This window comes from Echeneis naucrates, chromosome 2, assembly GCF_900963305.1.
Source record: "Echeneis naucrates chromosome 2, fEcheNa1.1, whole genome shotgun sequence".
Classification (NCBI taxonomy): Eukaryota; Metazoa; Chordata; class Actinopteri; order Carangiformes; family Echeneidae; genus Echeneis; species Echeneis naucrates.
This window is the reverse complement of record NC_042512.1, coordinates 4905305-4977393: the sequence shown is the minus strand read 5'-3', so window position 1 is coordinate 4977393 and position 72089 is coordinate 4905305. Positions and strand designations below refer to the sequence as shown.

The 72089-nt window shown below is 41.5% G+C and overlaps 11 non-coding genes and 1 pseudogene across 11 annotated transcripts; 7 read left to right on the top strand and 5 right to left on the bottom strand.

Moving 5' to 3' along the window:
* The first annotated feature begins 34154 nt into the window (after window positions 1–34154).
* On the top strand, window positions 34155–34272 carry LOC115058342 (uncharacterized; annotated as a pseudogene).
* Window positions 34273–39767: 5495 nt separating this feature from the next.
* Window positions 39768–39840, bottom strand: trnak-cuu (transfer RNA lysine (anticodon CUU)). Its single transcript has one exon. It is a non-coding gene; the product is annotated as a tRNA-Lys (tRNA).
* A 7910-nt stretch (window positions 39841–47750) lies between these two features.
* trnar-ucg (transfer RNA arginine (anticodon UCG)) lies at window positions 47751–47823 on the bottom strand. The gene has a single exon. It is a non-coding gene; the product is annotated as a tRNA-Arg (tRNA).
* A 2387-nt stretch (window positions 47824–50210) lies between these two features.
* On the bottom strand, window positions 50211–50282 carry trnae-uuc (transfer RNA glutamic acid (anticodon UUC)). The gene has a single exon. It is a non-coding gene; the product is annotated as a tRNA-Glu (tRNA).
* A 400-nt stretch (window positions 50283–50682) lies between these two features.
* trnae-cuc (transfer RNA glutamic acid (anticodon CUC)) lies at window positions 50683–50754 on the bottom strand. The gene has a single exon. It is a non-coding gene; the product is annotated as a tRNA-Glu (tRNA).
* Window positions 50755–50868: 114 nt separating this feature from the next.
* On the top strand, window positions 50869–50940 carry trnap-cgg (transfer RNA proline (anticodon CGG)). Its single transcript has one exon. It is a non-coding gene; the product is annotated as a tRNA-Pro (tRNA).
* Window positions 50941–52153: 1213 nt separating this feature from the next.
* Window positions 52154–52227, top strand: trnan-guu (transfer RNA asparagine (anticodon GUU)). The gene has a single exon. It is a non-coding gene; the product is annotated as a tRNA-Asn (tRNA).
* A 249-nt stretch (window positions 52228–52476) lies between these two features.
* On the top strand, window positions 52477–52549 carry trnaa-agc (transfer RNA alanine (anticodon AGC)). The gene has a single exon. It is a non-coding gene; the product is annotated as a tRNA-Ala (tRNA).
* Window positions 52550–53672: 1123 nt separating this feature from the next.
* trnat-cgu (transfer RNA threonine (anticodon CGU)) lies at window positions 53673–53748 on the top strand. The gene has a single exon. It is a non-coding gene; the product is annotated as a tRNA-Thr (tRNA).
* Window positions 53749–54448: 700 nt separating this feature from the next.
* Window positions 54449–54522, top strand: trnan-guu (transfer RNA asparagine (anticodon GUU)). Its single transcript has one exon. It is a non-coding gene; the product is annotated as a tRNA-Asn (tRNA).
* A 480-nt stretch (window positions 54523–55002) lies between these two features.
* Window positions 55003–55074, top strand: trnad-guc (transfer RNA aspartic acid (anticodon GUC)). The gene has a single exon. It is a non-coding gene; the product is annotated as a tRNA-Asp (tRNA).
* A 6520-nt stretch (window positions 55075–61594) lies between these two features.
* On the bottom strand, window positions 61595–61665 carry trnag-gcc (transfer RNA glycine (anticodon GCC)). The gene has a single exon. It is a non-coding gene; the product is annotated as a tRNA-Gly (tRNA).
* Window positions 61666–72089: the final 10424 nt, after the last annotated feature.

Here is a 72089-nt window from a genome sequence, read left to right as displayed (position 1 = left end):
CAATGTCCTCTTGAGTTCTGCTCTTTCAGCATCCTATTTATTTACATAAATTTTTTTGGAACATGTTAAAAATAAGAATTATTTGAGATAATGATTAAAAAAAACATTTATGTTTTTGTGAAGTGAAGAAAGGGCCAATTTAAACGTTTAATCAGTGCCATGTTTCACATGTTTCACAACAAAAATGACATGTTTTATAGAGTAATGCTTGTAGAAATGTTCCCAAAGCAGCCCAAAGGGTCCAGAAGAAGCTGAACCTAAACCCCAGGTGGAGTTTGGAGGAGCTGGCTGAGAGGAGAGGAGGACTTGAGGAGTCTCTGGGATCATGGTGGACTGGACTCTGTTCTCAGACCAGTTCTGATTCCTCTGTCAGTCTCTGCTGGATGAAGCTCTCCTCTCCACCTCCCAGGAACATGGTCCAGAGTCTGGACAAGCTGCTGCTGCAACATCTGGATCATCAGGAAGCAGCTGATCCTCCATCAGCAGACACCTTCCTCTTCACCGCCTCCACTTCCAGCTGTGTAGAGAAGAAGAGAGCAGATCCATCAGTGTTTCCTGACTCATGTCCATCAGCTGTCAGTCAGTGATGCAGATCCAGCATAAAGACCTGCAGGGACTTCAGTCCTGTTCAGTCCAGATGTGCAGCAGCTGCTTCCTCTCAGCTCATGTTAACGTGTTGGAGTGAACACACTGAGCTGGAAACTCACAAACAGTCTCAGCTTAGATCTGACAGTTTGATGGACGAGGACCAGAATCTGAACATCTCTGAGTTCTTCAGCTGGTATCTGCTTCATTTGATGGTCACATGATCACACAGTCCTCTGACTGATCTGATTGGCTGACTGTTTTCTCTCTGTCTTTCTGTCTAATTCTGAAAACTGTTTCTGTTCTCCTCTCACAGCTTCATTGAGGAGTTTGAAGGTTCACAGGAAACACTGAGTCTTTGTTCTGATACTGGATTTAAACAATATTACTGAAAGGAACATGAACTGAGTCCAACTGTACTGACCTCAGAGTCTCCAGTCTGAAGTTGGACTCTTCACAAGATCAGACAGATCCTTCAGGTCTGAATCCTTCAGGTCGTTGTGACTCAGGTCCAGTTCTCTGAGATGGGAGGGGTTGGACTTCAGAGCTGAGACCAGAGAAGAACAGCTGATCTCTGACAAACTGCAGTGACTAAACCTGAGTGAAAAATAAAATATGTGACAGTTCCTGCTTGAAATCATTCAGTACTTCATCTGTTCAGAGCTGAAGGTTTAGAAAATGAAAGTCAAACAGCTTCACAACAGTCAAATTTAGCAAGATTTAATGAGAAAACATTTGACAGAACCTCACAACATGAATAAAAACTGTGCAAAATTAAAATGTCATTTTCAAATGATTGAAAATCTGTTATAAAAATTTACTTTGAACCATTTAACAGTTAAATGTCTAAAACCTAAAGAGGATTTTCCCTCATAAATATAAACCTGTCTGCAGGTCAGAGTCACCACAACTGTAACATCATATTAATCTGAGAGCAGAAATAAAACATGAGTCTGACCTCAGAGTCTCCAGTCTGCAGTGAGGACTCTTCAGAAAACCACACAGATCCTTCACTCCTGAATCCTTCAGCCTGTTCAGACTCAGGTCCAGTTTTCTGAGATGGGAGGGGTTGGACTTCAGAGCTGAGACCAGAGAAGAACAGATCTCTGACAAACTGCAGTTCTCCAACCTGAGTAAAGAATAAAAGATGTGACTTTAGAGACAAAGTTCTGCTTGAAAGTATTCTGTTTCAGCATGTGTTCAGAGCTGAAGGTTTAGAAAGTAGAAGTTAGAAAATGAAAGTCAAACAGCTGAACCAACAGGAAGCAGCTTCACACAGTCAAATACAAACAGTGACAAGATTTAATGAGAAAATGAAACAACACTGTAAAAAACCTGAACTTCAAACTGTCAACATTGTGATTTGAACACATCAGAAATAACCAAACAGCAGAGTCAGCCAAACTATTTCTATCTCTGATTCTGCCACATATGAACTCCTGTATAACAATCTGAGCTCTGGCAGGTAAGTCCACTCTAAAACCAGTCAAAACAAATCAAACCATATTTGTTTGTGTTGCACCAAATTGTAACAAAGTTACATCAAGCACTTTACAAATAGAGCAGGTCTAGACCTAACTGTTTATAAAATTATTTGAAGAAACCAAAGAGAGAGTGGCAAGGAAAACTTCCTCTAGGACGCAGAAACCTCGGGCAGAACCAGGCTCAGACGGGGCGGCCATCTGCCTTGACTGGTTGGGTTGAGAGGGAGAGAGAGAGAGAGAGACACACACACACACAAGAGGGGTAGTAAACGGTGACACATGCTTAGAAATGGGAGAAGCAAGGACTTCAGAGAAACATGCTAATTGATATGTTGGTTTTTAACTATAAGTTCTGTCATACAGAAAAGTTTTAAGCCTGGTCTTGAAAACTGCTAAAGAGTCCGCCCGCCAGACTGATACTGGAAGTTAGTTCCACAGAAGAGGAGCCTGATAACTCAAAGATCTGCCTCCAGATTTACTCTTGGAGACTCTAGGAACCACGAGTAAACCTCCATCTAGAGAGCAGAGTGGCCTGCTAGGACAGTAAGGAACTATGAGCTCTCTGAGATACGATGGAGCTTGGCCATAAGAGCTTTATATGTTAAAAGAAGGATTTTAAATTCCAATGAAGAGCAGCTAACAGGAGAGATATGATCTCTTTTCCTAGTTCCTGTTAATATTCGTGCAGCAGCGTTCTGAATTAACTGAAGGCCTTTCAGAGATTTGTTTGGACATCCAGATAGTAATGAGTTACAGTACTCCAGCCTGGAAGTTACAAATGCATGGACTAGTTTTTCTACATCATCCTGAGAAAGGATGTTTCTGATTTTCCTAATGTTTCTCAGGTGGAAGAAAGCTGCCCGACTAACTTGTTTTATGTGAGAGACAAAGGACATGTCCTGGTCAAAAATTACTCCAAGGTTTCTTACAGCGGAGCTGGAAGCCAAAGTGATGCCGTCCAGACTGATGAGATGATTAGATAACTTCTGTTTTGTCAGAGTTGAGAAGTAAAAAATTATGGGTCATCCAGACTTATGTCTTAAAGACATGTCTTCAGTCTGACTATCTGACTAACTTCATTTCAGAAACAGTGTACAAAAAGCTCCAAAAGTTCTAGACTGAAAACCAAACTCAATGATATTTGAAGAAACATGAACAGTCGAATGTGGAAATCAAACTTAAATATGCAGAATCTATTCTGATCTAAATCATCTTTCATGGCCTATAGGAATGAGGGGGAGAAAAAAAATACTTTTCCCAATTCTGACGGATTTTCATTTGAATGATCTGATATCAGTCCACAGAATCCTGAGACTGATATTTAACATAGCTGGGAGATCAGCGAGGCAGACGGAGCAAACATGTTTCCTGCAGCAGAGAGAGGAGGGCAACGGGGCAACTGCTCCCCCAGCAGACCAGCCCTTAGAGCCAATCCTTATCTTAGTGTGGAACCAAACCACTGCAGCTGATTGGACTAAAGCTTTGCTACACAATCACAGCAAAATGGATGTTTTCCTGAGGTGGTGATGTTTACATTAGGTATGTTTGGAGCCACCTTATTTCCACTGCTGCAGTGTGTTGGTCATGTACATTCATATAACTGCTTTGGGGTCAGTGGTTCATGTAAACATTATTATTCTAATAATGGACCAGGTGGGAGGGTTCCCTGTAAAATGAAAGCATTAGTTCTGACAATCTGTTTGATATTCAAACTAAATTGGTATTATGACTGAAATATCCCAAACTCAACCAACAGAGCCATGTTACATGTGGATGATTCTACTCTGTTGTCTAAGAAAGAAAAAATGTTCACGTTATGCTGAACATTGTTTCAAAAGTGCTGGAAGTGGAGACTAATGGAGAACTAAGACAAAACACAAGTGGAGCATTTTAGGCCAAGTGAATGTTGTTAATCTTGGGACAGTACTGCTGTCCTACACTGATCAGTATAAATGTCTTGGCTGACGTTGGACCAACACATGACATTTAACCCAGCTGTCAGTGTTTTAGCTCAGTCTGCAGGTAGAGCCCTGAACAAGTCTGAACACTGTGCTCATCTGGGAGTTCATACTTTCACTCTGTTCTATAATGTGTGTGTGTGTGTGTGTGTGTGTGTTTGTGTAACCTTACGTTAAACATAATTGAACTAAAAGACAAAGATCATTATGGACAGTTGTGTTCAGGAACACTTCCATTAGTCCCAGAAACAGGGAGCTTTAATGCCACACCTGAGGAAGACCGGATTTGTTCACTATGCAAACTGGATGAAGTAGAAAGTCCGATCCATTTTTTGTTTTGTTGTTCTGCGTAACGAGCGCCTCAGAGGTGTTTTATTGGCAACATAGTTTATATTTAGGTTGATTTCTTTGATTTGGATGATTCTGAGAAACATGAGTTCCTTTTTAGCAAAGAGACTCATGTAGTAGCTGATTTTATTTACAAGGCTGAGCACACAGCTAATTCTTTTGTTATCCATAATATATAATAATGCAACATTATTATCCGAGAAAAAGATAGTAATGTATTTGCGCTGTTTATATGCAGATATATGAGAGTGTATGTTGTTACAACAGCCACTGTATGATTATATATATGTCTTATAAACCAATAAATGTTTAGCTCTCCCCATGCTTGGGTTCTAATTTCTACAGTAGTGGACTAACAATGGTCAGTGGAACTCCTCTAATGGGCTGCTGTCACAAGGAGCTTTGTGAACACTCCTACAGAGGTTAAATACCTGGGTCCAACTCCACTGTCTGTCAGACTAGTGAGGACTGATGAACTGATGAAGCCCCTGAGATAAGAGGCCAAACATCTTCTTAGACAAACAAAGTGCAGTTGCTTTCAATTCGACAACAAATAAATAAATAAATGAAAAAAAACCAACAGAGTGAAATCTGCATATTAACATACAAATATTCATGAATATATGATGTCCCCCTAAAAATCTGTTTTCCAAAGTTACTCAAACCATATAACAGTTTAAATGTTAAAACCTGAAGAGGATTTTCCCTCATAAATATAAACATGTCTGCAGGTCAGAGTCACCACAACTGTAACATCATATTAATCTGAGAGCAGAAATAAAACATCAGTCTGACCTCAGAGTCTCCAGTCTACAGTGAGGACTCTTCAGAAAACCAAACAGATCCTTCAGTCCTGAATCCTCCAGGTCGTTGTAATTCAGGTCCAGTTCTCTGAGATGGGAGGGGTTGGACTTCAGAGCTGAGACCAGAGAAGAACAGCTGATCTCTGACAAACTGCAGCACTCCAACCTGAGTAAGAATAATAGATGTGACTTTAGGAGACAAAGTTCCTGCTTTAAAGTGTTCAGTGTTTCATCATCTGTTCAGAGCTGAAGGTTTAGAAAGTAGAAGTTTAGAAAATGAAAGTCAAACAGCTGAACCAACAGGAAGCAGCTTCACAACAGTCAAATACAAACAGTGAAAAGTTTTAATGAGAAAATGAAACAACACTGTAAAGAACCTGAACTGACTCAACTGTCAACATTGTGATTTTAACACATCAGCTCAGCTCTGCTTATGAACAAGTCTCTTCATGGTCTAGCACCAAAGTACATCTCTGACATGTTAGAGCCATATGAACCCTCTCAGGCTCTGAGAACTTCAGGGAGTGGTCTCCTGGTGGTGCCCAGAGTCAGGACTAAACATGGTGAGACGGCATTCAACTTTTATGCTGCTAAATTTTGAAACAGTCTCTCAGAAGATGTGAGACTGCCCTCAACTCCGACTACCTTTAAATCCAGACTGAAAACAGTTCTATTTAGGTGTCCATATGACAACTGAAACTATTTTGTATCTTTTAATTCATTCAATTATTACTTTTTTAATGATTTATGTAATAATTCTATCCACCGTCTTGTTCCTGTTTGTCTTTATCTATAAAAGCACTTTGAATTACCAGGGGTACGAATTGTGCTCTATAAATAAACTTGCCTTGCCTAAACGGTTTATATTTATGTTGATTTTTTTGATTTGGATGATTCTGAGAAACATGAGTTCCTTTCAGCAAAGGGACTCATGTAGTAGCTGAATTTATTTCCAAGGCTTCAGAAACACAGCTAATTCTTTTGATTGCTTATTTGTAGTTTTTATAATATTATGTAACATTGTGACTTGAGAAAATGATGATAATGTAACTGTGTATGTTTATATGCAGATATAAGAGGTTATGCTGTTACAACAGCCACAGTATGATTAAATACATGTCTCATAAATCTATGTGGGTTGGACATTTTTATGAAATGAAATGCAAATAAATAAATGAAATGAACCGCAGACTAAGCTCTGAACATTAAAATACAAATATTCATGAATATATTATGTCCCCTTTCAAAATACAAGATTGATTAATAAATGATGTTCAATTCAAATTCAATTTCCAAATTATAAATAAAAATTGTTTTTCAAAAGTAATTTTGAAATATTTACCAGTTTAAATGTTTAAACCTAAAGAGGATTTTCCCTCATAAATATAAACCTGTCTGCAGGTCAGAGTCACCACAACTGTAACATCATATTAATCTGAGAGCAGAAATAAAACATGAGTCTGACCTCAGAGTCTCCAGTCTACAGTGAGGACTCTTCAGAAAACCACACAGATCCTTCAGTCCTGAATCCTCCAGGTCGTTCTGATTCAGGTCCAGTTCTCTGAGATGGGAGGGGTTGGACTTCAGAGCTGAGACCAGAGAACAACAGCTGATCTCTGACAAACTGCAGCCCTCCAACCTGAGTAAAGAATAAAAGATGTGACTTTAGGAGACAAAGTTCCTGCTTGAAAGTGTTCAATGTTTCATCATCTGTTCAGATATGAAGGTTTAGAAAGTACAAGTTGAGAAAATGAGAGTCAGACAGCTGAACCAACAGGAAGCAGCTTCACAACAGTCAAATACAAACAGAGACAAGATTTAATGAGAAAATGAAACAACACTGTAAAGAACCTGAACTGACTCAAACTGTCAACATTGTGAATATAAACTGAGAAATTCAAATGTCATGTTCAAATGAGTGAAATTCAGTTCTCAAAAGTTATTTTCAAGCATTAAACAGTTTAAATATTTAAACCCGAAGAGGATTTTCCCTCATAAATATAAACCTGTCTGCAGGTCAGAGTCACCACAACTCTAACATCATATTAATCTGAGAGCAGAAATAAAACATGAGTCTGACCTCAGAGTCTCCAGTCTGCAGTGAGGACTCTTCAGAAAACCACACAGATCCTTCAGTCCTGAATCCTTCAGGTCGTTCTGATTCAGGTTCAGTTCTCTGAGATGGGAGGGTTGGACTTCAGAGCTGAGACCAGAGAAGAACAGCTGATCTCTGACAAACTGCAGTTGTCAAATCTGAATAAGGAATAAAAGATGCAGATAAAATCATTGATAATAAGTCAGAAATGCTCAGAAGACTTTAAAGTAAGGTTCCACCACATTTGGTCTGGATGTTTGATAGATAGATAGATAGATATACTTTTATTTATCCCAGGCTAGGAAATCATTACACACAGAGACATCAAACAACATAGAATAAGGATAGAAATGTATACAGTAAAAATAAAGATATATACAGTAAAGATAAAATATCTGCAGTAAAGATAAAAATCATGAATATAATAAAAATATTACAGTATTTCTTTAGTGTAATTATCATTTCAGCCACTGGAGGCTGAAGTTCAGCAGCTCCTCACTCTAAAACAAAGTGATTCCCTCAGCTGACCTGCGGCTGCAGTGGAATACAGGACATACTTGTGTGTAGGAATACAGCAGATGGCTGCTTCATAAATATGTGGCAGCAAAGGAACGTTCTGCTTTGATGTGAAGATGAAGCTCTAAAATCTTCTAAATGAAGAACATTTCAACATGTGTGGGACTGTTTGTTTTCAAAGTGTGTAGAAGAGCTTTTTGATGTTGACTCCGTCCACAGCAGCTCATCACTCAGCTTCTGTACCGCTGCTCTGAACTCCATCTACTGCAGTAACACACTGACTGAGTATGACCACACCACAAAGAAACACAACTATCACTGTGCTCAGTGCAGGGAAACCTGTGGTGGAGCTCCAATCCTTTGGAAATAACAGCTTTCAGAGCACAGGGGGGCCACGGCCACGTGTCTGAAAGCCCCATGAGGGCTGGAGTCTCAACAACACAACTGACTCTGGTCCTCAGCTCCACACCCTCCAAGTCTGAAGACATTTATTAGGACATTAGATTCAGCGGTGGATTAAAGATCTACCACAGCGGACTGACCTCAGAGTCTCCAGTCTGCAGTCTGGACTCTCCACAAGATCACGCAGCTCCTTCACATCTGGATCCTGCAGGAGGTTTCCTCTCAGGTCCAGTTCTCTGAGATGGGAGGGGTTGGACTTCAGAGCTGAGGCCAGAGAAGAACAGCTGATCTCTGACAACCAACAGCATCTCACCCTGAAAAAGAACAAATCATGGAGATCAGATGACTGATAATCAGTCAGAAATGTCCTGATCCAGAACTTCTCCATCTTCTCATCACCCACTTTAACATCTCAAATGTTGCCGGTCCACATCAGACCTTGTGCCAATACAAAGACCAAGACCAAGATTAAAAGATCCAGTCCTGATCCAAGACTAAGGTCTCCCTTGGTGCTGGTTTCTGTCTGGAGATCAAACATGTGAAACCAACTCTTTGGTTCCTGGAAGACTTTTCCTGATTAATATATTGAACAAGTAAATTCAAGTTTTGGAAAAGACTGACGACTTTTATGATTATTATTAGAAACAACTGGAAACATGAAACAACAGCGATTTTTAATAAAAGTGAAGACATACGAGTTAAATGTCAATATAAATGCTGGATTAAAAAAATGTACAACAACTAAACAGACCTCAGGATCTGCAGTCTACAATCTGGACTCTTCAGAAAACCACACAGATCCTTCAGTCCTGAATCCTTCAGGTCATTGTTGTGACTCAGGTCCAGTTCTCTGAGATGGGAGGGGTTGGACTTCAGAGCTGAGACCAGAGAAGAACAGCTGATCTCTGACAAACTGCAGCGTCTCAACCTGAGTAAAGAATAAAAGATGTGACTTTAGGAGACAAAGTTCCTGCTTGAAAGTGTTCAATGTTTCATCATCTGTTCAGAGCTGAAGGTTTAGAAAGTAGAAGTTTAGAAATGAAAGTCCAACAGCTGAAACACATAGAACTGAACTCCGGCAGATAAGTCCACTCTAAAACCAGTCGAAACAGTCTGCAAACAAGCTTCAAAAGTTCTACACAGAAAACCAAACTTATCATGAATGATATATTTGAAGATGACGTCTTGACCTGACGTTGGACCAACACATGACATTTAACCCAGCTGTCAGTGTTTTAGCTCAGTCTGCAGGTAGAGCCCTGAACAAGTCTGAACACTGTGCTCATCTGGGAGTTCATACTTTCACTCTGTTCTGTAATGTGTGTGTGTGTGTGTGTGTGTGTCAGACGATGCTTCTGCTGTCTGGGGATTCTGTGAATATTCTCTTTGTAATACTCAGCATCATAGAGCTATTGGTTATCTTACAGCAGAACACAAATGGACCTCAGTGTTGGCTCTTCATGGTGATGTGGGTTGGGAGCCCTCGAGTATCAGACATAAGAGACAAATGCTCCAGCTGTGGAACAGATCTGTGAAGCTGCCTGGTCATAGAATTACTAAAAAGATATTTCATCACCATCACTGGGCCAGTGAACTGACATTAATATTATATACGAGTGATTTATGAATTCTTTCTTCATTTGTCCTGCTCGTGTGATGATTGACTTTTTCTTTGCAAAGAAAATATAAACTTGTCAGCCAGAAAAAGTCTGTATTTCATTCTTCACCAGCAACAGAGAATTTCCACAACAGAAATGACACACAAATGTGTCTACAGTAGTGGACTAACAATGGTCAGTGGAACTCCTCTAATGGGCTGCTGTCACAAGGAGCTTTGTGAACACTCCTACAGAGGTTAAATACCTGAGTCCAACTCCACTGTCTGTCAGACTAGTGAGGACTGATGAACTGATGAAGCCCCTGAGATAAGAGGCCAAACATCTTCTTAGACAAACCTAAGTGCAGTTGCTTTCAATTCGACACGCAAATAAATAAATGAAAAAAAAAAACAAAAAACCACAAAGTACAATCTGCATGTTAACATACAAATAATCATTAGGATATGATGTCCCCTTTCAAAAATACAAGATTGATTAATAAACTGCTTGCAATTAAAATGTCATTTTTAAATTCATATCTGTTTTCCAAAGTTACTTTCAAACCATTTAAAAGTTTAAATGTTAAAAACCTGAAGAGGATTTTCCCTCATAAATATAAACCTGTCTGCAGGTCAGAGTCACCACAACTGTAACATCATATTAATCTGAGAGCAGAAATAAAACATGAGTCTGACCTCAGAGTCTCCAGTTTACAGTGAGGACTCTTCAGAAAACCACACAGATCCTTCAGTCCTGAATCCTCCAGGTCGTTCTGACTCAGGTCCAGTTCTCTGAGATGGGAGGGGTTGGACTTCAGAGCTGAGACCAGAGAAGAACAGCTGATCTCTGACAAACTGGAGTTGTCAAATCTGAATAAGGAATAAAAGATGCAGATAAAATCATTGATAATCAGTCAGAGATGTTCAGAAGACTTTAAAGTAAAGTGCCTCCACATTCTGTCTGGATGTTTGAAGTGTTTCTTTAGTGTAATTGTCATTTCAGCCACTGGAGGCTGAAGTTCAGCAGCTCCTCACTGTAAAACAAAGTGATTCCCTCAGCTGACCTGCGGCTGCAGTGGAATACAGGACATACTTGTGTGTAGGAATACAGCAGTTGGCTGCTTCATAAATATGTGGCAGCAAAGGAAAGTTCTGCTTTGATGTGAAGATGAAGCTCTAAAATCTTCTAAATGAAGAACATTTCAACGTGTGTGGGACTGTTTGTCTACCACAGTGGACTGACCTCAGAGTCTCCAGTCTACAGTCTGGACTCTCCACAAGATCACGCAGCTCCTTCACATCTGGATCCTGCAGGAGGTTTCCTCTCAGGTCCAGTTCTCTCAGATGGGAGGGGTTGGACTTCAGAGCTGAGGCCAGAGAAGAACAGCTGATCTCTGACAACCAACAGCATCTCAACCTGAAAAAAGAAGAAATCATGGAGATCAGATGACTGATTATCAGCATACCTTTCAAGTATCCCGTTTTGGCCGGGATTTTCCCGTATTTTACCCTCCTTTCCCAGCCCCCTCTGGTTTTAGTATTTTCCTGTAAACTTCCTGTATTTAACCTGCATTTATTAAAAATAATAATAATACCCCACTCTGACTTCTGCCACCTGCTACACTAACCTACTGCATGTACTGTAGGTGTCGCAAGGTTAGTGTGACATTGTCAGACTAGAGAGACAACAATGCGAGAGAAAAAAATAACAGGAGGGAAAAACAAAGATAAGGCAGGAAACCAGCTCCTTTGTTTCCTGTCTGCCATTATTGGACATACTGATTAATCCAGGTGTGACTGACCTCAGTAGTCATAACAACAATGGTCAGACACACCTGGATTAATCTGCATGTCCAATAATGAAAGACAGGAAACAAAGGAGCTGGCTGACGTTCAGGACATAGTGGAGCTGCATAAAGCCAATTGCAGTTTTTAGGTGGTTGACAAGTGGTGATTTTAGCTTTCTTGTCCATCTGTCTTAAAATGTACGGGATACTGGAGCTTAGTTGGGGTGGTGGGATGTCTTGCAGCAGGTGCTGGAAAATATCCCTGATTTTCAAATCCAAAACTTGACAGGTATGAATCAATCAGAAATGTCTTGATCCAGAACTTCTCCATCTTTTCAAACTCATCACCCACTTTAACATCTCAAATGTTGCCGCTCCACATCAGACCTTGTTCCAATACAAAGACCAAGACCAAGATTAAAAGATCCCGTCCTGATCCAGTTTCAAACCATTTAAAAGTTTAAATGTTAAAAACCTGAAGAGGATTTTCCCTCATTAATATAAACCTGTCTGCAGGTCCGAGTCACCACAACTGTGACATCATATTAATCTGAGAGCAGAAATAAAACATGAGTCTGACCTCAGAGTCTCCAGTCTACAGTGAGGACTCTTCAGAAAACCACACAGATCCTTCAGTCCTGAATCCTTCAGGTCGTTGTGACTCAGGTCCAGTTCTCTGAGATGGGAGGGGTTGGACTTCAGAGCTGAGACCAGAGAAGAACAGCTGATCTCTGACAACCTGGAGTTGTCAAATCTGAATAAGGAATAAAAAATGCAGATAAAATCATTGATAATCAGTCAGAAATGTTCAGAAGTGCCACCACATTCTGTCTGGATGTTTGAAGTGTTTCTTTCGTGTAATTGTCATTTCAGCCACTGGAGGCTGAAGTTCAGCAGCTCCTCACTCTAAAACAAAATGATTCCCTCAGCTGACCTGCGGCTGCAGTGGAATACAGGACATACTTGTGTAGGAATACAGCAGTTGGCTGCTTCATAAATATGTGGCAGCAAAGGAACGTTCTGCTTTGATGTGAAGATGAAGCTGTAAAATCTTCTAAATGAAGAACATTTCAACATGTGTGGGACTGTTTGTTTTCAAAGTGTGTAGAAGAGCTTTTTGATGTTGACTCCGTCCACAGCAGCTCATCACTCAGCTTCTGTACCGCTGCTCTGAACTCCATCTACTGCAGTAACACACTGACTGAGAAGGACCACACCACAACAACCTCCCAGGAGACACACAACTGACTCTGGTCCTCAGCTCCACACCCTCCAAGTCTGAAAACACTTATTAGGACATTAGATTCAGCGGTGGATTAAAGATCTACCACAGCGGACTGACCTCAGAGTCTCCAGTCTACAGTCTGGACTCTCCACAAGATCACGCAGCTCCTTCACATCTGGATCCTGCAGGAGGTTTCCTCTCAGGTCCAGTTCTCTGAGATGGGAGGGGTTGGACTTCAGAGCTGAGGCCAAAGAAGAACAGCTGATCTCTGACAACCAACAGCATCTCAACCTGAAAAAGAACAAATCATGGAGATCAGATGACTGATAATCAGTTAGAAATGTCCTGATCCAGAACTTCTCCATCTTCTCATCACCCACTTTAACATCTCAAATGTTGCTGGTCCACATCAGACCTTGTTCCAATACAAAGACCAAGACCAAGATTTAAAGATCCAGTCCTGATCCAAGACTAAGGTCTCCCTTGGTCCTGGTTTCTGTCTGGAGATCAAAGGTGCGAAACCAACTCTTTGGTTCCTGGAAGACTTTTCCTGATTAATATATTGAACAAGTAAATTCAAGTTTTGGAAAAGACTGACAACTTTTATGAATATTATTAGAAACAACTGGAAACATGAAACGACAGCGATTTTTAATAAAAGTTAATACATTCAAGTTAAATGTCAATATAAATTCTGGATTAAACAAATCTACAACAACAACTGAACAGACCTCAGGATCTGTAGTCCACAATCTGGAATCTTCAGAAAACTACACAGATCCTTCAGTCCTGAATCCTGCAGGTCATGTTGTGACTCAGGTCCAGTTCTCTGAGATGGGAGGGGTTGGACTTCAGAGCTGAGACCAGAGAAGAACAGCTGATCTCTGACAAACTGCAGTCCTTCAACCTGAGTAAAGAATAAAAGATGTGACTTTAGGACACAAAGTTCCTGCTTAAAAGCGTTCAATGTTTTATCATCTGTTCAGAGCTGAAGGTTTAGAAAGTAGAAGTTTAGAAAATGAAAGTCCAACAGCTGAAACACATAGAACTGAACTCCGGCAGGTAAGTCCACTCTAAAACCAGTCGAAACAGTCCGCAAATGAGCTTCAAAAGTTCTACACAGAAAACCAAACTTATCATGAATGATATATTTGAAGATGACGTCTTGACCTGACGTTGGACCAACACATGACATTTAACCCAGCTGTCAGTGTTTTAGCTCAGTCTGCAGGTAGAGCCCTGAACAAGTCTGAACACTGTGCTCATCTGGGAGTTCATACTTTCAGTCTGTTCTATAATGTGTGTGTGTGTGTGTGTGTGTGTGTGTGTGTGTGTGTGTCAGACGATGCTTCTGCTGTCTGGGGATTCTGTGAATATTCTCTTTGTAATACTCAGCATCATAGAGCTATTGGTTATCTTACAGCAGAACACAAATGGACCTCAGTGTTGGCTCTTCATGGTGATTTGGGTTGGGAGCCCTCGAGTATCAGACATAAGAGACAAATGCTCCAGCTGTGGAACAGATGTGTGAAGCTGCCTGGTCATAGAATTACTAAAAAGATATTTCATCACCATCCCTGGGCCAGTGAGCTGACATTAATATTCTATACGAGTGATTTATGAATTCTTTCTTCATTTGTCCTGCTCGTGTGATGATTGACTTTTTCTTTGCAAAGAAAATAAAAACTTGTCGGCCAGAAAAAGTCTGTATTTCATTCTTGACCAGCAACAGAGAATTTCCACAACAGAAAAGACACACAAATGTGTCTACAGTAGTGGACTAACAATGGTCAGTGGAACTCCTCTAATGGGCTGCTGTCACAAGGAGCTTTGTGAACACTCCTACAGAGGTTAAATACCTGGGTCCAACTCCACTGTCTGTCAGACAAGTGAGGACTGATGAACTGATGAAGCCCCTGAGATAAGAGGCCAAACATCTTCTTAGACAAACCTAAGTGCAGTTGCTTTCAATTCGACATGCAAATAAAAAAAAAAAAAAAACACACAAAGTACAATCTGCATGTTAACATACTAATATTCATGAAGATATGATGTCCCCTTTCAAAAATACAAGATTGATTGATAAACTGCTCGCAATTAAAATGTCATTTTAAAATTAATATCTGTTTTCCAAAGTTACTTTCAAACCATTTAACAGTTTAAATGTTAAAAACCTGAAGAGGATTTTCCCTCATAAATATAAACCTGTCTGCAGGTCAGAGTCACCACAACTGTAACATCATATGAATCTGAGAGCAGAAATAAAACATGAGTCTGACCTCAGAGTCTCCAGTCTACAGTGAGGACTCTTCAGAAAACCACACAGATCCTTCAGTCCTGAATCCTTCAGGTCGTTCTGATTCAGGTTCAGTTCTCTGAGATGGGAGGGGTCGGACTTCAGAGCTGAGACCAGAGAAGAACAGCTGATCTTTGACAAACTGCAGTTGTCAAATCTGAATAAGGAATAAAAGATGCAGATAAAATCATTGATAATCAGTCAGAAATGTTCAGAAGACTTTAAATCAAAGTGCCACCACATTCTGTCTGGATGTTTGAAGTGTTTCTTTAGTGTAATTATCATTTCAGCCACTGGAGGCTGAAGTTCAGCAGCTCCTCACTCTAAAACAAAGTGATTCCCTCTGCTGACCTGCGGCTGCAGTGGAATACAGGACATACTTGTGTAGGTATACAGCAGATGGCTGCTTCATAAATATGTGGCAGCAAAGGAAAGTTCTGCTTTGACTTGAAGATGAAGCTGTAAAATCTTCTAAATGAAGAACATTTCAACATGTGTGGGACTGTTTGTTTTCAAAGTGTGTAGAAGAGCTTTTTTGATGTTGACTCCGTCCACAGCAGCTCATCACTCAGCTTCTGTACCGCTGCTCTGAACTCCATCTACTGCAGTAACACACTGACTGAGTATGACCACACCACAAAGAAACACAACTATCACTGTGCTGCACATGAACTGTGCTCAGTGCAGGGAAACCTGTGGTGGAGCTCCAATCCTTTGGAAATAACAGCTTTCAGAGCACAGGGGGGCCACGGCCACGTGTCTGAAAGCCCCATGAGGGCTGGAGTCTCAACAACAACACAACTGACTCTGGTCCTCAGCTCCACACCCTCCAAGTCTGAAGACATTTATTAGGACATTAGATTCAGAGGTGGATTAAAGATCTACCACAGTGGACTGACCTCAGAGTCTCCAGTCTGCAGTCTGGACTCTCCACAAGATCACGCAGCTCCTTCACATCTGGATCCTGCAGGAGGTTTCCTCTCAGGTCCAGTTCTCTGAGATGGGAGGGGTTGGACTTCAGAGCTGAGGCCAGAGAAGAACAGCTGATCTCTGACAACCAACAGAACCGCAACCTGAAAAAAGAAGAAATCATGGAGATCAGATGACTGATTATCAGCATACCTTTCAAGTATCCCGTTTTGGCCGGGATTTTCCCGTATTTTACCCTCCCTTCCCAGCCCCCTCTGGTTTTAGTATTTTCCTGTAAACTTCCTGTATTTAACCTGCATTTATTAAAAATAATAATAATACCCCACTCTGACTTCTGCCACCTGCTACACTAACCTACTGCATGTACTGTAGGTGTCGCAAGGTTAGTGTGACATTGTCAGACTAGAGAGACAACAATGCGACAGAAAAAAATAACAGCAGGGAAAAACAGAGATAAGGCAGGAAACCAGCTCCTTTGTTTCCTGTCTGCCATTATTGGACATACTGATTAATCCAGGTGTGACTGACCTCAGTAGTCATAACAACAATGGTCAGACACACCTGGATTAATCTGCATGTCCAATAATGAAAGACAGGAAACAAAGGAGCTGGCTGACGTTCAGGACATAGTGGAGCTGCATAAAGCCAATTGCAGTTTTTAGGTGGTTGACAAGTGGTGATTTTAGCTTTCTTGTCCATCTGTCTTAAAATGTACGGGATACTGGAGCTTAGTTGGGGTGGTGGGATGTCTTGCAGCAGGTGCTGGAAAATATCCCTTATTTTCAAATCCAAAACTTGACAAGTATGAATCAGTCAGAAATGTCTTGATCCAGAACTTCTCCATCTTTTCAAACTCATCACCCACTTTAACATCTCAAATGTTGCCGGTCCACATCAGACCTTGTTCCAATACAAAGACCAAGACCAAGATTAAAAGATCCAGTCCAGATCCAAGACTAAGGTCTCCCTTGGTCCTGGTTTCTGTCTGGAGATCAAACATGTGAAACCAACTCTTTGGTTCCTGGAAGACTTTTCCTGATTAATATATTGAACACGTAAATTCAAGTTTTGGAAAAAAGACTGACAACTTTTATGATTATTATTAGAAACAACTGGAAACATGAAACGACAGCGATTTTTAATAAAAGTGAATACATACGAGTTAAATGTCAATATAAATGCTGGATTAAAAAAATCTACAACAACAACTGAACAGACCTCAGAATCTGCAGTCCACAATCTGGACTCTTCAGAAAACTACACAGATCCTTCAGTCCTGAATCCTTCAGGTCGTTCCAACTCAGGTCCAGTTCTCTGAGATGGGAGGGGTTGGACTTCAGAGCTGAGACCAGAGAAGAACAGCTGATCTCTGACAAACTGCAGTATTCCAACCTGAGTAAAGAATAAAAGATGTGACTATAGGAGACAAAGTTCCTGCTTAAAAGCGTTCAGTGTTTCATCATCTGTTCAGAGCTGAAGGTTTAGAAAGTAGAAGTTTAGAAAATGAAAGTCAAACAGTTGAACCAAAAGGAAGTGTCACTGATCAGTATCAATGTCTTGGCCTGATGTTGGACCAACACATGACATTTAACCCAGCTGTCAGTGTTTTAGCTCAGTCTGCAGGTAGAGCCCTGAACAAGTCTGAACACTGTGCTCATCTGGGAGTTCATACTTTCAGTCTGTTCTATAATGTGTGTGTGTGTGTGTGTGTGTGTGTGTGTGTGTGTCAGACGATGCTTCTGCTGTCTGGGGATTCTGTGAATATTCTCTTTGTAATACTCAGCATCATAGATCTATTGGTTATCTTACAGCAGAACACAAATGGACCTCAGTGTTGGCTCTTCATGGTGATTTGGGTTGGGAGCCCTCGAGTATCAGACATAAGAGACAAATGCTCCAGCTGTGGAACAGATGTGTGAAGCTGCCTGGTCATAGAATTACTAAAAAGATATTTCATCACCATCCCTGGGCCAGTGAGCTGAAATTAATATTCTATACGAGTGATTTATGAAATCTTTCTTCATTTGTGCTGCTCATGTGATGATTGACTTTTTCTTTGCAAAGAAAATAAAAACTTATCAGCCAGAAAAAGTCTGTATTTCATTCTTCACCAGCAACAGAGAATTTCCACAACAGAAATGACACACAAATGTGTCTACAGTAGCGGACTAACAAAGGTCAGTGGAACTCCTCTAATGGGCTGTTGTCAAAAGGAGCTTTGTGAACACTCCTACAGAGGTTAAATACCTGGGTCCAACTCCACTGTCTGTCAGACTAGTGAGGACTGATGAACTGATGAAGCCCCTGAGATAAGAGGCCAAACAACTTCTTAGACAAACAAAGTGCAGTTGCTTTCAATTCGACACGCAAATAAATAAATGAAAAAAACAAAACAAAACACAAAGTACAATCTGCATGTTAACATACAAATATTCATTAAGATATGATGTCCCCTTTCAAAAATACAAGATTGATTGATAAACTGCTTGCAATTAAAATGTCTTTTTTAAATTAATATCTGTTTTCCAAAGTTACTTTCAAACCATTTAACAGTTTAAATGTTAAAAACCCGAAGAGGATTTTCCCTCATAAATATAAACCTGTCTGCAGGTCAGAGTCACCACAACTGTAACATCATATTAATCTGAGAGCAGAAATAAAACATGAGTCTGACCTCAGAGTCTCCAGTCTACAGTGAGGACTCTTCAGAAAACCACACAGATCCTTCAGTCCTGAATCCTGCAGGTCGTTCTGATTCAGCTCCAGTTTTCTGAGATGGGAGGGGTTGGACTTCAGAGCTGAGACCAGAGAAGAACAGCTGATCTTTGACAAACTGGAGTTGTCAAATCTGAATAAGGAATAAAAGATGCAGATAAAATCATTGATAATCAGTCAGAAATGTTCAGAAGACTTTAAATCAAAGTTCCACCACATTCTGTCTGGATGTTTGAAGTGTTTCTTTAGTGTAATTATCATTTCAGCCACTGGAGGCTGAAGTTCAGCAGCTCCTCACTCTAAAACAAAGTGATTCCCTTAGCTGACCTGCGGCTGCAGTGGAATACAGGACATACTTGTGTGTAGGAATACAGCAGATGGCTGCTTCATAAATATGTGGCAGCAAAGGAAAGTTCTGCTTTGATGTGAAGATGAAGCTGTAAAATCTTCTAAATGAAGAACATTTCAACATGTGTGGGACTGTTTGTTTTCAAAGTGTGTAGAAGAGCTTTTTGATGTTGACTCCGTCCACAGCAGCTCATCACTCAGCTTCTGTACCGCTGCTCTGAACTCCATCTACTGCAGTAACACACTGACTGAGTATGACCACACCACAAAGAAACACAACTATCACTGTGCTCAGTGCAGGGAAACCTGTGGTGGAGCTCCAATCCTTTGGAAATAACAGCTTTCAGAGCACAGGGGGGCCACGGCCACGTGTCTGAAAGCCCCATGAGGGCTGGAGTCTCAACAACACAACTGACTCTGGTCCTCAGCTCCACACCCTCCAAGTCTGAAGACATTTATTAGGACATTAGATTAAAGATCTACCACAGTGGACTGACCTCAGAGTCTCCAGTCTACAGTCTGGACTCTCCACAAGATCACACAGCTCCTTCACATCTGGATCCTGCAGGAGGTTTCCTCTCAGGTCCAGTTCTCTGAGATGGGAGGGGTTGGACTTCAGAGCTGAGGCCAGAGAAGAACAGCTGATCTCTGACAACCAACAAAACCGCAACCTGAAAAAAGAAGAAATCATGGAGATCAGATGACTGATTATCAGCATACCTTTCAAGTATCCCGTTTTGGCCGGGATTTTCCCGTATTTTACCCTCCTTTCCCAGCCCCCTCTGGTTTTAGTATTTTCCTGTAAACTTCCTGTATTTAACCTGCATTTATTAAAAATAATAATAATACCCCACTCTGACTTCTGCCACCTGCTACACTAACCTACTGCATGTACTGTAGGTGTCGCAAGGTTAGTGTGACATTGTCAGACTAGAGGGACAACAATGCGACAGAAAAAAATAACAGCAGGGAAAAACAGAGATAAGGCAGGAAACCAGCTCCTTTGTTTCCTGTCTGCCATTATTGGACATACTGATTAATCCAGGTGTGACTGACCTCAGTAGTCATAACAACAATGGTCAGACACACCTGGATTAATCTGCATGTCCAATAATGAAAGACAGGAAACAAAGGAGCTGGCTGACGTTCAGGACATAGTGGAGCTGCATAAAGCCAATTGCAGTTTTTAGGTGGTTGACAAGTGGTGATTTTAGCTTTCTTGTCCATCTGTCTTAAAATGTACGGGATACTGGAGCTTAGTTGGGGTGGTGGGATGTCTTGCAGCAGGTGCTGGAAAATATCCCTTATTTTCAAATCCAAAACTTGACAAGTATGAATCAGTCAGAAATGTCTTGATCCAGAACTTCTCCATCTTCTCAAACTCATCACCCACTTTAACATCTCAAATGTTGCTGGTCCACATCAGACTTTGTTCCAATACAAAGACCAAGACCAAGATTTAAAGATCCAGTCCTGATCCAAGACTAAGGTCTCCCTTGGTCCTGGTTTCTGTTTGGAGATCCAACATGTGAAACCATCTCTTTGGTTCCTGGAAGACTTTTCCTGATTAATATATTGAACAAGTAAATTCAAGTTTTGGAAAAGACTGACAACTTTTATGATTATAATTAGAAACAACTGGAAACATGAAACAACAGCGATTTTTAATAAAAGTGAATACATTCAAGTTAAATGTCAATATAAATTCTGGATTAAACAAATCTACAACAACAACTAAACAGACCTCAGAATCTGCAGTCTACAATCTGGACTCTTCAGAAAACCACACAGATTCTTCAGTCCTGAATCCTGCAGGTCATTGTTGTGACTCAGCTCCAGTTCTCTGAGATGGGAGGGGTTGGACTTCAGAGCTGAGACCAGAGAAGAACAGCTGATCTCTGACAAACTGCAGTTCTTCAACCTGAGTAAAGAATAAAAGACGTGACTTTAGGAGACAAAGTTCCTGCTGGAAAGTGTTCAATGTTTCATCATCTGTTCAGAGCTGAAGATTTAGAAATTAGAAGTTTAGAAAATGAAAGTCCAACAGCTGAAACACATAGAACTGAGCTCCGGCAGGTAAGTCCACTCTAAAACCAGTCGAAACAGTCCGCAAACAAGCTTCAAAAGTTCTACACAGAAAACCAAACTTATCATGAATGTTATATTTGAAGATGACGTCTTGGCCTGACGTTGGACCAACACATGACATTTAACCCAGCTGTCAGTGTTTTAGCTCAGTCTGCAGGTAGAGCCCTGAACAAGTCTGAACACTGTGCTCATCTGGGAGTTCATACTTTCACTCTGTTCTCTAGTGTGTGTGTGTGTGTGTGTGTGTGTGTGTGTGTGTGTGTGTGTGTGTGTGTGTGTGTGTGTGTGTGTCAGACGATGCTTCTGCTGTCTGGGGATTCTGTGAATATTCTCTTTGTAATACTCAGCATCATAGAGCTATTGGTTATCTTACAGCAGAACACAAATCGACCTCAGTGTTGGCTCTTCATGGTGATTTGGGTTGGGAGCCCTCGAGTATCAGACATAAGAGACAAATGCTCCAGCTGTGGAACAGATCTGTGAAGCTGCCTGATCATAGAATTACTAAAAAGATATTTCATCACCATCCCTGGGCCAGTGAGCTGAAATTAATATTCTATATGAGTGATTTATGAATTCTTTCTTCATTTGTCCTGCTCGTGTGATGATTGACTTTTTCTTTGCAAAGAAAATAAAAACTTGTCGGCCAGAAAAAGTCTGTATTTCATTCTTCACCAGCAACAGAGAATTTCCACAACAGAAATGACACAAATGTGTCGACAGTAGTGGACTAACAATGGTCAGTGGAACTCCTCTAATGGGCTGCTGTCACAAGGAGCTTTGTGAACACTCCTACAGAGGTTAAATACCTGGGTCCAACTCCACTGTCTGTCAGACTAGTGAGGACTAGTCAGACCGATGGGTTGAACTGATGAAGCCCCTGAGATAAGAGGCCAAACATCTTCTTAGACAAACAAAGTGCAGTTGCTTTCAATTCGACACGCAAATAAATAAATGAAAAAAAAAAAAAAACCACAAAGTACAATCTGCATGTTAACATACAAATATTCATTAGGATATGATGTCCCCTTTCAAAAATACAAGATTGATTGATAAACTGCTTGCAATTAAAATGTCATTTTTAAATTAATATCTGTTTTCCAAAGTTACTTTCAAACCATTTAAAAGTTTAAATGTTAAAAACCTGAAGAGGATTTTCCCTCATAAATATAAACCTGTCTGCCGGTCAGAGTCACCACAACTGTAACATCATATTAATCTGAAAACAGAAATAAAACTTGAGTCTGACCTCAGAGTCTCCAGTCTACAGTGAGGACTCTTCAGAAAACCACACAGATCCTTCAGTCCTGAATCCTTCAGGTCGTTCTGATTCAGGTCCAGTTCTCTGAGATGGGAGGGGTTGGACTTCAGAGCTGAGACCAGAGAAGGACAGCTGATCTCTGACAAACTGGAGTTGTCAAATCTGAATAAAGAATAAAAGATGCAGATAAAATCATTGATAATCAGTTAGATATGTTCACGAGACTTTAAAGAAAAGTGCCACCACATTCTGTCTGGATGTTTGAAGTGTTTCTTTAGTGTAATTGTCATTTCAGCCACTGGAGGCTGAAGTTCAGCAGCTCCTCACTCTAAAACAAAGTGATTCCCTCAGCTGACCTGCGGCTGCAGTGGAATACAGGACATACTTGTGTAGGAATACAGCAGATGGCTGCTTCATAAATATGTGGCAGCAAAGGAAAGTTCTGCTTTGACGTGATGATGAAGCTGTAAAATCTTCTAAATGAAGAACATTTCAACATGTGTGGGACTGTTTGTTTTCAAAGTGTGTAGAAGAGCTTTTTGATGTTGACTCCGTCCACAGCAGCTCATCACTCAGCTTCTGTACCGCTGCTCTGAACTCCATCTACTGCAGTAACACACTGACTGAGTATGACCACACCACAAAGAAACAACTATCACTGTGCTGCACATGAACTGTGCTCAGTGCAGGGAAACCTGTGGTGGAGCTCCAATCCTTTGGAAATAACAGCTTTCAGAGCACAGGGGGGCCACGGCCACGTGTCTGAAAGCCCCATGAGGGCTGGAGTCTCAACAACAACACAACTGACTCTGGTCCTCAGCTCCACACCCTCCAAGTCTGAAGACATTTATTAGGACATTAGATTAAAGATCTACCACAGTGGACTGACCTCAGAGTCTCCAGTCTGCAGTCTGGACTCTCCACAAGATCACACAGCTCCTTCACATCTGGATCCTGCAGGAGGTTTCCTCTCAGGTCCAGTTCTCTGAGATGGGAGGGGTTGGACTTCAGAGCTGAGGCCAGAGAAGAACAGCTGATCTCTGACAACCAACAGCATCTCAACCTGAAAAAGAACAAATCATGGAGATCAGATGACTGATAATCAGTCAGAAATGTCCTGATCCAGAACTTCTCCATCTTCTCAAACTCATCACCCACTTTAACATCTCAAATGTTGCTGGTCCACATCAGACCTTGTTCCAATACAAAGACCAAGACCAAGATTTAAAGATCCAGTCCTGATCCAAGACTAAGGTCTCCCTTGGTCCTGGTTTCTGTTTGGAGATCAAACATGTGAAACCATCTCTTTGGTTCCTGGAAGACTTTTCCTGATTAATATATTGAACAAGTAAATTCAAGTTTTGGAAAAAACACTGACAACTTTTATGATTATTATTAGAAACAACTGGAAACATGAAACGACAGCGATTTTTAATAAAAGTGAATACATTCAAGTTAAATGTGAATATAAATTCTGGATTAATAAAATCTACAACAACAACTGAACAGACCTCAGAATCTGCAGTCTACAATCTGGACTCTTCAGAAAACTACACAGATCCTTCAGTCCTGAATCCTGCAGGTCATTGTTGTGACTCAGCTCCAGTTCTCTGAGATGGGAGGGGTTGGACTTCAGAGCTGAGACCAGAGAAGAACAGCTGATCTCTGAAAAACTGCAGTTCATCAACCTGAGTAAAGAATAAAAGATGTGACTTTAGGAGACAAAGTTCCTGCTTGAAAGTGTTCAATGTTTCATCATCTGTTCAGAGCTGAAGGTTTAGAAAGTAGAAGTTTAGAAAATGAAAGTCCAACAGCTGAAACACATAGAATTGAGCTCTGGTAGGTAAGTCCAAGTCTGAACACTGTGCTCATCTGGGAGTTCATACTTTCACTCTGTTCTATAATGTGTGTGTGTGTGTGTGTCCTGTGTCAGACGATTATCAGACATCAGAGACAAATGCTCCAGCTCTGGAACAGATCTGTGAAGCTGCCTGATCATAGAATTACTAAAAAGATATTTCATTCTGACACTTTGGCCCAATCCCAAAGTTCACCTACTCACTCCCACCAGCCCTGAAGCTTCAAAAGGAAGTCACAAGGGGTATAGCTTTGCTTCTTCCCAAGGAATTGGGACACCACTTGCTACGTCACTGCATAGTTTACATTCAAGCACGCAAGCGATATAGTCTTTAAAAGGGAAGTTCTCCTGTCCTGGGGTGACTCCTCCTCATGCTGGGCTGTGCTGCATTGTGATTTGGGTTAAACAACTTTTGTTTTTTGTTTTGATTTTTACATGTGTAGTTTTGTTTTACTTGTTTATGTTACAAATAACAGTCTTAGTAGCTGTCATAGCTTTAGGAGAGGGAATTTTTTTTTTCAATCTTGTTCTCCTATTTCATCATCAGGGAAGTAGGGTTGTTTTTTATTTTATTTATTTTATTTCAGGTTATATTTTTCAAACAGAACAACAAACATACTCATTAAAGTAAAGACACAGTAACACAAACATTGTATAGTGATGCATTGATTTTGTTCAGCCAATAGGTTGTGGTAAAAAAACAAAACAGCAGAACAGCCCTTTACCTCCTGACAGGAAAGGGAGGGGGAAAGAAGTGTGAGTGAAAAAAAAACAAAAAACTGGTGAGTTAACAAATGAGTGGCAACTGTGAACTGGTGGAAGGAAAAAGCTGCTGACATAAACAGCAAGGAGAACAACAGAGAGGAGTGATAGTGAGGGGAACAAAGAAAAGCTGTCCAGGTTCATTCAACTGTGCCTGCTAATCAAAGAGATGTTGGGAAAATAAGAAAGCAGTAACACGAGGAAGAGAACCAGCTGGATTCACTGGAGGTTTGGAAACCCATGGCCTGAGGAGTGGTGATGATCCCAGGAGTACCAAGGAGGAAAAAGGTGCCTGTATACTGGGACTCCATACCTGCCTGGGCTGGAGGAGCCCCACAACAGAGCTAAGTACAGTCCATCACTGTCCCCTCAACCATTTAATACACTGATCCACCATAAGTCCACTCACACATACTGAACCCCGAAGGAACTGGAACCAGCTGGGCTAACACACACACACACACACCTCAAAACAAACTTTTACTCATCCTCATGCTGTTACACAGGAAGCTTGATCTGGACTAACCCACACATCCCTCCATTCTTTTTGGGGCATTGATGATTTAAGTTTTGTGTTGCCATGATTTGTGATAACAGGGTGAACTGTGTACTGTGATATTTTGTTTATGTCTGCTGATTAACCTTCAGAGAAAATATTGTTTTGAGGGATTTAGATTTGTAGTGTGTTTATTGGATTACACATTACAGGTGCTTTTTTTAAAGGAACCTCAATTTGATTTCTGAATTAAAACCCCCTTTGATTTAGACTTAGGCTTGACATCTTGACATCTCCACATGTCTTTTTGTAGCTAGCCGGTGAATTTCTTTAGGTTGTGTTTGTAACCGTTTCTAGACCCGAAGCTAGAAGGTTCATTCATCCACAGAGCATCATATCAGTAGTCCACTCAACCTCTGGTGTCTTTGAGCCCCTTAAATATTTTCCTGAATGAGAACTCCATCATCACAACCGTGACAGATGTCAAAAGCAGCAGAAAGGTTGTGTCCACCTCCCTAAAAGTAAATGATTCTCAGTGAACGTAGAAGACACCACTACGAACCAAAATCTATAAACCTCCTCAGTTTTAAATTTTTACTCATTTAAATAAAAAAAATATCATAAAAAGCTAAATCCAGTTTTAGTATTCACACAAACATGAACACTGACCTGAGAGCTTCCAGCTCACAGTGTGGACTCTTCAGTCCAGCAGACAGCAGCTTCACTCCTGAATCCTGCAGGTTGTTGTTACTCAGGTCCAGATCTCTCAGACTAGAGGACTGGGAGCTGAGGACTGAGGACAGAGCTTCACAGCTTCTGTCTGAGAGGTTACAGCCACTCAGTCTGAAGAAGAAGCAGCAAAATAAGATAAATTATTAAAGAAATATGTTTTTGATTCTCAGCTGAAAAAGATCCCGTTGATCTTTTTGGATTTATTTGCACATACAGAACTTTGTTGGAGGCTTTGACCACTGGCAGCAGCCTCAGAAGAGCCTCCTCTGAAGCAGAATATTTCTTCAGGTTAAACACGTCCAGATCTTTTTCTGATGACAGTAAGATGAAGACCAGAGCTGACCATTGAGCAGGAGACAGTTTATCTGTGGAGAGACGTCCTGATCTCAGGGACTGTTGGATCTCCTCCACCAGAGAACCATCATTCAGTTCATTCAGACAGTGAAACAGGTTGATACTTTTCTCTGGAGACAGATCCTCACTGATCTTTGTCTTGATGTACTGGACTGTTTCCTGATTGGTCTCTGAGCTACTTCCTGTCTGTGTCACCAGGCCTCGTAGGAGAGTTTGGTTGGTCTGCCGTGAAAGACCCAGAAGGAACCGGAGGAACAAGTCCAGGTGTCCATTTGGACTCTGTAAGGCCTCATTCACAGCACTCTGGTAGAATCTGTTTCCCAACCAGTATGACCACAGGGAGGTTGTTTGTTCTTCTGCCATCAGATTGACTCCAAAGCTGATGAAGGTCAGATGGACATGAAGAGCAGCCAGAAACTCCTGAACACTCAGATGGACGAAGCAGAAGACCTTGTCCTGGTACAGCCCTGTCTCCTCTTTGAAGATCTGTGTCAACACTCCTGAGTAAACTGATGCTGCTCTGATATTGATGCCACACTCTGTCAGGTCTGATTCATAGAAGATCAGGTTTCCTTTCTGCAGCTGCTCAAAAGCCACTTTTCCCAGAGACTTAATCATCTTCCTGGTCTCTGGACTCCAGTGTGGATCTGACTCAGCTCCTCCATCGTACTTGACGTTCTTCAGTTTGGACTGAACCACCAGGAAGTGGATGTACATCTCAGTCAGGGTCTTGGGCAGCTCTCCTCCCTCTCTGGTCTTCAACACCTCCTCCAGAACTGTAGCAGTGATCCAGCAGAAGACTGGGATGTGGCACATGATGTGGAGGCTTCGTGAGGTCTTGATGTGGGAGATGATCCTGCTGGCCTGCTCCTCATGTCTGAACCTCTTCCTGAAGTACTCCTCCTTCTGGGTGTCACTGAACCCTCTGACCTCTGTCACCATGCCAACACACTGAGGAGGGATCTGATTGGCTGCTGCAGGTCGTGTGGTTATCCAGAGGCGAGCAGAGGGAAGCAGTTTCCCCCTGATGAGGTTTGTCAGCAGCACGTCCACTGAGGTGGACTCTGTAGGATCAGTCAGGACCTCAGTGTTGTGGAAGTCCAGAGGAAGTCGACACTCATCCAGACCGTCAAAGATGAACACAACCTGGAAGTGATCAAAGCTGCACATTCCTGCTTCTTTGGTTTCAGTGAAGAAGAGATGAACAAGTTCCACCAAGCTGAACTTCTCTTTCAGCACATTCAGCTCTCTGAAGGTGAAGGGGAATGTGAACTCTATGTCCTGGTTGGCTTTGTCGTCAGCCCAGTCCAGAGTGAACTTCTGTGTTAAGACGGTTTTCCCAATGCCAGCCACTCCCTTTGTCATCACTGTTCTGATTGGTTGGTCTCTTCCAGGTGGGGGTTTAAAGATGTCTTCTTGTCTGATGCTTGTTTCTGCTCTGTCCTGTTTCCTGGATGCTGTTTCAATCTGTCTGACCTCATGTTCCTCATTGACCTCTCCAGTCCCTCCCTCTGTGATGTAGAGCTCTGTGTAGATCTGATTCAGAAGGGTTGGGTTTCCTGCTTTAGAGATCCCCTCAAACACACACTGGAACTTCTTCTTCAGGGAAGATTTGAGTTTACGTCGACAAACTAGAGCATGACTTTCTGAATGAATAAAAACAAATGAAATTAAAAAATTCATACTACAAGGTTGATGTTTAATTCTCCTCAGGAATAAGAATATGATCATATTTCTCTCCGTCTCCTCAGACTTTAGTAAATGTCTAATTGATCCATCATGTTAAATTCTCTTACTGCTCTGCAGACAGTCAGCCAGCTCCTCCTGCTTCATCCTCCTCAGGAAGTTCACTGTGATCTTCAGAAATGCCTCTCTGCTCCTCCTCTGCTCTTCCTCCACCTCATCATCCTCATTCTTGATGAATTGTGGGTAATCTGGACTCAGACTCCTTTTGATTTTCTTCAGCTCGTTCTTCACAAAACAGACGATGTTCTCCTCCAGCAGCTGGAACACAATAACATCCTGTGTTCACTCTCAGTATAAACTGATGGATCAAAGCATCAGATCATCAGTCAGCAGAGTTCAACTTTAGCTGCTGCTGTATCATCTGCTGCCACGTCTCTTTCCAGAGCTACACAGAAAGAGTCAGACCTGCTGACTTCACTAAACTAACTTCACTGGTGTAACTTACTAAGTTTGACTTTAGATTCTGACAACACAGAGATCCTGATCATCACATGAAGACCAAACTGATACAGCCCTTCAACACATCAACTTAGGAAGTGAAAATTCAGGGTATTAACTGTGACTGTGGCTGAAGATGGATCAGACCACCTGAACTAGTTCACTGATGAATTATTCCATCTTTAAACCCTGTAGAGACAGAGTCCATGGAGGTCCAGGACTGAATCTGATTAACTTTGGTCTTTGTTATTAAGTCACAGCTGAAATTATCTGGCAAACAACTAAATAAACTTTACTTTAAGATTCACTGTAGATGACCAACAAAGAGCAGAAATGTTTTGTAAAAGTCTCCAACAGACCATATTCATACAGAACATATCTGTTGAGGCTGATGGATTATTGCTCTGTGGTGAACTACAACTCCCAGTCCTCTCCCACTCTCTCCCACCCCAAACCTGTTCAATCCCAATTCAACTCCTGTCTGTCACAGAGTAAAGCTCTACTGGTCTAAAGAGTGCAGCTTCAAACTCAAGTCTTTGTTGGTGTCTGTTGTAGTCACTGGATGAACATTTACACACCATAAATATGGAGTCCAGGTCTGTGTGATGATGTTTGTCAGACTGAACTCTGAGGAGAAAAGACACAAACACACAGTTTGTTCCAGGAGTTTTCTATGAACAGCAGAGAAACTGATAGACAAGCTTTGATACCTTTAATGAGTCAAACAACAACAAATGATCAGCTTTTACCTTTTTTCTTTGATAAAATCATCCATAGACTGATCACTCTTCATGGACACACAGCTGGATACAGCAGACTGTTGTCCTCCCTTAAAGTCAATAGGTTGATGCATAGACCAATCACTCTTCGTGGACATACAGCTCAGTTCAAAAGAATCCGGTGCTGACTTCTGGTTGCTAGTAGAAACAGAGCTGACAGTAAAATAATCAACAACCAAGAAACTGAGCAGAAACTGATTAGATTAAATTAAAATACTTGAACTTTCATTTGTATAGCCACAAATGTTCCAGAATAATGTATTGTCTGATTTATTTTTCAGTTTAATTAAATTTACATATCACTTTGACAGTTTGAATGTCTTTCATTTGACCAACATGAAGAATTTTGTTAATTTAACTGAAAAGTGCAATATTAATAATAACTCTACATCTCACCTCTGAGCTTTGGTCTGACTCTCATGTTCCCCACACAGAGTGGTTTTAGAGGGAGGGGCTCCCTCCTCTCTGTCCTCACACTGATTCATAGCTGAGCCTCCACCTGCTGGAAAAGTTACACAATCATTCAGAGCCAACAGCAACAACTATGTCACTCTGATTTCAACCAACAGATCAGAAATATGGATTTCTTCATGACTTTAATATCAAAGTCTAATTTTTATTTACCTGAGGATAATATCCCATTGTGAGAAAGCTAATATTTTTTTATTTTGAAACCCCAAATCAAGTAAACAGCTGAAGAAATACCATCTTCATGATTAGTTTTTTTCTGAGCCACATCCCCCACAAGTTATGTTTGTATCAACAACTGCAGTGTAGTTTTATAATCTCTGGTGTTAATATTTTACTGAAATTCTACAATACATCTCGTAGCTTTGATGGAAAACAGATCTTGATGTTTAAAAAAAAAAAGCCACAAAACATTTTAATCATTATCTTTTATATATTGTATTTCATGAGGAGATATTGCTGGAAACAAATTAAAGTAAATTGTCAGATAACATTCTGCTGGTTTAACTGATATCATGCTGATGTTTTCAGCAGTGATTTTATGAGTTCATGTCTTTATCACAAACATTTTAAGAGATCTTGTTAGTAAGTAACCACATCATCCACAACCAACCCTCTTTATCTGGAATCTGAACAGGGAGCTGTGAGGAGTTTGATGGTTCATCATCACGATTAAAGCATTCACTGACTGCAACATTTAAATGAATATTTAGTTCCTTTAATAGTTAAGCTTAAACTGAAGTGACCAGTTTGTGTTATTTTATCCCCTTTGTCTATCTACCTGTCTTTTTGTCATGTTCTTCAACTCTTCAACAGCCCATCTCAGTTAGTTACTCTTCTTTATATATCTGAGAAGGTTGCTGGTTGAAAATGATCATCATGGTCTCAGATATGAGCATCAAACTGTTAGTTTTCAAATAAATTTCTAAATGTCAATTCCTAAATAATATATAACTTTTTTTATCTGTAGGAGTCAGAAGGAGTGAAGTTTATTATTTTATACACCTATGCAATGGAATAATTTTAAATTTCCATTTTGTAGGCTTTACAATCTGTTTTAAAATTAGTTCAACATTCACTGAAACAAACAGGATTAAAGCTGTTGGTTACGTTACCTGATGGTTGAACTAATCTTCATGCAGCTGATGAGTGAAGGTGAACTTTAACTGCAGCTTCCATGAAAAAAATGGCTGAGCTCTCTGTGGAAAACTGAATATGACTTACAGGAAAATCTGATACCAGAGCAGCTCTAAACTTTGGAATGAATTGAAGTCAATCATTAACAGACAGTAATAATCCACATCAGGTAGATCACAAGGCTCCAATGACCTTTGATTTATATGATGTGAAGTACAATATGGGACAAATAAATGATTTTGTATTTTAATACTATAAGGCAACACTATTATACATGCCCACAGTCACAGTTATGTTTGTCTACAATATGCAGATGAGCTATAGCATAAACAAAATGGTCAGATTAGAAATGGCATAATGGCATACTATATCAGGTTTCTTGCACCATTTTCAGAGTAAAATGTAATGCTTTTTAAGACCTCAACAAAAAAAATTTTAGACTTTTTTTGTTTTTGTTTTTTTTTTAACTTGAAGACAGTTTAAACCTGACCCCACTGTGGCAGCACTTGAGTGCGTTCCTCCCTTCATATGCGACTGGATGGCTTTGATCCCATGGTCCCTAACGAAAAAGTCTTTTTGCATAATTTGCACATTGCCTCATTGTTGCTTTCCACCTCCTAAATGCACCCTCTTCCATCCATTTTTCATAAAATTTTCACTTCCCCATCTCTGCATGTTGAACCGCTCACTTCAACGCGTATGAAATGGCGGCACGCAGCCAGACATCAAACACACCATGTTTTACGGTCAACCACTGTGCTTTCCCATTAACATAACCCTAACCCTTATCCTAACCGCCTGTAAATTTTATACCTGTAGCAAATTTATGGTGATTTTAAGACAATTTCAGGACACAAATACCCGGATTTAAATTTAAGACATTTTGAGACTTCTTAAGGACCCACAGGAACCCTGTATATGACAGGGTATAAGTGTTTATTCACAAAGCTGGTTATCAACTTGCTAAGCAAACCCAGGTTTTCCATCTAGATCTGTGCACTTTCACATAAAAGGGGCTGGATCCGACCACCCGACCCCAGGGAGAGGACACAATACTGAATTTCACAACTATAAAATTAAGAAAACAAAGACTATAAATCAATAAAATGAACAAAAAGCAAAAGAGTTGCTGCTCACAGAAGCTGCAAAAAATGCTGGGAAATCAATCACAGAGTCTGTCAATGAATACATTACTGGGATTATATTATTAACGCTTCAGCACATTCAATATAAACACACATTGTACAGCCCTGACCACTGTTGTATCCAGACTGTGCTGACTGCTGCTTTTCTTGGAGATCAACTGTGTTTTATATGTGTTGGATATTCCAAGCAGCACTGAGTTTCTCATGTCTGGATGTTGGTAAGAAAATAAGTTATTTGGCATTGTCTGGAAAAATTTACTGAATATGTTTTGAACTACAAATGAACTGTCCTCTGTCTATTCTTCATTTCTTGTTTGTCACAATTCCAACCCTCCTCCTTTGTCAGGGCTAAAGAGAGACAGAAGCATCTCCACGTCCTCCCCCTGAACACAGGAGCCAGCCATCCATAACCAGATGTGGACAAACCTCCTCCCACAACATCACCCAAAAAGAAACAGCCCTCATCATCACTTCATCACAGAGAGGGACCTTCTGCTGTCATCAGATTCAGTGATGTCTTCATCAGGGTCCTTATCCTTCCCTGGTGTGTCCAAAAGTTTGGAGGACAAAGTTTACACATCATTAACTGTCTGTGAGGAGAAATAATCAAACACCAAGTAAATTTCTCCTTCTCTGTATTTTCACCTGTCGGTCCAGGTGTGCTCTGACTAACAGTACTTCAGCCTGCTGACCTACACAGAGCTGCTCTGTTTCCTCTGAAAGAACAAGTCTTCAATTCGAGTTCAATCTGAGGCCGTAACTGCAACAGTGAGAAATGTTTTTCCATGCTAACGAAGCCTAATTAGCTAACTGAGATACGCTAACATGCTAGCTATATTAGCAAAGTTTGCATGCTAACCAAATTAGCTAACTTAGCTGTGTTAGCATAACGACCTAACGACCTTAAACAAGGAGGACTCTGCTAAACATGTCGATTAAATGTTGTTTAAGAACAGTTTCACATGCAAACAGAGAAAAGACAAATTTACTGAAATTCATCGTTAGAGTTCTCATTAAAGTTCTTACCTGAACTCCGGTGAATATTTGCTACAGGTGCTGCAGGAAGACGGAAGTTTGTTTCAAAACTCAGACTGGTGAATTTACAGCATTTAGTTAGCAGCACAACTTCCTGAACCTGTTTTCGGCACTGCTCCTCTTTTCAGTTCATTTCTAAGTTTTATTTTGTTTTCCATTTTCTCACAATATGTCGAGTTGTAGCCACTTAAACAACTTTACACAACGCGCTGTCACTCCAAATGACTGACACCACTGAGAGCCAATGACAACTGAGGGGACATGGAAGGACCAATCAGGTTTTCGGGGGAGGGAGCCTCAGCTGTGATCACGAGAGAATATTCTCATTCACTTTGACTCTTTCCTTCTCCTTATTTGTCCGAAAAAGGAACCAAGAAAGCCATCAAAGCTGAGCCACTTGGTTTGTCTTCATGCCAATCTGAACCAAAGACGAGCTAAAACTGTTAGGATTTTCACTTACATCCTGTTGTATCATCCTTTATAGTTGTCTATGTGGTTTAAATGTAAATCGTTCAACATTTTTAAATGATTTACATTTAATCAAAGATTAAAAATATTTTCAAACTGAGTTGGATCTTTGGGTTTTTGTGCATTTTCATTTATTATTTGTCATTATTATTTGCCATTTATCATTCGTTCGTGAAACGAGTCATGTGCGTCTTTGTGCGCATGCGCTCATCCATCTGACACGAACTCGAGTATCACGCGTGGGAGAGCGATTAAAGACAGGAAATGCCTTTGATCTCCAGTGACGTCACACAGTGTCGTAGCTCGGACCATATATTAAATAGATTTTTGGAGCAGAGAGATGGAATAGGGGCTTGCTCCGTCCACTCCACGCATCGACCTGGTATTGCAGTATCTCCAGGAACGGTGCACTCCCTCTGTGTGTTCAATACAAGTCCTGTTCAGCTCAACATCACCTTAAACACATGATGTTGTCTTCATGTGTGTAACGCTGAGTGTACAGAGTGTTCATGTTCAGTTTATGGTTTTAGAATCAGTGATGCATTCATGTAGAAACATCAGTTTAATGTTGCTGATTTCATCAGGTTATATTCTGCTGACCAGACTGAATCAATAAAGTTTTGTTTCAACACGTCGTCGTTTAAATGTTGGTTGTATTTTGCATTTGTCAGCTGAATCCACAGAGTGACTGAAATGATGAAGTAAATCCAGGAAAGGAAAAACATTTGGCTCTGAATCTCAATGTAGATTTGAACAAAGAGCTCCAGCTGAAGAAAACAATGCTGTCTGTTTCCAGATGATGAAGAACTCAGTTCTCAGTTGATGCTCAGTTATCTCCATCTAGTGGACAGATGGTAGAAGTTGATTCCTGAAAAGAGGAAGTGACTTTTCCTCAGATCAAACTGTTGAAGGAGAACGAGCAGCTTCTTCCTCACTGACTCACTCAACCTCTGTCTCCTGGGTTTGGATTTAGGTCTGGGTCTGGGTCTGGGTCTAAGACCAGATGGGCCTGCTCAGAGTCTCTGTGTTGGATGTGAGCTGCTGAAATCTCTGAACACCATGACACAGATAATATCAGTCTGGAATGAATGTTTCACTGATGCAGATTTTTACAGAACAACATCAACAACTAATAACTCCACAATGAGACTGTGTGACATCACTGGAGATCAAAGGCATTTCCTGTCTTTCATTGATCTCCCACATGACACAGATGCATTCACACTCTCTCATGTTCCCTTCAAATGGATGAGCGCATCTGTTCCCCTCACACAGGAAAAGTACCCGGAAGGGACCAGCTTTATTTAAGAGCACAAACAACTAACCCTAACCCAACTAAATAAAATGTACATCAACCTAAGAACACTAAAAAAAGAATAACTTGCATAAACTCACATACCTGCATTGTGGAGAAGAAACATTCACAGGTGTTGACAGGTTTTTCTCCTACATGGCCTCTGTGCTCTGTAACACCATGAACACAGTCACTACATGGCTCCTGTTAGCATCCAGTCTCAATAGCACACTCTGGCGTTATAAGCTAAGTAGCAGCCGAGCAACTCATGCTTCTCCACTTCTCCTCTAATTAGCGAGATTATGCATGAAAATAACAAAATATATAGTTTTACAACTTAACTCTGTGATTACACCAACTTTATAAGTATTTTTATCTAACTTACTTCAATTTGCACAACAAAAACGATAAAAAAAAATACAAAGAGCATCAGAAATGCGTAATTTTCTGGAAGGAGAGTCGCGAGCAAGCGGAAGTTCTATGCAGCTCAAGACGGTAAATGGAGATTACAAAATAAAATATGCATTCTACTTCCGGTGCTTCGCAGACCTCCCTCCCGGCATTTGTGTATGTTTTAAACCTGAACATCAACATCTGTAACTGTAAATTCCTTCCTACAATATTAACACTCAAAAGAATAAAAGAAAGCATGACAAAAAAAATACTGTCCTTCAAAATAAGAGTGTGCGCTTCACTGCCATGTTGTTTGTCTCTGAAACCACGTCTGTGTCGGTCAACACGTGTGCTCCTCACAGTTGTGTGTCACTTCCTCAAAAGTTTGAAGGGATGTGTGAGTCTGAAGCGCTGCTGCCTTTTGTGACGTCACTGCCGTAAAAGCTAAAAGTCCGATCAGGAAGTGTGTCCCTCGCCGGGTGCGGTGGCGCGCGCCTGTAATCCAAGTTACCGGGAGGCTGAGGCTGGAGGAGCGTTTGAGCTCAGGAGCTCTGGGCTGCAGCGGACTATGTCGATCGGGTGTCCGCACTAAGTTCGGTATCGATATGGTGCTCCGGGGGGAGCCCGGGATCACCAGGTCGTCTAAGGAGGGGTGCACCGGCCCAGGTCGGACACGGAGCAGGTCAAAGCCCCCGTGAATAGACGCTGTAGTTCAGCCTGAGTAAGACAGCGGGACCCAGTCTTTATGCTGCCCCTATACACACAACACGACCTCATTCTTTATTTTCACTGAAATCCTCCACAAACGGAAGGACTCTCCACCTGGAGCAGAGGACCAGACATCAACAAAATCTGACTTCATTCATTTTAACATTAGAAAAAAGCTGCAGCTGCAACCAGATCAGGAAAATTAAAATGAACAGATTAAAATAGAATTCATGTGTTTTATATTTTACTAACTGTAGCAGTGAGCAATAAAGGCATAAACAACAAAATAAAGGAATATTATGTTGCTGAATGACAATTGTGATGTGCGAAACCATGGACACTATCAACATTTCCTCCTTCCAGGGCTTGTTGGTGTACAGATATGATTCTCACTCAGGGTGCAAGAGTTCCCAGTTTCAAATCCTGAACGAGCCCCTCGTATGACATTTTGAATGAATTTGCTTTTACTCTTTATGAATGTCTTCTTCTATGGCAGATACAGTTTTCCAGACCATTAATGTTGTTCACCCCTCTCCCCTCGTTTATCGTTGTTCTTTATTGCTCAATCATTTCTGACAAGGATTAATTTTCAAGTCCCACCTGCCCCCCAAAAAATGCCAATGAAATACACCAACCTTACAATTTTCAAATGTAATGAAGTAACATCAAGTAACATGATGTTCTATCTGTCACCAACTTAAGTGGTCCGTGTCATAAAGGTTGAAGTTTTTTATCTGTTCTGATGACGATTGGAAATGTCAGTCTATTGTTTATCACTTGTTAGGATCCCTGTTAGCTGTCACTGAGGCAGCAGCTACTCTTCCTGGGGTCCAAATGAAAATGCACATCTGCAGTCAAACAGGTTCAGGTAGATGCAGAGTCCTACATTAAAACAAACCACAACAACAACCTCAACTGCAGTATACACATTACACTTCCATCACCAGATCCTCTGCATATACATGCATGTCAGAGTGGTGCTGTGGCTTAGCTGGTCAAAGTGTCTGTCTCGTATACAAGAGGTCCTGGGTTCAAGTCCCAGCAGTGCATTGCTTTAGAATGTGACACATTGTTGATATAACAAGCTGGCAGCTGAACCTTTTCTTGCCTGGACAAGCACTGAGCGAGGTGCCGTATTCCACCCTGAACAGTAAATGTTTCAGCTGTGTGCTGTACCTATGATACTTACATTGAGGTAACTCATCTGTACATGTGAGCCATGAAGGCCAGCACGTACTTTGGCCTGTGAGCTGTGAAGCATCGGACACAAAAACACACAAAGACAATACACGATGCCCTGAGAGACGATACCTGAGCAGGAGAACTAATCACTGCATGTACAGCTGCTTCTTATCTGGAGTTTTTTTCTGTCATCTATAATAAAGTAGAAAAGAGACACAGCTCCACAGTAACAGAGGTGTGCTGCTGTAACGCTGAGTGCTGGATTCATGTTCAGTTTATGGTTTTAGAATCAGTGATGCATTCATGTAGAAACATCAGTTTAATGTTGCAGCTGATTTCATCAGGTTATATTCTGCTGACCAGACTGAATCAATAAAGTTTTGTTTCAACGCGTCATCGTTTAAATGTTGGTTGTATTTTGCATTTGTCAGCTGAATCCACAGAGTCACTGAAATGATGAAGTAAATCCAGGAAAGGAAAAACATTTGGCTCCGAATCTCAATGTAGATTTGAACAAAGAGCTCCAGCTGAAGAAAACAATGCTGTCTGTTTCCAGATGATGAAGAACTCAGTTCTCAGTTGATGCTCAGTTATCTCCATCTAGTGGACAGATGGTAGAAGTTGATTCCTGAAAAGAGCAAGTGACTTTTCCTCAGATCAAACTGTTGAAGGAGAACGAGCAGCTTCTTCCTCACTGACTCACTCAACCTCTGTCTCCTGGGTTTGGATTTAGGTCTGGGTCTGGGTCTGGGTCTAAGACCAGGTGGGCCTGCTCAGAGTCTCTGTGTTGGATGTGAGCTGCTGAAATCTCTGAACACCATGACACAGATAATATCAGTCTGATGTGTCATCTGTAATCCAGATGTTGTCAGCAACAAACAGATGTTCCTGACAGAAGCTGCTCTGATTCACTTCAAGCAGCACATCAGCCTCTTTCTGAGGAGCACACAGAAAAAATAAGATTTTCTATTCCAACAATATACGTGATGTCCTCGTGTATGAATGAATGTTTCACTGATGCAGATTTTTCAGAACAACATCAACAACTAATAACTCCACAACGAGACTGTGTGACGTCACTGGAGATCAAAGGCATTTCCTGTCTTTCATTAGATTAGATAGATATGTGTGTGTTTATGGGCGGTGCAGCTCAGTGGTAGAGCATTAGACTCTGAGTGTCTCCTGCCAAACTGCAATTTTGAACAAGGGTCAGTGTTTAAGTCCCACCTACCCCAACAAAATGCTGAAGAAATACACCCTTCTTAAAATGTTCAAATGAAAAGTCTCCATCTGATGTTCTTTTCATTTAGACTCCATGCAGGCTGTTCATGATTACTTTGTTTGTGTGTGGCTGTTTTGAATGTCAGATCTTTGTTGTTCATAAAGAAAGGCTTTAAAAAAGATCAGAATGAAAAGGAACATTTCCTCCAGTTTGTCACGCCCCACCTGTCATGTCTCTGTTCTCCACCAGTGGGGTGGAGCCCACACTTTAAGAACGGCGGCCCTATAAGCATCCAACAGCATCACTGAGTCAGGAGCAGCACAGTGACAACTGTACACATTACTGGAGAAAGTGATAAATGACATTCTGCATCTATTTGAGTCAGTGAGGAAACATGTGAAGAGAAGAAGCTGCTCGTTCTCCTTCAACAGTTTAATCTGAGGAAAAGTCACTTCCTCTTTTCAGGAATCAACTTCTACCATCTGTCCACTAGATGGAGATAACTGAGCATCAAAGTGTGAACTATAATACCAGTGAATTAAACAAAGATCGTCCCTGGGTGGGCTCGAACCACCATCCTTTCGATTAACAGCTGAACGCGCTGACCGATTGCGCCACAGAGACATGCTGACCAGGTGAAGGTTCATTCTGATGGAATGAACTGTTTCTACACAAGCTGCATGAATGTGACACAGAGCTCATGTTTAAAGTTTTTTTCTTCAGTGCTCTTATTGTGTATGGAACTCTGACTGTTGACATAAGTGCAGGTGACCTAAATTCAGCAGCATCATCAATGTCCTCATCTCATCCAAAAGGCTTCATCAGACAGATCGGTGTTGCAGGAGCTCAGAAACCATCATGTAGGACTCTGAATCTACCTGAACCTGTTTGACTGCAGATGTGCATTTTCATTTGGACCCCAGGAAGAGTAGCTGCTGCCTCAGTGACAGCTAACAGGGATTCTAACAAGCTGTTGGTAAACAAACAAAGAAAGGCATACTTGTGGATTCACAAGATTATATCAGGATCTGACCTTTTCCTGTTCCATCAGTAACCATCAAAGTGATGGCAGTAACTTTGGGTCTAAAAAAAAAAACAAAAAAACTGCTGATCGCCCAACGTGGGGCTCGAACCCACGACCCTGAGATTAAGAGTCTCATGCTCTACCGACTGAGCTAGCCGGGCTGCTCTAAATGCAAAACATCCTCCAAAAATCATTTCAAAATAAAAGCCGGTTTAGATTATTTTGTCCCTGGCTGAAGATTTTGGATCTGAAAATTCCCCCAACATATGTGGCTGACCATCATGACTCTTATCAAAGTTTCTTTAGCATATAATAAACTGTCATATTAATGTCCTGAATGTGCTGTGTGTAAATAATGAGGTTCATCAAAACAAAGTCAGAACCAGAGCTCAGGCTGTTGATACACAAACAAAGAAAGGCATACTTGTGGATTCACAAGATTATATCAGGATCTGACCTTTTCCTGTTCCATCAGTAACCATCAAAGGAGATGCTGATTCTGTGATGTCACAAAGGTTCTAATGACATCACAGAGATCAAAGACTCCTCCCACTTTCTCTCATGACCTCCACCATAGAGTGCTGCCTGCTGCAATAATGCTGCCTTTAATAGAAGTTTAGGAACATTTGATGAAAGAATACATTTTGAAATGTCTGTTTAGTTTATCACTTGTTAGGATCCCTGTTAGCTGTCACTGAGGCAGCAGCTACAAGGACTATGATGAGGCAGTGGCCATTGATAATGCTGCCTGTCCTGCTGAATTTTATATACAAGAACATTATTTTTTTATAGAACATTGGAAATGGAGGTCAGAAAAACCTGAGCTTGAACCTCACTCAGTTACCACCTCCGATGCCGAAACCCGGGATTGAACCAGGGACCATGCGGAATTTGTTTGGGCATGTGAAAAGGTTTTCACAGATTAGAGTTTAAATGGAGGAGACTTGAGCTTAAACAAGTTCTGCAATTTAAAAATGAATAAGTCTAAACTTATCAACTCCCTCCATTCTCCTGCACTGTTGTTATGTTCTAATTTGTCTCTGACTCCACCTTAAGCATTACTGTCTGATTGTCTTATAAATGTGCTATGCAACATGACAACAGGCTGAACTTGAAACTTGAACCCGGGACCTCTCGCACCCTAAGCGAGAATCATACTCCTTGACCAACGAGCCTTTGACAGCAGGAGATTTATGACATTTAAAATGTCGTCAAACGTTTTCTGAGGGGGAGAACTTTTCAGTCAGCAAAAAAATCTCACACTGAGCATTGATCATACACTACAACATTTAGTGTCCACACACTCACTGATGGTCTAGTGGCTAGGATTCGGCGCTCTCACTGCTGCAGCCTGGGTTCGATTCCCAGTCCGGGAAAGTGTTTTTACTGAGGAAATACAGACCTGAACAACAAGGAAGTGCTGGGATTTATTGAATTTATTGTATTATTTGAATTTTAACATGTGAATAACATGCACCCACCACCCAAAACAGAGAGCAGAGAGGAGGCTTCATCAGATGGTTTCTCTTTTCCCGTTCTGCAGCAGCTCAGAGCCTCTGTGGTTAGGTAAAGGTCCAAAGAGGATGTAGATCAGTGGTAGATGTTCATCAAAACAAAAGGCCACTCAAAGCAGAAACACTGCTCAGGCTGAAAATTAGCCCATCAAAGTGAGTTCACAATACACAATGACTGCCTGATTAGATCGCGTGGAGGCTCAAAATTTGCACTTCCTCACGCATGTAGAGCGTTTCACTGGTAAGATTCAGGTTCCACCGAGATTTGGACTCGGATCGCGTGATTCAAAGTCCAGAGTGCTCACCATTACACCATGGAACCACAGGGCTGTTAGCTGATCTTTATCAAAGGCGCTGGCTCGAGGTTCCAGTGTCGAGGGATGTCATTGATGGAGCCAAACCGTCTCCACTTCTTATATGGTGAATGTGTGCTCTGTGTTTTTTTTTTTTCTTTTGCAAGAAAATGTAAAATAAAATAAAACTTAAAAGTAAGCTGAAAGGAAAGGACCAGTTCTGTGTTAAGTGTTACTGATGACTTTTTGTGTGTGTGGGGGTGTTTTGTTTTGAATTTCTGATCTTTGTTGTCCAGAAAGAAAGGCATTAACAAAGCCCCACCTGTCATGTCTCTATTCCCCACCAGTGGGGTGGAGCCCCCACTTTAAGAACGGCGGCCCTATAAGCATCCAACAGCATCACTGAGTCAGGAGCAGCACAGTGACAACTGTACACATTACTGGAGAAAGTGGTAAATGACATTCAGCCAGTGTGTTAGGATAGCAGAGGAGGGTTTTGATCCATCAACTTCTGTATTATGGGCCCAAAACACTTCCGCTGCTCCACTCTGCTCATAGCAGGCTGTGCTGCAGTCTCTTCTGGATCTGTGGGTTCAAATCCTCTGTGCTGTGCTGTGACCCAGCTTCTTTGTCTGAGGGCCCTCTTAGAAAAGATCCTTATTGCTGACTTTGTTTTGCTTTAAATCACATCTGTCCTCATTCATCAATCTAACCCATCAATTAAATGTTGGCAGAAACTGTTGGTTTGTTTGGCACCTTGACATTTCCGAAATAGCTTTTTATCTCTCATTAACTAAAAAAGACAGTCTTCTAAAGGATAAACCACAGGTACTAAAATCTAGAATTGAACCAGGGACTCTCCCAACTGAGCTGTTTCAGCACAGCACACAGTGGAAATGACTTCTCAGTGTTGCTTCCATGGCCTGGAAGTGGAACTAAAGCTGTGAGGCTCCAACTCACCACCTTCAGATTATGAGACTGACGTGCTGCCTGCTGCACCAACGAGGGCTGGAACCCAGAGTAAGTAAAAGAGTGAGATGGAGGAGAGCTGTCAGTGTTTCAGTATAAACATACATCATACAGCCCTGACCACTGTTGTATCCAGGCAGAGCTGACTGCTGCTTTTCATGGAGAGCAGCTGAGTTTTACATTCCAGAAAATTGAACCCAGGCCTCCCGCCTGGCAGGTGAGAATTCTACAGATGAACCACCAATGATGACTGACCACCACAACGCCATCAAAAGCTTTGAACACTTGCTGACGCTTTCTTTCCTCAGACATGCTTTTAGAAACATGACAGCTAACCCTAAGCTGATCACAGAGAGTCTCTTGAACGGCTCTTTAATATGAACGATGGGAACCAAGTCACACTTTCAGGCCCCCCTCCTTTTTTTATTAGTGCCTCGTGTCACTCTGTGCCATCAAATAAAATTTTGGAAAGGATAACAAAAGTAAGACACAAAAGGTGAACTGTGATGGCAGGAATCATGGTGTGAACACAGTTGTGCAACTCTTCAGGGAAATACACAGAACAGTCTTTTCTGGACATGTTTGGTGTTTCTAACACAACACAACTACACAGCTCAGCTACTTGTTGACTGACAAACACAACAGCAAGCTCTAACACAGAGAGCTACAATTATTCCTTTCTACATAAATGCTTTTCTTTGGGGTTGTCCTGCTCAGAAATTCAGTAAAAAATGATGATGATTTGCAATTTTAAATAGATTTCTTCAGATCAGCTACAACAACACAACCCTAATCCCTAATCACTGCAGTTAGCTGTCCTCTCACCATATGCTAATGGTCCTCATAAATTTAAGAGGATCGTTGTCTGTTCCTGATGGACTAAATGTGTTCTTCATTACAAACCATTACCAAGACCATTGAAACCGCCCAAACTAAGTAAACAGGAAGCTGTGGGAGTGGTTTCATTCAGGTATAAGATAAGTTCAGGTAAAAGCCTGAAAGGGAGTCCATTGGAACGATGACACAACTGGAAAGTTGCTGCAAAGACTCTTGAGGAGAAGATCCTAAGTGAGGTAAAAATGAAAGCTTAATGTGACTTAGTCAATTCAATTGCTGTCTTTTTCCACTTTCAGTGTTAATTGACAAAAACAACATTAAGTCTTGGAGCCATGTTTTCTTCAGATCTAACTCGGATCACTCCAATCAGAGACACTATGTCTTTGTGTCTCATGTCTTTGTGCATAAGTGCCTCTCTTTGGGGTTCTGCTGGATGGAAATTGGACAAAAAAGATGAGGAATGCAATTCCTTCTTTTCTTCAATCACCAGGACAACAAGTTTTATCAATTAATCAATTGGGGGCAAAGAAAGTAGTCTGAAAGTCGCAAATGTTACCTTAACTTGAGCACTGACTTGACTGTTGAATTCAGTAAGTGTTACTTGTTGGAGCAGTGCTGACTGACAAACACAACAACTTCTTCTTAGAATGCAACAATGATCATTTCAAATAAAAAGACGGAAGACTTCCTTTTGTACAACTGCTTCTCTTTGGGGCTGTCCTGGATGGAATTTGGACAAAAATTAATACATTTCTTCAAATCAGCTGAATTAGTGCATTTGTCACCAACGTTTCCCCAAATGAAGCACAGACTTCTGTTCTGAGAGCAGTAAGTGCTATTTGTTGGGGTAATGTTGGTGATTTCAGAGGTCAATCACAAGTCAGCAAGTTTTATCAATGATATGGAGGGTGGAGGGTTAAGAAAGTAGTTAGAAAGTCACAAATGTTACCTTAAAGGACATATTGCAGGTTAAGGACCACATTGAATCAATGTTTAAAAAAAGAATATAGGAAATGTTTTGATAAAGTGTCTCATACTGATAATATCCGTATATTTGCAGCACACAAACAGGACTGATGGTCTTTTGTCCCTCAGCTGAAAGGTGAACAAGGTAAAATGTCCACAGCAGAAGTCCTGCGGGGTTTTGTCATCGACAGACTCGCCGCCGCCTCCCGGGAGATCTTAGCGGCCGTGGACAGAATGGTAGCCGGATATGAGGAGGAGGCTTCGGGCTTCAGGCAGGAGATCGACCGGCAGAGGAGCCAGCTGGAGCTGCTGCAGCCCCGAGTCCTGATCCACAAAACGGGTCGGTTGTTTTTATGAGTGAGAAAGGCTGAGGACTGTATTTGGCAGATGTAGAATGAAGCAGCTGGAGGAATAACTGTGTTCATATTGTAGCTAATAAAGAGGATTCATTATTGAATCGTTTCCTCCAGATGTTCAGCAGCTGATGGTGAAAAAAAGAGGTTCCTGCTGAGTTCACCTCCAGTCCGGATCCGGAGGATTCAGAGAGTCCAGTCCTTAAACAGGAACAGGAGGAGGACCAGGTACCAGGACTGGAGGAGACCAGGAACCCTGTGAGGCCGTTTCAGGTGAAGAGTGAGGATGAAGAGATGAATGAACCGGCCAGGAGCTGTGATCCACAGAGTCCTCTTCAACCAGATCCAGATCCAGAGGAAGAGGTCTCACACTCCTCTGATACTGAAATCAGTGAGAATGATTCTAATGAAACCAGAGTGGCCCAGTTAGATGTGAAAATAGATGATGGTGATGCAAATGTTAGAGGATGTGACAGCAGTGAAAAACCATTCAGCTGCCCTGAGTGTGGGAAAACGTTTAAAAAAAAGTGGGATCTGAAGAGTCACAAGGTAGTCCACACAGGGGAGAGACCCTTCAGCTGTGATGTTTGTGGGAAAAATTTTTTGCATAAGGCCCATCTTAGGTTTCACATGGTAGTTCACTCAGAAGAGAGACCGTTTGGCTGCTCATTTTGTGGCAAAAGATTTAAGCGACAGGATATTCTAAAACTACACATGGTAGTCCACACAGAAGAGGAACCCTTCAGCTGTGATGTTTGTGGGAAAACATTTAAACTAATGGAAAACCTTAAAAAACACATGGTAGTCCACACAGAAGAGAGACCCTTCAGCTGTGATGTTTGTGGGAAAACATTTAAACTAATGGAAAACCTTAAAAAACACATGGTAGTCCACACAGAAGAGAGACCCTTCAGCTGTGATGTTTGTGGGAAAACATTTAAACTAAGGCGAAGCCTGAAATCACACATGGCAGTCCACACAGAAAAGAGACCCTTCAGCTGTGATATTTGTTGGAAAAATTTTAAACTAAAGGCAATCCTTAAAATACACATGAAGGTCCATACAGAAGAGAAACCCTTCAGCTGTGATGTTTGTGGGAAAACATTCAAACTAAAGAAAAACATTAAACCACACATGAAGGTCCATACAGAAGAGAAACCCTTCAGCTGTGATGTTTGTGGGAAAACATTTAAAGAAAAGGGAATACTTAAAATACACATGAAGGTCCATACAGAGGAGAAACCCTTCAGCTGTGATGTTTGTGGGAAAACATTTAAACTAAAGAAAAGCATTAAACCACATATGAAGGTCCATACAGAAGAGAAACCCTTCGGCTGTGATGTTTGTGGGAAAAGATTTAAACTAAAGAAACACATTAAACCACATATGAAGGTCCATACAGAAGAGAAACACTTCAGCTGTGATGTTTTTGGGAAAACATTTAAATGAAAGAAAAGCCTTAAAGTACACATGGAGGTCCATACAGAAGAGAAACTGTTTGGTTGTGACGACTGTAAAGAAAAAGACCAAAGTTTCTGACTGCAGGATCTTTGCTGGTTGACCAAAAGTAAACTGTAACTTGATTGGTCTTTTTTTTTTTTTGCTTTGCTTTGTTGTTTTTTTTGTCCTCGCTCATTTGTGTTTGGGTCAGTGACATATATACCAGAAAAAAGTTTTTTTTTATAGTTTGGTGTAAAAGGAATTGAATTTGTGTATTATTTTCTAAAGACATTTAGAGATTGTTGAATACAGACCTAATTCAGAATAATTCTACGCAGAACAGCAGGTTGCACAGAGCAGCCTCTCTGTGTCAAACTTTTTTGTGTTCATGTTTTTGTTTATTGTTCATTATTTTCACACTTTGGTTCCATTTTTTCTTGTCTCAATCTGATGTTCTTTTGATTTAGGCTCCATGAGTGTGACTGAGTGTTTTTTTTTCCCATTTGTGTTTCCTTCCTCTACAATAGTGTAATGGTTAGCACCCCGGATGGCTCCACAAGGCTAGCTCTTTGTTGGAGGTGAAGCCAAGTGACTTCAACATCCCTCCCTAAAGCCAACACGGGCTTCATTTGGACTGTGCTCACCAACAGAGTTGCCAGATTGGGCTTCATTGGGCAGACAAGATGAGAATTGGGCTGCTTGTGAATACGTGTGCAGCTTTTTGTTTTAATATTGTCAGCAATGTTACAGAACAAACTAAAAGCACATTGTCCAAAAAAAGATTTATCTCAGCTTATTCCCCACGCTGTTGGTCAGTAGCTTGGAAGGCAGCTATGCTGACCACGATACCACCATCACATGAAAAGAACATGAGATTTAACAGATTCTCTCCTTGTGAATCAAAGAGACTAGACCAGAGACCTTCCATCCTTGTTTCTACACACATAGATTGCTGAAAGTGAAACTGCTTCCGCACGACAATAAGTTCTTTGGTTCAGTTCCCGGCCTCGAGCTGCATGTAGGGTGGAGCCAGGTGATCAGAATGAGGATGCAACTTTAAGGAGGAGATTGGAGTTGTTCTTTGGGTATTCAGAGAGGAAGTGTCATTTCTCCTAACATGTAGCATGATTCTTGGACGTCAGGAGTGAAGGCAGTAACTCCAACAGTCCAATATGACCAGGACTGTGGCAGCAAAAAGAAGAAGCATGAAAGAAGAACGTGTTGTGACTAGACCAGAGACCTTCCATCCTTGTTTCTACACACATAGATTGCTGAAAGTGCTTCTGCTTCTCACTTTGCCTGGTGAGAGGACTGTGTGCCTCACTCTCATGACTCATACCAAAGTTTGTCTCCAATGAAAAGGCACTCACCAATTTCCTTCTGCCAAACACGGGACCGTGTAACAACATTAACATTTTCTCTTGTCTACTGCAGCCAGGGCCTCAAACCCTCGGTCTTCTGATCCAAAGTCAAACACTTTATGGCCCATTTTAATGTCCTGTTGTCAGTTTAGTGTCTGTTCTTGTCATATTTCATTGCTTCAACATTCATCAGGATGAAGGCAGCATCAAGCAGCAGAGGTCAGTATTGGCCATGACCTGAGATCAGATCCACCTTCTGTGGAGGAGATCTGAAAAACCTCACTTGTTTCTGTAAAACAGACACAGTTTAGTCCTTTCACCTGTAACACACAGCTGCCCAACCACGAAGGGACTCGAACCCTCAGTCTTCTGATCCGAAGTCAGACGCCTTGTCCATTAGGCCACGTGGTCAATGTGCCATTTAGACGTCCCATTGTCAGTCAGTCAGCACTGCCTGGATGCCTGGAGTGAGCCAGCAGACCTGTACAGCTGAGTTATCTTTAGTCAAACAACTGCTGTCCATTCCTACCTCGGGGAGCCACAGGCTTTAGAGTTTTCAGGCCTAACTCCTTTATTATGAAACAGTCAAATTCCCTGTGCATGTGCCTTTTTCATGCACTTTGGAAGAGTTTGGAAGGCAAGCTGGCAGAGGGAGTGTCCTGCTGGGTAACTCCTGTTTATTGCAATCTGATTGGCTCTTCATGGAAGCAATAATGAGAATTCATTTCCACTGTGTGCTGTACAAGACGGAGAAACAAGTTAAAGGTCCCCAGCATTGCTAAACAAGCACAGGAAGTACTTATTTTGTCTAACACGCTGATATTTCAACCAGCACGCTGAGATAATTTCACAGCTACCAAAGTCGTGCGAACAAACTAGCAGACAATCGGTCACCTGCCAAGATAAAAATATATATAATCACGCTGTGCACGTGCAAATGAAGATCATTATATGCATCATAATCATGGACCAGTAAAGTTGGTGACAGATAGAACATCATGTTATGTCAGCACCACAAAAGTAGTACAAAGCAGTACAAAGATATACAGAGGATCTGAAAATATTGCAAAGTAAGTGGCTGACCATCATGACTCCTACCAAAGTTTGTCTCCTGTGAAAAGCAGTCAATCACCAATATCCCTTCTCCTCAGCACAGCATGAGCCACAAAGCTACCATTGCTCTTGCTTCAGTTGCCAAGACACCGCAACTAACAACCAGACAGCAAACCTCACACAGCTCCATAGTGGAACAGTTAGCAGCCCTAATGACTGAAAGGCACCGGGACCTCTTGCACCCTAAGCGAGAATCATATCCCTAGACCAACGAGCCATGTGGACGGTGGAGTTCATGACAAAAAAGTGGGAGGAGTCTTTCATGTCTTTGATGTCATGAGAACCTTTGTGACATCACAGAATCAGCATCTCCTTTGAAAGAAACTTTGGTCAGAGTCACGATGGTCAGCCATAACCTAGAGGTTGATGAATCAAAACAATCCTCTACTAACAACCTTTTAGCAACAGCTAGCTGTTCGCGATCCATGGTTGGTTATATTTGGCGTCATTACAACCGTAACAATGCCACGCTGAAGGGGAAATATCTTCAGTCTTGAAGAAGTACTTCAGGAACTCCACTGCCACTCCACCAATCAAATCAGATTTATTTGTATAGCGCCAAATCACAACAACGTTACATCAATCATCTTTACATAAAGAGCAGGTCTAGACAAAACTCTAAAATTATTTAGAGACTCAACAGATCCCCCGATGAGCAAGCACTTGGCGCCAGTGGCAAGGAAAAACTTCCTTTAAGAGGGAGAAACCTCAGGCAGAAGCAGGCTCAGGGGGAGCGGCCATCTGCCCCCACCGGTTGGGTTGAGAGAGAGCTAGCATTAACTTTTCTGTTTCCTCACCAGAGACTGGCAGCTGGACACACATGTCAGGATGGCTCAGTGGTCTGAGGTGCCAGACTCAAGATCTTTCCTACACAAATGGGCCTTGAACATGAAAGACTCATGGTTTCATTATTTCATAGATCAGTGTCACCAGATGGTCACTACACAACAGAAACTGCATGCACTCATTCATTTGAAGCGAACGTGAGAGTGTGACATATCCATCTGTGTCGCGTGGGGGATCAATGAAAGGCAGGAAATGCCTTTGATCTCCAGTGACGTCACACAGTCTCGTTGTGGAGTTATTAGTTGTTGATTCTGCAAAAATGGTCCAGTGCAGTGAAATGGTCCATAGAAGTCTAATATCACCGAAACATGTTAACCAGACAGTGTTCAAGGATTTGAGGTTGAAACCACTAAATTCTCATTCTTAACTAAAGCTGTGTCTGTTATATCTATAACATTTAACACTGAGACTCTGCATCTACCTGAACCTGTTTGACTGCAGATGTGCATTTTCATTTGCATTTCATTTTCATTTCAACAAACACAAAATTAAAATGCATTTAAAATGTTCTGAGGGGGAGAACTTTTCAGTCATCAAAAATCTCACACACTACATCTGCTTTTTAGTGTCCAGGACACAGAGGAAGAGGACGTCTCCACATGCACACTTGTTCTTCGTGTTTTCACTTACTGTTAAAGTAAAAAAATCAAATTTTAATTCATCCAAGTGTAATTAGTTGTTATGTAATACATATTATATACATAAAACAACTTTGTCCCCAAACACACCTAACAGCAGTAGAGGTGAAAGAAAAGACATTTCTGTCAGAAGTGGGATTCGAACCCAAAGAGGATGTAGATCAGTGGTAGACGTTCATTGGTCCGTTGTTGTAAAGCAAATTCCCATACCGGGAGTCGAACCCGGGCCGCCTGGGTGAAAACCAGGAATCCTGACCGCTAGACCATATGGGATTCGAAGACACTGGATTTAGGCGCCAGTCTCTGCAGCGGCGTGGGTTCGAATCCCACCACTGCCAGTTTGCCCCAGCTGTGCGGTACGCTCGCCCACTGAGCTACATCCCCTGCATGGTGTGGTAGCTTTAGCAGCTTGACGGGACTCCATTGATGATGGCTTTTATCGAGGTTGTGCATGTGCGCAACTCAAGGTGAACATACTCAGAGTTGATTGAACCAACTAAGATCAGCTGTTCTGGAACCAGATACTTAGAGTTTCTCATCTCAGAGTAAGTCAACTCAGAGTTCAGGGATAGACTCAAAGTTCGTTGAAACTCCTACCTGAAATACCCCCCAGGTGCGTGACGACATATTTATGCTCTGGGGTCAATCACCTGTATTTTTCAGTAAAACCACTTTCCCTGACCGGGAATCGAACCCGGGGCGCGGCGGTGAGAGCGCCGAATCCTAGCCACTAGACCACCAGGGAGTGTGTGGGTGCCGAATGTTGTAGTTCTGTGTGAGATTTTTTTTGATGACTGAAAAGTTTTCCCCCTCAGAACATTTTAAATTCCATAAACCTTGTGCTGTACCTCCTGCTTCAGGCTCGTTGGTCTAGGGGTGTGATTCTTGCTCCGGGTGCGAGAGGTCCCGGGTTCAAATCCCGGACGAGCCCGTTGTCATGTTGCATGGCACATTTATCAGACAGTAATCTTTAAGGTGGAGTCAGAGACATATTAGAACATAACAACAGTGCAGGAGAAGGAAGGGAGTTGATATATTTAGACTTCTTCATTTTTAAATTGCAAAACTTGCTTCAGCTAAACTCTCCTCCATTTAAACTCAAATCTGTGAAAAACTTGTGACATGCCCAAACAAATTCCACATGGCCAAATCCACCAGGGCTTGCATTAACCGAGAATTCTCCGTCATTGATGGATTTTTTTTTTCTTAAAGATTTGACGCACAAAATAAACAAATCATCATCATCAAGATCACAGGTTGGTAACATCACCTGTAAGGAGAGTGGAGCAGTGGAAGAGTGCTGGGCCCAAAACCCAGAGGTGGATGACGGAAACCATCCATCCCAAAGTCTTGTGGAGAATGTGGGCATCGATCCCACATTCTGACATGCTAGCATGCAAGCTAAGCTTTGGGAAAAGGCCCCTTTAACAATCTCTGAGTTCACCGTCAACAGGTTTCAAAGATATTTAGAAAATCATTTACGATCGCCTTAAATCGATCATTTGCATTGCTGACCGTCAAGTAACTTCTAAGGTATACGTGTATGCATGATGTCCTCGCGTATGAATGAATGTTTCACTGATGCAGATCCTGACATTTTCCAGCTAAATGACAAGACATCCAGTGTGTTAGTTAGTAGCAGAGGATGGTTTCGATCCATCGACCTCTGGGTTATGGGCCCAGCACGCTTCCGCTGCACCTCTCAAAAGATATCACGTTCTGAGATGCTGCATGTGGTCAGTATGGGGATTGAACCCATGACCTTGGTGTTATCAGCGCCACACTCTAACCATTGCCGTTAGCTGTGTATGAGGGAGCTGAGCTGCAGACCATTCAGTGTTTAGTGGGTTCGGGTTTTGTTCACAGGGTAGTGTGGCCGACCGGTCCAAGGCGCTGCACCAACGAGCCCTTGACACACGTGTGAGAGGTAGCTGGATCGATGTCCACATTCGTCACAAATCCATGACTGTGGTGTTATTAGCACCACGCTCTAACTTGATGAAGATTTGACCATTTTGTGGACTGAACTTTCATCAAAGGCTTGCAGAGAAACAACACGGTAAAGCAAAGTAAGGAGTTGGCTCAATCAACATTTAGGATAATTCTAGCTGGAACTGCAGACTGGAACATGGATAAGTCAATGTGTCTCTTTGGCGCAATCGGTCAGCGCGTTCGGCTGTTAACCGAAAGGTTGGTGGTTCGAACCCACCCAGGGACGATCTTTGTTTTTAAGCTGATTACAACCACTACATGTTGATATAGTCTTTCCTCGACTACAGGCTGTAAAAAAGAAGTAGGTAACCAGAGACCAAACTCCTCAACATGAAGTTGTGTGTGTGTGTGCATGTGAATTCATGCACATGAGTGGCAATTGAATTATTTTGAACTCTCTCGAAATAGCTTTGAAACCTGTTGATGTTGTTAAAGCGGCCTTTTCTCAAAGCTTAGCTTCCATGCTAGCATTGCAGGGGAATTAGCTCAAATGGTAGAGCGCTCGCTTAGCATGTGAGAGGTAGTGGGATCGATGCCCACATTCTCCACAAGACTTATGCTCTTTGGAAATACAGCAACAAGTGAACTAATCACAGCAAGTCGTTGGTTTTTTTGTATGGATTTGTGGCAGAGGTTACAAAATTAAGGAGGTCGAGGAGGTCAGTGGATCAGCAACAACCACAAAATTACTGTTTCTCTTGTCCAGAGATTGCAATGATAATTTTGTGGTTCATGGTGTTGATGCAGAGACAGAACTTCACAACTCTCTGACAGAGAAGCTGGATGCTGCTGTTGTGCATTTAAACAGGAAAATAGTGAGATGACACCTGTTGTGTCATTCTTTATACTTGTCTATGCAGAGCGGTGAAATGGTCCATAGAAGTCTAATATATCATCAAAGCATGTTAAAGGAACTGAGGTTCGAGTCCCAACCACTAAATTATCATTATTAACTAAAGCTGTGCCAAGTATAAGGCTCAAACTCATGACCTTCAGATTATGAGACTGACGTGCTGCCTACTGCACCAAATGTTTCAAGTAACCCAAATAGGAAAGTTCCTTATTGACAGCATTGTTGCGCTTTGCTACATCTGAGCTAAAGATACAAATAAACTAATATAAATTGGCTTTTATTTTGAAATGCTTGTGTGGTGCGACTGCTCTTGTTCTTTCTGTAGCTGAAAGCATTAACGAGTTGAAACGCAGCAAAACATATTAAATGATAAAAGTAAAAATACAAATACAATAAAAAATTGTACGGTCCATGGTGTAATTGTTAGCACTCTAAATTTGTCATTCATAACAGTTTTAGATTTAATTAAACAATTCAAGATTGTTGTGTGTGTGTTGTGGATGAAAAATCTGCATAAAATGGGAATATGATTGCTTGACAATCAAGGGTTAGGACTGAAAACACTAAAGCCTGTGGCTCCCTGTGGTAGAAATGGACAGCAGTTGTTGGACTAATGATAACTCAGCTGTTACTGAATCATATGTACAGGCTGAATGAGTACAGCTGAGTTAGATGTAACAAACTTAAGTTTCCAAGGAGGACTCTGCTAATCATGTTTATTAAATGTTGTTTAAGAACAGTTGAGTAGAGTGCTGTGGATGTGAGATGTTGTAGTGTATGATCAATCTGATCCTCTGTATATAGATGTACATCAGAGTGGTGCTGTGGCTTAGCTGGTCAAAGCACCTGTCTCGTAAAAACAGGAGATCCTGGGTTCAAATCCCAGCAGTGCCTCATTCATAATGTAAGATGTTGTAGATAGGAAACACTTACACATTGGAAGTGCATGTTCTACCACTCTGGCAGCATTAGCTACCCAGACAGCTTCTGAGCTCCTGCAACACCGATCTGTCTGATGAATGAGATGAGATTGGATGAGATGAGGACATTGATGATGCTGCTGAATTTAGGTCACCTGCACTGATGTCAACAGTCAGAGCTCCATACACAATAAGAGTACTGAAGAAAAATACTTTAAACATGAGCTCTGTGTCACATTCATGCAGCTTGTATTCATTCCATCAGAATGAACCTTCACCTGTTAAGGTAACAGTTTGGTCACAGTCAAAGCTCCCATTTGGGGAGAGACACAGCTGAGTGCTGTTGTTAGGACTCTAAGAGGATGAGAGCACTCACTGGTGCTCAGTTATCATTATTAAGGCCGGTGACAGGGACACACCTTTAGTTCCACTTCCAGGTCATGGAAGCAATAATGAGAAGTCATTTCTACTGTGTGCTGTGCTGAAATAGCTCATTTGGGGGAGCGAACAAAAGGACCCACAACAGCTGCTGAAACCCAGGATTGAAACAGGGACCTTTAAATCTTTAATGTAACGCTCTCCCAAACAGGCAGGATCTCTGTGAGACACAAAAGGAGCAACATTTAGGATAATTATAGCTGGAACAGCAGGCTGTAACAGGAACTGGTCAACTTGTCTCTGTGGCGCAATCGGTCAGCGCGTTCGGCTGTTAACCGAAAGGATGGTGGTTCGAGCCCACCCAGGGACGTGTTTTGTTTAATTCACTGGTATTATAGTTCACACATGGAAGAACGGAGGGTTTTTAAGTTGATGCTCAGTTATCTCCATCTAGTGGACAGATGGTAGAAGTTGAAAAGAGGAAGTGACTTTTCCTCAGATCAAACTGTTGAAGGAGAACGAGCAGCTTCTTCCTCACTGACTCACTCAACCTCTGTCTCCTGGGTTTGGATTTAGGTCTGGGTCTGGGTCTGGGTCTAAGACCAGGTGGGCCTGCTCAGAGTCTCTGTGTTGGATGTGAGCTGCTGAAATCTCTGAACACCATGACACAGATAATATCAGTCTGATGTGTCATCTGTAATCCAGATGTTGTCAGCAACAAACAGATGTTCCTGACAGAAGCTGTGCTGATGATGATTCTGGATATAAACTGGGAGGAAAGAACTTTATTCTCCAGTTGTTTTTCCACGAAGGAAGTGACTTTATATCACGTGATGTTTCTCTGTCCAGCTCCTCGTTAGTATAGTGGACAGTATCTCCGCCTGTCACGCGGAAGACCGGGGTTCGATTCCCCGACGGGGAGAGTACGTGTGTTTTTCTTGAATAGCTCTGTGACAGAAGTTAACTCTCTCTGCTCAGCGGCGTCCTGCTCGCAGACAGCAGTTTTATTTTGAAAACCAACCGGATTCTCTTTGCTTTAGAAAGTCCAACTTCCTGCCTGTCTCATGTAAAGACAGAACAGCAGATCTGAGTTAGTTAGATCAACTCGGAAACTACGGTGGCTGGTAAGTGCAAAACAACATTACTAAGTGCGAAACACTTTTACAAAGCGTGAAACAAATGTCCATGTTGGGAAACATTTTTACATTTTATTAAACAAAATTACATAATAAAAACGCTCTTACCACAGACAAAATAAATTTATATTTTAAAAAACAAATTTACAAGTGGCAGAACACTTTTACAAATCCCGAAACAAATTTCCAAACGACACAATCTTCCGGAAGGGGAATGTACCAAATGCCGGAAGTGATCCAGAAGAAGATTGACTGTGACCTCAAAAAGTTTGTATCGGTTTGTGTGGCGGGAAAACTTTGCGGAGTGAAAGTTTATGGCAGCATGGAGTAAATGATGTTTTGGCCGTTTTTTGGAAACAACTTGAGCCAATTTACGCGGTTGTGTTTTCCGTGCGGACGATCTGTAGAATGTTTAACGTTGATGAACGGACCAGACGGAAGGAGCACGCGCACAGGAGACATCTAATAAACAGCCGGAAAATGCTAAACAAGCTAAGTGTAGCATCGCGCTAACTAGCTGAAGCCGCTGTCAGACATGCAGTGAATTAAAGTGCACCGTTTCATTTAGCAGCCAATCGTTGTCTTCACGAAATAGCGACGCGTTTAGTTAGTATGCGTAGCTAGTTTTTATTTATTTATTTTATTTTAGGCGTATATTTATGCTAAATGCACAATTGTTGCTGATTGTTTTAGATGCTGCTAACTTTCTGTTTTGATGCGGAACTCCGTTCATTCCAGCAGAACAACCATGAACATCATATAAACAATTCATGGAGGACAGAAAGTCAAAGTCAAAAGAACTGTGGGCCGAAAGGAAACAGGTCCAGGTACGTGTGTGGATATATCTGTAAAATATGGAAGTAAATATGTGTGTGTGTGTGTGTGTGTGTGTGAAATGAATGATATTTTTTTTTCTTATTTTAGCAGATAAACATGGATTGATGGCGCCACATGGAGCTGATTTAAAAGCTCAGAGAGGGAAAACACTCCCATTATATACAGATCCGGAGGTAGCAGCACCTGATCTACTGAAGCATGATGTGAAGTTTACACGGTGCAAACATCAGCCTGCGGACTCTTAAAAGGATGATTCCTCTCCAAACGCCATCAGGTTGGAACTTCGTGGACCTGGACAACTGTTTGGCTATCGGACGATGTGGCAGGTACTCAGACAAAAGTCCAATCTTCGAGTGAAGAGAGATGATGTGATGAATGAGAGAGCACGCAGAAGGTTTCTAAGAAGAAGCTGCTACTCAATGGGAGCGAACTGTATGTGGCATGCAGATGGTTCTGATAAACTGGCTCTCTCAGGACGCATGGATGGATTTTTTCACCTAAAGTGCTGTGGCTCCAATGTGGACCGACAAATAACAAGAAGCCAACAGTGATCGCTGAGAATCTCCTCTCATGAGACTGAGGACTGATTGTGGCACGGAGAATGGCATTATGGCTGCCATTCAGTCTCCCCTACGCCTCCATCATGATGACTGCTGCTCTGGGCCGTCCAGCCACATGTATGGCTCATCCACGAATAAGCAGCGTGTTGAATCCTGGTGGGCCATATTTAGAAGGGGAAGGTAAGTGGCCTTCATGAAGTCATTTTATTATGACTGACCTTTCATTTGATTTTTATCTTTATGTTCTATCGCAGATGAACTCCTCTAAACATATATAATAATTGAGGCTGTGACTTTAACGCGTTCGTTTCAATTCATTCATTACAAAGCCTTTAATGAATTAGATTTTTTTTAATGGAGTCCCACTTCTACTAATAATATATATTTTCTTCTGATTCTATCCATTTCTACAGGTCTCAGTTCTGGATGGAGTTGTTTGCTGGATACTTCAACGGGAGCCATGAGCATCAGTGCCTTCTGAGATGTTGCTATGGTGATGTTGGATGAGTGTGTGAGACTGTGGAACAGTCACAGGATTCACACTTCCAGAACAGCGTCAAGTCCAATGAACTGTACTGCTGACCACACAGGTAATATTGGTGATGATTGATATTTCCATGTTTGTTTTATTATTATTTTATTGCTTAAATGTAAATAAATAATATAAATGCTATTTATTCTATCTAACAGATTTGGCTCCACAGACTGGATTTGAGATTGAACCAGCTGATTTGGATGCTGTTCCAGAGGCGAGCCTGTCAATAGCTCCATGTGGGGACTCAAACATGCAGGAGGACTTTGACTTTGTTATGGAGCACAAACAACTACAGAAGCCAGAGAACTGGGAGTCTGCAACAGAACTGTACATGAAGCTGAAAGAAACTGCTCAGCTGTGAGTCAGTGACAAAGGGAATTTTCCCTTCACACATTATCAAGTGCTTCCTCATTGGAGTTTCTGTCCTATTTCTATTTTATTTATTTTTTAAATTAATTAATTTTTTTAATATACATGTCAAGAGCCATGAGATGACTGTGCTGTGATTTGGTATTAGACAAGTAACACAGAATTGAATCAAATATTGTTTTTCTGTTTTGAAATAGTTTGGAAAAACTCATAACCAATCTATCACAGATGCAATCAGAAGGAAATATTTGCAATTTTTTTATTGTTTGTAAACATAACATTTGCATTCCCATTGTTTCATTTCTTCAGATGAACAGGTACCAGAATCATTTGGAAACATCACAAGGAAAAGTGAACGACAAGCTTTGAAATCTGATTTGGAGTGGTGGAACACTGCAGTCTGTCTGAACACAAAGTGTCACAGCTTCATTTGTTCTGAGTTTGAAATCAATTGATAAAAACTATAGCAAAGTAATGAGTCCTATATTTTTGTAAGTATGGAATACAAAACTTTTTGAAATTAGTTTTGTCTAAAACTTAACAGTGAAAATCTTAACTGTGTGGAGAGAAAAAAAACAAACAAAAAAAAAAACACCTTTTCGGAGTCTGGTCTTGAGGGGTGATCCAGTTACCAATTACAAGTTACAGTCACAAGTCCATGTGTGACTTAAACACAGTGTGTGAATCTAGGAGTGCTAATTTCAATGTGTTTGAACATGTATATGGAACTGGGAATGGAGAGTCATCCAGGAACTCTATTCTTGGTGATGGTTCCAATCCGGACGGGGGAGGTGAAGTCAGCCCAGCTGCAAACATCAAAACATCCTCCAGAGACACAGCAGCCTGACCTTCTGCAAAGAAAAACCTTCAGTTACATCTTGGCAATGTATTTTCTCAACAAATTCTAAAAAAAATGTGATTTACAAACCTTCACAATCAAAGACACAGTCCGCCCAGTAGCCCAAAGTTTGACTTTCTTTAAGTCTCCTCTTACTTCCTGATGGACTGAGGTCAGGTTTGAAGAGTCTCAAGTTCCAGACCAGTGAGTGGCTTTTCAGAGTGGCACAGGACAGGGGCCAGCAAAGTAGGCTGTTGCTGCAGTGCAGTCAGAAACTGAAGAGCTGAAAGACCATCTTTGAATCTAAAAAGTGACCACAAACATTGTTTCACATTTAAATGACCTAAAGAAACTTCAATGTTTTCTAAAATGACTATCCACCCAAACATATAGAAATGAGTAAAAATGGTTGTGTTGAACATTACTGATTTAAAGAAGAACTCTGTGTCTTGCTTTGCACTTGGCAGGGTAAATGTTTATGAAAAATAGTTCAAGCAACAAAGCGTATGTCATGTGATATATAAAGTTAATAATCATTAACCATTAGTGTTGTTTACATCTAACCCTGTTCATACCATTTGCATTGTACACCAAGAACTGATGTCCTTCTGGTCCATCAGAAATGAGCCGGTCTTTCAGATGTTTCATCAGTAGAGTTAAAAACTCTCGTCTCGGCCCACCTGTGTCAATTCCTTCTTCCAAAACAGCATCATCTGTGAATTTTACCAGCATGTCACAGGTTTCAGAATATGTTGAACATCTTACAAATGCAAATATCTTTAATCAATAAATTAGAATTCAGTGAGTCACTGTTGTTTTTTTACTTACCTGTAGTAAGTACTCCTGACTGGATTTGTTTCAGGTGGATCCAGATCCTCAGTGTCAGATATTACTATCTGAAAAACAAATGAAAATGTCTCAAACAACACACTGAAAGCAAAGAACATCAGGCTGCCATAATCTGCCTTAATACCTGTCCAGGCTGAGCTGTGGATGAATCTCTGAAACATGATAAAATTGATAAACTGATGAACTTTATGATACAGAGTATAACAGAGCTTTGAGTAACATTCAGAGGTAGAGAGGAACCAGAAGATTTATAAATAAGAGATGATTTTGTTGTAAATGATATCACACGTATGATCATTTCTACCACATGTTCATCACAATCACATCAACAACTTAAAGACAAATGACTTCTTTTGTAAAAACTAATACCTACCCTTTATCTTCAGGTTTGTGTGGGAGAACTGTGTTTTTTGGTTCAAAAACCTGAGAAGAAAAGCACACAATTGTCAGCAACTTTAAACAGCTTCCATTATTGTTCCCTCAGCACATACAGTATATATCAATGGTGAAAGGTTATCAGGGTGTCTGATTGGAATAGTAAATGCCAAATAATCAAGACTTAATGCTTGAAACCAAATGCAAATCTATCAATAAATAAATAAAAACTGAATCAAAGTACAAAATGTAAAAATGAACATACCACAGTGTCAGCTGCATTGAATTCAGCTGTGCTCCTCAATGTGATGACAATTTCAGAATCAGAGTCTGATGTATCAACCTCTGTAGTAAAAACAAACAACACATTATTAATTACGCTACATCAGAGTAAATAAATATGTAAAAATATTGAATGAAGAGATCCACAAACCTCCTCCAAAGTGTGTTTCTAGGCAAATGAAAAAAGTGCCTTTCCTATTTCCTTTTTATATTCTGCCAGTTTGAATGGGCTTTCTGACCCAGGCACATGGAGCACCTCTGAACAGTCTGGATACAAAAGAAGGTCTGCTCCTTCATCCATCTTCTTGTTAAATGTTCTCATTTCTTGGACAGCTTGCTTCAGTAGATCAGGTGCTGCTACCTCCGGATCTGTATATAATGGGAGTGTTTTCCCTCTCTGAGCTTTTAAATCAGCTCCATGTGGCGCCATCAATCCATGTTTATCTGCTAAAATAACAAAAAGATATCATTCATTTCACACACACACACATATTTACTTCCATATTTTACAGATATATCCACACACGTACCTGGACCTGTTTCCTTTCGGCCCACAGTTCTTTTGACTTTGACTTTCTGTCCTCCATGAATTGTTTATATGATGTTCATGGTTGTTCTGCTGGAATGAACGGAGTTCCGTATCAAAACAGAAAGTTAGCAGCAGCTAAAACAATCAGCAACAATTGTGCATTTAGCATAACTGAAAGCCTAAAATCATAAAAAATAAATAAATAAATAAATAACAACTAGCAACGCTTACTAACTAAACGCGTTGCTATTCTGTGAAGACAAGATTGGCTGCAAAATGAAACGGTGCACTTTAATTCACTGCATGTCTGACAGCGGCTTCAGCTAGTTAGCGCGATGCTACACTTAGCTTGTTTAGCATTTTCCGGCTGTTTATTAGATGTCTCCTGTGCGCGTGCTCCTTCCGTCTGGTCCGTTCATCAACGTTAAACATTCTACAGATCGTCCGCACGGAAAACACAACCGCGTAAATTGGCTCAAGTTGTTTCCACAAAACGGCCAAAACATCATTTACTCCATGCTGCCATAAACTTTCACTCAGCAAAGTTTTCCCGCCACACAAACCGATACAAACTTTTCGAGCTCACAGTCAATCTTCTTCTGGATCACTTCCGGCATTTGGTACATTCCCCTTCCGGAAGATTCTGTCGTTTGGAAATTTGTTTTGCCACTTGTAAATTAGTTTTCTAAAATGTAAATTTGTTTTGTTTTTCTTATGTAATTTTGTTGAATAAAATGTAAAAATGTTTCCCCAACATGTAATTTTTTTTTGACGCTTTGTAAAAGTGTTTGGCACTTTGTAATTTAGTTTTGCACTTACCGGCCACCGTATCAAACAGAGCAGGAACACTAAAGTAAGGGGCGGGGGGTGAAAACGACAGGAGGGTTAAAGAGCAGATTCTCTCTGAGGGGACGGATGTTGCCACAATACACAGTGTGTGTGCCATCACATGTGGAAGATGTGTGCAGACTGAAGCCTTGGTCTGCCACCAGCTCAGAGGGGCCTGCACTTCTACTGACCACCAGGGGGCTCCACTGGTTGTTTCACAAAGTCACAGCGTGTTGGAGTCTATCAGGGTATTTTCCAAGCAGCACTGTGTTTCTAACATCTGGATGTTGGTAAAAAGTTACTCTGCATTGGCCGGGAATCGAACCCGGGCCTCCCGCGTGGCAGGCGAGAATTCTACCACTGAACCACCAATGCTTATTTAACCGTCAATGCTTAAAATGGTAGCAGGAACTAAAGTGTGAAAATAATGATGAACAAAGTGTCACACAGAGAGGCTGCAGCCTGGTGTGGACTATAACGTCAGAAAATGGATCAGTCTGTGACACGGAGCACTAAAGTTGGAAGGCTGAGTTCAGCTTCAGCTTCTTTCATGTTCTCCCTGTGAAAGAAAGAAGGTGAACATGAGCTTGATATGAGAACACAGCAGTGTGCATCATGGTGCTCATGTTCATATAGAAAGAAGGAGGAAAAGCAGCAGCTCTGGTTTGCTGTTTCACTCCCTTTCCCTCCCCGCTATGAGCTGTCACTCACCCACAGCACATACTGTAGACTGGTTCACAGTCAGACTCATGATTCATGACTCATTGGTTCAGAGTGGAACTCATGAGTCCCAGTTCAGCAGCAGCACATTCACACACTGAGCTGAGAGTCTGCTGCACGACTCCGGCAGTAAATTATGGGACTGTATTATATCAATCTTTTAAACTTTATTTATAAAGCACTTTTCAAACAATTTACAATGTTGCACGAAGTGCTTCACACATTAAAATATAAAAATAAAGAAGACAATATCCCCCACCTGGACCAGATCACAATCCAGACAGACAGAGACACTCAGATTAAAGCAGGACTTTGTTTGTCGCATCAATCAAAAACAAAAAACAAAAAAAAAAAAACAACAACAACAAAAAAAAAAAGACCATTCACATTTTATGACGAGAAGGGCCAATTTAAAAGCTTAATCCGTGCTGACTGACAGTCACATATTTCACAACAAAATTACATCTTTTATAGAGTAATGCTTGTAGAAATGTCCCCAAAGCAGCCCAAAGGGTCCAGAAGAAGCTGAACCTAAACCCCAGGTGGAGTTTGGAGGAGCTGGCTGAGAGGAGAGGAGGACTTGAGGAGTCTCTGGGATCATGGTGGACTGGACTCTGTCCTCAGACCAGTTCTGATTCCTCTGTCAGTCTCTGCTGGATGAAGCTCTCCTCTCCACCTCCCAGGAACATGGTCCAGAGTCTGGACAAGCTGCTGCTGCAACATCTGGATCATCAGGAAGCAGCTGATCCTCCATCAACACACACCTTCCTCTTCACCACCACCTGTGTAGAGAAGAAGAGAGCAGATCCATCAGTGTTTCCTGACTCTGTCCATCAGCTGTCAGTCAGTGATGCAGATCCAGCAGAAAGACCTGCAGGGACTTCAGTCCTGTTCAGTCCAGATGTGCAGCAGCTGCTTCCTCTCAGCTCATGTTAACGTGTTGGAGTGAACACACTGAGCTGGAAACTCACAGACCTCAAGTCTGCTGACTCAGCACATTTCTCTGAGTCCACAGTGGAGATAAAGAGCTGAGTCATGAAGGTTCATCACTTTACTGATGATTTACTGAAGGTCCATTTAAACTGAGAGACTCAGACAGACAGACAGACAGACAGACAGACAGACAGACAGACAGACAGACAGGCAGACAGACAGACAGGATTCTGGTCTGCAGAAAGACCACATGGTGACAGTGTGATGAAAGAAGATCAGTGATGTGCAGCTTTCAGTCAGACTGATCTCAGAGCTGTGACAGATGAACCTGATCAGAGAACAAACAGTCTCAGCTCAGATCTGACAGTTTGATGGACGAGGACCAGAATCTGAACATCTCTGAGTTCTTCAGCTGGAATCTGCTTCATTTGATGGTCACATGATCACAACAGTCCTCTGACTGATCGGATTGGCTGACTGTTTTCTCTCTGTCTTTCTTTCTAATTCTGAAATCTGTTTCTGTTCTCCTCTCACAGCTTCACTGAGGAGTTTGAAGGTATTGGATTTAAACAATATTACTGAAAGACATGAACTCAGTCCAACTATAGCGGAAATAAAACATGAGTCTGACCTCAGAGTCTTCAGTCTGAAGTCTGGACTCTCCACAAGATCAGACAGATCCTTCAGGTCTGAATCCTTCAGCTTGTTCTGACTCAGGTCCAGTTCTCTGAGATGGGAGGGGTTGGACTTCAGAGCTGAGACCAGAGAAGAACAGCTGATCTCTGACAACCTGCAGTTCTCCAACCTGAGTAAAGAATAAAAGTTGTAACTTTGAAATTACTTTCTAAAATGATTAAAATGTTTTTAATAATTTTAAAATTTACATTCAACCTTTTAATATTTTAAATGTTAAAAACCTGAAGAGGATTTTCCCTCATAAATATAAACCTCTCTGCAGGTCAGAGTCACCACAACTGTAACATCATATTAATCTGAGAGCAGAAATAAAACATAAGTCTGACCTCAGAGTCTCCAGTCTGCAGTGAGGACTCTCCAGAAAACCACACAGATCCTTCAGTCCTGAATCCTGCAGGTCGTTGTGACTCAGCTCCAGTTCTCTGAGATGGGAGGGGTTGGACTTCAGAGCTGAGACCAGAGAAGAACAGCTGATCTCTGACAACCTGCAGCCCTTCAACCTGAGTGAAGAATAAAAGATGTGACTTTAGGAGACAAAGTTCCTGCTTGAAAGGATTCAATGTTACATCATCTGTTCAGAGCTGAAGGTTTAGAAGGTAGAAGTTTAGAAAATGAAAGTCAAACAGCTGAACCAACAGGAAGCAGCTTCACAACAGTCAAATACAAACTGTGACAAACAGCTCTCGTTACTATTAATAACAACATGCTGCTGCTTCCATAAAGACACAGTAACTCCACCTCTTAAACTCTACAACCTTCCCCTGTGGCTCCATCTGCACAAACAAATGAATTGGAGATTCTATTAACATCCTTAAGTTTTCAAAGACAACAAATATGTCAGATTGAACTCTGGAGAAAAGTCAACACATGATTCCCAACATCTGGAACATTTTCACTTTATGTTTAACAAACATACTGAGTTTGGTCTGAATCTCAGTCAGTCTGCTTTAGTCACATAACTTTATAGTTATGGTGAAACAAGAACACACTAAATATATATTTGTTCATGTCAATGAGGAAAAATGTTTCCTGTCATTAAAACACTGAAGGACTTTTCTTGTTTTCTTCAAGTTTTAAATCTGTAGTTCAACATTTCTCTGCCACACTGACTGGACTAAACCAGAGAAGAAGAAAACAGACGTCAGCAGGAAGATCCTCAGTGAGGATCAGTATAATATCAGCCTGATGTCTGCAGGTCAGAGTCACCACAACTGTAACATCATATTAATCTGAGAGCAGAAATAAAACATGAGTCTGACCTCAGAGCCTCCAGTCTGCAGTGAGGACTCTCCAGAAAACCAAACAGATCCTTCAGTTTTGAATCGTCCAGGTACCAGTTGTGACTCAGGTCCAGTTCTCTGAGATGGGAGGGGTTGGACTTCAGAGCTGAGACCAGAGAAGAACAGCTGAGCTCTGACAACCTGCAATCCATCAACCTGAGTAAAGAATAAAAGATGTGACTTTAGGAGACAAAGTTCCTGCCTAAAAGCGTTCAATGTTTCATCATCTGTTCAGAGCTGAAAGTTTAGAAAGAGGAAGTTTAGAAAATGAAAGTCAAACAGCTGAACCAACAGGAAGCAGCTTCACCACAGTCAAATACAAACAGTGACAAGATTTAATGAGAAAATGAAAAAACACTGTAAAGAACCTGAACTGACTCAAAATGTCAACATCATGTACATGAATTGTGAAATTCAAATGCCATGTTCAAATGAGTGAAATTCAGTTTTCAAAAGTTACTTTCAAACCATTTAACAGTTTAAATGTTCAAACCTGAAGAGGATTTTCCCTCATAAATATAAACCTGTCTGCAGGTCAGAGTCACCACAACTGTAACATCATATTAATCTGAGAGCAGAAATAAAACATGAGTCTGACCTCAGAGTCTCCAGTCTACAGTGAGGACTCTCCAGAAAACCACACAGATCCTTCAGTCCTGAATCCTTCAGGCTGTTCTCACTCAGGTCCAGTTTTCTGAGATGGGAGGGGTTGGACTTCAGAGCTGAGACCAGAGAAGAACAGCTGATCTCTGACAACCTGCAGTTCTCCAACCTGAAAAAACAATAAAAGAAGTGACTTCAGGAGAAAAAGTTCCCATTTGAAAGTGTTCAGTGTTTCATCTGTTCATAGCTGAAGATTTAGAAAGTAGATGTTTAGAAAATGAGAGTCAAACAACGGAAGCAGCTTCACAACAGTCAAATAATATAAATATATATTCACAAATAGTGATCTCTCTCTCTCTCCCACTGTTGCTCATGGCACAATCTGTTGGGCCTCTTGAAATAATTAAGTTTGGTCTAGACTTGCTCTGCTCTTTCAAAGACAACAAACATGTCAGATTGAACTCTGGAGAAAAGTCAATGCATGGTTCACAACATCTGGAACATTTTCACTTCATTTAGCAGTGACCACATTTAACAAACATGCTCAGTTTGGTCTGAATCTCAGTCTGCTTTAGTCACGTGATTTTATAGTCTTATTGGAACAAGAAAACACTGAATATACAGTGGGGCATGAAAGTATTTAGTCAGCCACTGACTGTGCAAGTTCTCCTACTTAGAAAGATGAGGTCTGTAATTTTCATCATCGGTAAACTTCAACTGTGAGAAAAAATTAAGGAAAAAAAAAATCTAGGAAACCATATTGTAGGATTTTTAAAGAATTTATTTGTAAATTACGGTGGGAAATAAGTATTTCCAATGTGATTGCCTGGATTTTTATTATCTAATTTTTTCTCTCATAGTTGAAGTGCACTATGATGAAAATTACAGACCTCATCTTTCTAATTAAGAGAACTTGTACAATCAGTGGCTGACTAAATACTTTTTTGCCTCACTGTATACTTGTTCATGTCAGTGGAGAAAATTGTTTACTGTCATTAAAACACTGTAGGTTTTTTTCTTGTTTTCTCCAAGTTTTAAATCTGTTGTTCAACATTTCTCAGCCACAGTGACTGGACTAAACCAGAGAAGAAGAAAACAGACGTCAGCATGAAGATCCTCAGTGAGGATCAGTATAATATCAGCCTGATGTCTGCAGGTCAGAGTCACCACAACTGTAAAATCATATTAATCTGAGAGCAGAAATGAAACATGAGTCTGACCTCAGAGTCTCCAGTCTGCAGTGAGGACTCTTCAGAAAACCACACAGATCCTTCAGTTTTGAATCGTCCAGGTACCAGTTGTGACTCAGGTCCAGTTCTCTGAGATGGGAGGGGTTGGACTTCAGAGCTGAGCCCAGAGAAGAACAGCTGATCTCTGACAAACCGCAGCCCTTCAACCTGAGTAAAGAATAAAAGATGTGACTTTAGGAGACAAAGTTCCTGCTTGAAAGCATTCAATGTTTCGTCATCTTTTCAGATGTGAAGGTTTAGAAAGTAGAATTTTAGAAAATTAAAGTCAAACAGCTGAGCCAACAGGGAGCCAAATACAAACAGTGATTTAATTTAATGAGAAAATGAAAAAACACTTAAAAGAACCTGAACTGACTCAAACTGTCAGAATGGTGAATATAAATTCAAATGTCAATTTTAAATGATTGAAAATAAGTTTTCAAAAGTTACTTTCAAACATTTAACAGTTTAAATGTTAAAAACCTGAAGAGGATTTTCCCTCATAAATATAAACCTGTCTGCAGGTCACAGTCACCACAACTGTAACAACTGTACTGCTGTCCTACACTGATCAGTATAAATGTCTTGGTCTGACGTTGGACCAACACATGACATTTAACCCAGCTGTCAGTGTTTTAGCTCAGTCTGCAGGTAGAGCCCTGAACAAGTCTGAACACTGTGCTCATCTGGGAGTTCATACTTTTACACTGTTCTGTACTGTGCAGATTGTACACACAGACTGCACAGCTCTGTCCACTCCACTCTACCAGAGCCATGGTTACAGTAAGCACTCAAATGAGCCCGAAGCCTGCTATAGGGCCAGGACATTTCCACACTTTTTTAAAGCAAGCACAAATAAGCTTGAAGCCAATTATGAAGCTGGGACATGCTCAAAATACATTGGAAACTACAGAAGGTCCGTGGAGGGATGCTCCACCACGACTCTGGCTCAAAGGGGAGTCAGCTCAGCTCTCTCAGGGACACCCGTTCTCTGTATGTGTATAAATGGCAAGTCTTTATGTTCCAGTTGTGCGGCATATAGGGAGGACCCAATTTCCTGCTGTATAAGTGTTGTTTTGTGTTTCTTTCAGAGCTTGCAAGACAAAGGCTTGTCCCCCTCCTCCTTAAAGGTCTACTTGGCGGCAATTTTTGCCTGCCATGTTGACATTGATGGAAAATCAGTGGGGTGCCACACATTAGCGACCTGGTTTATGAAAGGCGCTCGTGTTTGCAGCTGCCTGTAAGATGTGTTTTTCCCAGGTGGGATTTGTTGACGGTGCTGGAAGGGCTTTCGGCATCACAATTTGAGCCTGTCAACACAGCCGAGTGGAAGTACATATCCCGGAAATGTTATCATTATTAGCCCTGTCTACAGCGAAGAAAGTCAGTGATTTGATTGCCTTGTCAGTACTGTGACCATGCATAACCTTTTCAGCAGATGGAGGGCCTGAGGGGTCATTCTACTTCATGGGTGCTTTTGCACGGGGTGTCTGTGGAGGACATGTGTGTGGCTGCTTCATGGTCAACTCCACACATGTTCGAGAGATATTATAGTCTTGATGTGGAAGAAGCATCCTTTGCGCATGTTGTTTTGTCCGCAGCCAGTAATACGTTTTGGCTTATCATACCATCGTAGTCTATATAAAGGGATAACTCATTGTGAGTGCGCCAGGGTTTCCTATGTTAATTCCTCCTTGGGTCAGAAGGGTTGCACATAGCTGTGTCCTTTTCTTGGCTATCAAGGTTGGTAGTATGGATTGTTAAGAACTGTTAAGTTTGAAATGAAGTAAAACGTTGGGGTTGTGTTACAACCCAGGTGAAAGAGTGAAGAATGAGAGTTCTTACTATTTCAGCCTTGCTGGCGCTCTGGGAGGGCTGAATACACTACTGTGGATGACGACGGCAGGTGCTCAGGGATTAACAGACACGGGGGCAGACTCAGGTGCATCATAGCACAGGAGCATATCACCTGTCTGTTCAGCATATCACCTGTCTGTGACGTGATTTGGGTGGTGGTAGAAGTTTATAAAGTTTATAAATTCACTCGTAAAACCTGGGTTGTAGCACAACCCCGATGTTTTTTGCCCTCCTTGTTCACAGGGTGGCATCCATTCTGCGTGTGTGTCCCATTTCCTGTTCCAGGTGTATATGTGTGATTGGCATGTTCTTCTCTTTTAATGGGGAGTTTTCCTGTAGTGGGGCGTCTCTTTCTTCCTGCTCCCAGCTCTGGATCATGCTACTACAAAAGTTTTTGTTCCCTTTTGTTTGTTCAGGATTCTGGACTTGAACACTTGTTAACGAAGGCTAAGTCTCGACTCATAGTAGAGACCGCTGACTGTCAGGACAAGTTTGGCTGCACGGCACTCAGGCTCAACATCCAAAGTTGCGTGGCAGCCACGGCCGCTTGACCTTAGCCAGTCCCAGTCAATCCACAGTAGATAACACCCCTTCCAGACTGAGATTAATAAGAGGCAGCGCTATACATAATCCAAGGCACAACACCCTATTACCACATATGTAGTTTTATTTTCATTGTTATATTAAACGAGCAGTCCGAGTAGCTGTAGGGTAGGTATTTGTTTTCATGAAACCTTTTCTCCTGTTTCATTATTAGAGAGGTAAATTTGCTTGAGGATGAGGATGATTAAAACAGAGAGTAGAGCAACACAACAGTTGATCCACAAACACAGATTAAAGTAAAGACACAGTTGCACAAACACAGTATAGTGAAGCATTGATTCTGCTCTGTGTTCAACCAGGTTCATTCATCCACAGAGCATCATATCAGCAGTCCACTCAACCTCTGATGTCTTTGAACCCCTTAAATGTTTTCCTAAATGAGAACTTCATCATCACAACTGTGACAGATGCCAAAAGCAGCAGAAATGTTGTGTCCACCTCCCTAAAAGTAAATGATCCTCAGTGAACATGGAATTCACCACTGGAGGATTCACCATGAGGACGCAAGCATGACCCAGCATGCACCTGTTGGCTCAGCAACATGTGTGTGTTTAATTTGTTTCATTTAGTGTGTTTTCCAGGTGAATCAAATCAGTGATTCATTATGGCGCATGAAGCTTTGTAAGCTAAGCTATGACAATCTCCAAATTAAACAAACCTCTTCAGTTTATTTTACTTGATTTAATTAAAACATAAGAAATATATAAAAATTCTTGAAACAAACATGAATTCTCACCTGAGAGTTTCCAGCTCACAGTGTGGACTCTCCAGTCCAGCAGACAGAAGCTTCACTCCTGAATCCTGCAGGTTGTTGTTACTCAGGTCCAGATCTCTCAGACTAGAGGACTGGGAGCTGAGGACTGAGGACAGAGCTTCACAGCTTCTGTCTGAGAGGTTACAGAGGCTCAGTCTGAAGAGGAATCAGCAAAACAAGATAAATTATTAAAGAAACATGTTTTTGATTCTAAACTAAAAAAAGATCCAGTTGATCTAGATGGATTTATTTGCACATACAGAACTTTGTTGGAGGCTTTGACCACTGGCAGCAGCCTCAGAAGAGCCTCCTCTGAAGCAGAGTATTTCTTCAGGTCAAACACGTCCAGATCTTTTTCTGATGACAGTAAGATGAAGACCAGAGCTGACCATTGAGCAGGAGACAGTTTATCTGTGGAGAGACGTCCTGATCTCAGGGACTGTTGGATCTCCTCCACCAGAGAACCATCATTCAGTTCATTCAGACAGTGAAACAGGTTGATACTTTTCTCTGGAGACAGATCCTCACTGATCTTCTTCTTGATGTACTGGACTGTTTCCTGATTGGTCTCTGAGCTACTTCCTGTCTGTGTCACCAGGCCTCGTAGGAGAGTTTGGTTGGTCTGCAGAGAAAGACCCAGAAGGAACCGGAGGAACAAGTCCAGGTGTCCATGTGGACTCTGTAAGGCCTTATCCACAGCACTCTGGTAGAGACATGTTGGTTTAGATCCAGTCCCTATGAATTTAAACCTTAGAGTTCTTGTTTGTTTTTCTGCCATCAGACTGACTCCAGAGTTGATGAAGGTCAGATGGACATGAAGAGCAGCCAGAAACTCCTGAACACTCAGATGGACGAAGCAGAAGACCTTGTCCTGGTACAGCCCTGTCTCCTCTTTGAAGATCTGTGTCAACACTCCTGAGTAAACTGATGCTGCTCTGATATCGATGCCACACTCTGTCAGGTCTGATTCATAGAAGATCAGGTTTCCTTTCTGCAGCTGCTCAAAGGCCACTTTTCCCAGAGACTCAATCATCTTCCTGGTCTCTGGACTCCAGTGAGGATCTGACTCAGCTCCTCCATCGTACTTGACCTTCTTCAGTTTGGACTGAACCACCAGGAAGTGGATGTACATCTCAGTCAGGGTCTTGGGCAGCTCTCCTCCCTCTCTGGTCTTCAACACCTCCTCCAGAACTGTAGCAGTGATCCAGCAGAAGACTGGGATGTGGCACATGATGTGGAGGCTTCGTGAGGTCTTGATGTGGGAGATGATCCTGCTGGCCTGCTCCTCATGTCTGAACCTCTTCCTGAAGTATTCCTCCTTCTGCAGGTCATTGAACCCTCTTACCTCTGTCACCATGTCAACACACTGAGGAGGGATCTGATTGGCTGCTGCAGGTCGTGTGGTTATCCAGAGGCGAGCAGAGGGAAGCAGTTTCCCCCTGATGAGGTTTGTCAGCAGCACGTCCACTGAGGTGGACTCTGTAGGATCAGTCAGGACCTCAGTGTTGTGGAAGTCCAGAGGAAGTCGACACTCATCCAGACCGTCAAAGATGAACACAACCTGGAACTGATCAAAGCTGCAGATTCCTGCTTCTTTGGTTTCAGTGAAGAAGAGATGAACAAGTTCCACCAAGCTGAACTTCTTCTCTTTCAGCACATTCAGCTCTCTGAAGGTGAAGGGGAATGTGAACTCTATGTCCTGGTATGCTTTGTCTTCAGCCCAGTCCAGAGTGAACTTCTGTGTTAAGATGGTTTTCCCAATGCCAGCCACTCCCTTTGTCATCACTGTTCTGATTGGTTGGTCTCTTCCAGGTGGGGGTTTAAAGATGTCTTCTTGTCTGATGCTTGTTTCTGCTCTGTCCTGTTTCCTGGATGCTGTTTCAATCTGTCTGACCTCATGTTCCTCATTGACCTCTCCAGTCCCTCCCTCTGTGATGTAGAGCTCTGTGTAGATCTGATTCAGAAGGGTTGGGTTTCCTGCTTTAGAGATCCCCTCAAACACACACTGGAACTTCTTCTTCAGGCCAGATTTTAGTTTACGTTGACAAATTGGCACATTAAACTCTGAATGGGTGAAGTACAAATAATATCAAAGAATAAATTACAAGGTTGATGTTAATTCTC